This window comes from Aquila chrysaetos, chromosome 21, assembly GCF_900496995.4.
Source record: "Aquila chrysaetos chrysaetos chromosome 21, bAquChr1.4, whole genome shotgun sequence".
In the NCBI taxonomy this organism is placed as follows: Eukaryota; Metazoa; Chordata; class Aves; order Accipitriformes; family Accipitridae; genus Aquila; species Aquila chrysaetos.
In genome coordinates, this window is record NC_044024.1 from 2,142,706 (window position 1) to 2,196,797 (window position 54,092).

The 54,092-nt window shown below is 48.0% G+C and overlaps 1 protein-coding gene across 1 annotated transcript; it reads left to right on the forward strand.

Moving 5' to 3' along the window:
• The first annotated feature begins 28,952 nt into the window (after window positions 1-28,952).
• Window positions 28,953-35,153, forward strand: TBX22 (T-box transcription factor 22). The gene is made up of 8 exons (XM_029997008.2): window positions 28,953-29,103; window positions 29,218-29,347; window positions 29,665-29,766; window positions 30,060-30,234; window positions 30,411-30,575; window positions 30,950-31,014; window positions 31,100-31,185; window positions 34,094-35,153. Exons 1-8 carry the CDS (start codon window positions 28,968-28,970, stop codon window positions 34,702-34,704), a joined length of 1,470 nt encoding a protein of 489 aa, XP_029852868.1. The 5' UTR covers window positions 28,953-28,967; the 3' UTR covers window positions 34,705-35,153.
• Window positions 35,154-54,092: the final 18,939 nt, after the last annotated feature.

Sequence of the window (54,092 nt, forward strand, 5' to 3'; positions counted from 1 at the left end):
GTTTAGTGATACAGCCGGCAGCTCAGCTGGGAGATAAACAGAAAGTCATTAGCTAGCGCAAATGTCTGACGATAAGGGGCAAATGTCAGGATTTAGTGGCTTTCTGCTCTTTTCCGCTCTGTATTATAAATCACTGATGGCAGCAGCTCACCTGAGTGTGACGCTGGCTGGGAGGAATCCACCCACCAAGGGAGAGCTCGCACCTTTCTTCCTGGCCATGAGAAATCAAGGTGACGCCTCTGAGCATCCTGCATCTGGAAGCTCAGGGACCCGTGGTCCCACCTGCACGATGCCTGTTAAGCGTATCATAAAGCTAGTGTTGTTGTCTGAAATTCACCTTTTAAAGGATTTCTTTTGCAACAACCATTGCAGCCCCCTACTCCAAATTGCTCTGCAAAGCTCTGATTCATACCAGTGTCAGGGGCAGCCTTGGGCTCGCTCTGAAGGCACTGTCCTGCCACCAGCCACCCTGCACAGAAAAGGACAGGACTTAAAGGAATTGCACTGAAATGGAAGAAAAATACTGAAGATTTCTTTTCTTCTAACATTCAGTTAGCATCAGGCTAAAAACCTCACTGAAAAAGCTATCACTTTATTTAAGGTGTACTTGGGGAACAGCTATTACAGCGCTGCAGTTTATCATGCCCCATAATATTGTTAATTTTGCTATGAAGTGAGTAAGACAGGCCTGGGCTGTAGAGCCATTTGGATTTAATAATACACTTCCATACCTTCTTAGCCCAGATTTCTCAACCAACTGTGCAAGGATTTATCGTTTGCTAACTGTAAGTGAATTACTACAGGGTAACACAAGCCTGGGTTGAATGCAGAGGAGGAATGATGTCTTTCATATGGCCGGGGAAAGCCCACAACAGGCTAGGGCTACATCTGCAGGTGACTCCTGCTGCAGGGGACACCATTTCCTTCAAGGCAAGAAAAAAAAGCCATGAGAAGACTTTTTCAGGGTGTTTAAATCATATTTTTTCTTACAGGAGATGTGCCAGACCCCAGCGCTGCCAGTCACATTGCGGGGAGCTGGGGCTGCATGGCACTGGGTATGCCGGCTGTGCCTGCCTGCTTGCTGCCCGCAGCAATCCATCGTCTCTCCCCAAACCCTATTTGGGGCAGCAAATGGGGCAGATGGCATCGCCCAGGGGTTAGAGGCTACTGTCAGCCTCAGCAGCTTCCTTCATTGCCAAAGACTGCTGCAAAGGCAAACATCATCATGCGAAATGCAACTGTAACTTGCATTAAAAAAGGAAAGTGATTATTTGGAAATGTCTTTCAGAGAGAAAATGCCTGATGTCCTGAGCAGATGGCTGCAGAACTTTTTTCTTGAATATATTCTCTAACAGCGTGGTAGATGCTGAGTTATTCTGCTCTTTACCCTCTCTCTTGGCTCCTCAGCTGCTCTCTGTGGCTCACTCATCATGTAACAGCAATTCTCCTCCTTTCCAGAAGCCACATCATGTAACGGAGCAAGAAAACCACGCAGTCTCCTCCTGCTTCTTGCATAAGAAGCTGCAAAGCTGGGGCAGCTCTGCTGCAGCTGTGGACCGCAGGAGGATACAAGTAGGACCCAAGCCCCACCAAAGCACCATGTGTTTTGAAAACCCAAGCTCCTATAGCTGCCTCTGCTAAATATTTTGGTCGTGCTTATTCACCACTTTCAGAAATGAGTAGCTGAGCCATATAACAGAATTAGAGGGTGTTTCCCTGGGCTTTGGATGCACGCGTGTGTTTTAAATCCCATCCCCATCTGCCACAGAGGACAGGGCTGCTTGGGGTGGGGATCAGTCCCTGCTGGTGTCAGGGGGGTTCGGTTTGGGGGCGACGACAGCATTTGGGCACGGTGCAGTGATGTTGCTTTCCTGGGCCACCACTGGCAATTTTAAGCGCTCGGCATCCCCGCCTGCTCCCCAGGGCAGAGTGAGAAGGGGTGTCATATTCAAGTTATTAGTAGGTACCTCTTCAGTCTGCCCAGTCCTCTTTCCTAACCTGATGTGTGCATTATTTACGGGCAACTGCCTCCTTGCTATCACTTCATCAGCTGCGCAGCTGCAGCCCCAGCGAAGCATCCCCTTCCCTCCCCTTCCCTCCTCTCCCCGCCATCCCACGGACACCTCTGCCACTCAACAGGATTTGCTGAAATAGGGATGGCTTAAGTCCTCTTTTAAAGCAGGCAGAGCAGCAGAGAAGGTAACTGGGATGTTCTCAGGCTCGGCAGGGTCAGAGCCCGACAGGGAGAGGAAACCTCCCTGCCGATCCGTTAGCTATATTTTAATATACATTGTGGGGACCTCAGTGGGAACGCAGCTGACAAAAGCCGCTCTGCCTTCCTGCACCCAGACCCTGCAAACAGCCTTTAGTTTCAGACCAGAGCCTCGGAGCTGCCCTTCTCCTGCCTTGCTTTGGTTTTGTCTCCCCTCCAGGCAAAGCAAAGCCCAGAGAAGCCTGACCTCGTCTTCTCCCACGTGGGGCTCTGGCATGTAACTACGGAGTGGCCACTCTTCTCTTTTCTCCCACATTTTCTCAAAACAGCCACCGAGATGCGACCTGACACCGGGATCCCAAATGCTTCTGTTACTTCCAAGCATGAGTCAACCAGACCCAATGGCAGTTTATCACTCAGCTAGATAATTCTGTGTTGTCACTGGTCAGCTGCACCATGCCATTGCTTCTGCCTCCTCAGCCTGACCAAAACCTTCAAAAATGGAGTGGATAATCAATAGCATTTTGGGGGTCACATTTCCAGGTGGCTCATGAGATTCCTGGGATTCCTGAGCTGTTTCACAACCGCTGGGACTCTCCAAGTTCTCACAAATAATAATTACACCCAGGAACTGCAAAGCACAGAACAGAGAAGTCTTTTGCTTTGGTGCAAGCCGCTGCAAATCTCTACATTTACTAAACAGCTTTTCTCTCCTTTCCTCCTTTCCCCACTTCCCTCAGTCCCCGGTTGCCTCTCCCCGCTGCCGCAGAGCTCGGTGTGCTCTCCCTCGGGGTCTACATGGCAGATGATCCACTTTTTTGGGTCCTCCCAGAAAGGAAATTTGGCCACCAAGTCAGCAGAGAGGTCTTTCTGAGCTCGGCACCCGGCAGCCCCGCAGCGGTGGGCTGCAGCCCCACGTCTCCGAGCACCCGCTCCGACCTCGAGGTTGTGACCATCGTGGTTGTGGCTGAGGTCGGGGTGCGCACCCTGGTTGCTCTCCCTGTCACCGGCAAAGCTCACCCCATGCTGGTGGCTTTGCCACGAGGTGGCTTTAAGGTAAAGGAGATTTGGCGGATATTCAGCTAAAGCCTAAATCCAGGTCAAAGTTGCTTTCTTCTGCTAATCCGTCTCGGTCTTTATTGGTGGACCACAGAGTCTGAGAGCAGGTAACTCAGATTTTCGTGAGCATCAGGAGGTCAGCTACGCCTCGGATAAAAATTGCATGTTGCAAAGCGGCACATTTTATGGGACAACGTCACGTAAAGATCCTTTGTACAGATCTTCCAACCTAATGTCACTTGTTGCGTGCCATCCATTGTACAGAACGATTCTTATGCTTAAAATTTCTCTGTTAATTGCCATGGAAATTTGATAATTTCATCCTAAAGGAGAGTTCAGGAAAACTCAGGAAGAGCTCCGATTACTGAAAACTGGAAAAAATTAATCTTGATTAAAGCACTTCCCCCATGAAAATAAGGACCTCCTGAACTTTGCAGAGAGCTGATTGCTCGGAAGCTGTTCTTCGGGCAATGTCGAACTGTACTTCTGCCAGTTTTTCCTGCAACATTATAATAAAAGAATCTAGCCATCACAAGACAGAAAAAAAATCTCTTTAGAGGTGTAATTTAGTGGGCTATTGGCTAGACCTTGCTTCAGTTCCCTTCTAAGGGAAAGTGCCAAAATATGCATATTACCCTCCAAACGCATAATGGCTGTAAAAATGCCTGTCAACTGTCAGCACCCATAGAGTTTCTCACATGAAAAATAGGACTTGAGCATCAAAAATTTTTTGCCAACACCAACCAAAGGAGCAAAAGAGAAAATGGATGGTGTTTATTTGGCATTTTTTAAATGAGGAGGCAGAAGTCCTTCTCAGAAGTTCAGCATAGTACAGATTTCTGTGTCTTCTGACAGGTCGATTCCCTCTAATGTAAGAGACAATTGGGATAGGAAGTGCTACAAGTCTGCTTCATAGTGTTTAAGCACACCTGAAGTTTGCATTTAAAACCAAAGTGTTTATTTTATTTTATTTTATTTTATTTATTTATTTAAGTATTTTTCTTATTTCCTTTAAGGCATACATTTGCCTAGCACTTTACAGAGTACGTGTGATGGTGGCTCTCCCCCCATGCATGCAGTGTCCTTGCAGTGTCCAAACTTTTACACCTGGGATGACGATCCGGAGGAACGTGCTTGTATATTGTTACCCTTGCCTACCCCGTCCCCACCCACACTCTCATACTTGGCACTACAGATGCTTACAATTATCTGCAGATGCAGAATGTGAATGCAGATTTTGTGGTTACAATTTGTACCCCCTAAAATTGTCCTTTTGAAGACTTGTCTCCAAATTTCTCCAGGCTTTCAACACTCTATTTATTTAGCAATTGACTTGCAGCGTAAGAGAGCAAACATCACCCTTGCTCCCCAATCCCCCTCAGCAAAGAAGATTTATTACATTATTATGCAGAAATGTGCCAGATTTGCTGGGAGGGAGAGGACGTGCCTGGCTGAAGCAACTTCAAGGTCAGTTTGCCCTCGGATTAGGGACAGACCTGCCCTGGTCCTCCCAACCCACGGAGAGGACCTGAGAACACAGCAGAGCAGTAGCTGCTTTTCTCAGATAGCCTAGGGACCTCTCCGAAGCCAGGATAGTTAAATCAGGAAATTATTCCACCTCTTTGGGAGCTGTTTCTGCAGAGAGCTCCACGCTGCTGCGAGGTCTTTCCATGTGGATTTTGCTGCAAGACCTCGTTGCTTCTCCTCCTTCCAGCTGCTTTGGAGACCAGAACAAAACGATGGAGAAAAGCATGTACAAAACAACAGGAGCCCACTTCCATAGCTGAAATTGCTACTGGAAGTGAGCATCAACGTAAAACCCAGCACCCCATGTGCTCCAGACCCCAGCTGGACCGGTGATGGGGTTAATTTTGGTCTGTTCTGGGTGGGACGTGAATTTTGTTGCTGGGTCATTGTCTGCCATTGTTTCATGGGACATGTGTTTGCATCCTGCTGCTCAGCAGAGCCCAACGTTTCTCAAGAATGTGTTACAGCTTATGGTATGGATCCTCACAACACAACCCTGCTTTTAGCTGCAGGGACTTGAGAAGAGTTTGAAAAAAACCTGTGTGCTGCCTCTGATATGGATGAAGCACCAGCAGAAAAACATGCAAAGCTCCCAGTGAAACCACCCCATCAGCCAGGACTGCTCAGATGGTGTCAAATCACTGCTGCAGAAAATGGAAATAACTGAAAAAGTGAAGGATTAGTCCAAGGACGTGCATGTCCAGAGTGGGAAACACTATAAGAGGTCTTGGCAGCACCAGCTTGCACTCACGGCAGCCCTTCCTCCAGCGACTTAAGGCAACGACCTGGTTCCTATTAGAGAGACGTTTAAAAGACAAGATAAAACCCAACTGCTGCCTACCCTAGGCGGTTCCCATTACCCAACTCATCCTTCGCCTCTACAGCTTGCATCCCTCTGGGTTGGACTGGTTTCCCATGGGACCATTGGTGGTGGAGTGTGGAGGAACAGAGAGAAACCTCGAGCTCCCCGGGGCTCACCTGCCCCACGAGCAGAGCACAGCCTCCTTTAGGACTGCTGCCAGGATTTGGGGTGGATGGGTGAGCGGCACTGTTCAACCTGAGCTACTTCAGTCCAAGTCCAAGCTGCTTTCATTCATGTTTTCCAATTGTGCCGCAAGAAGGTGAACATGGACACCGGGGTGATGGGGAACTGAGGCACAACGGGAAATGGGAGCAGCTTTAGCTTAAACGTGGTGTTCATACTCATCAAAAGTGATCACAAAACATGAAAAGCTAGAAGAACTGCTGACCTTTCCTGCCCCATCAGACCTCAATCTGAAGCTGTTGGAGAGTGAGTGGAAACAAAACCACACTTCAACAGCTACGTTACCCCCAAAGAGTTGCCATTTTCTTGTCAGTCACAAAATATCTGCATTTTAAAAGTTTTTCCCTCTTTCAGCTGGGATCTATCCTCTGCCCTGACTGTCAGCGCAGGTCCAGTCCCCAGTCTGAAACCCTTCCTTGGTCCCAGTCCAGTTGAGGCTTTGTGATACCTTTAGCTCATCGTTAAACAAAGCAACGAAAATAGAAAGAAAGCAGAAATCCATGGGCCACCTGGCCAAGATCCATACCTGAGATGCACAGTCATCCAAGGATCCTCACAGATTTCCTTGCCCCAGGGTAAACTCGATGCCATGAGTCTGTATTTTCCTTTGTGTAACATTTTGCTCAGAGATACCCAAAGTGGGTGCCAGCAGGCTGGATCTCCACCAAACTGGGCTGCATACACGCATGTTTGAGTCCGTGTCTGCATTTGGACAAGGTCCGCATTAGATAAAGGCCCCACACACCAAAATGCAATAGCTGAGAAATAATTCCCTGCAGCATCAGGTCTTCTTGCCTGAGGTTTGATACATCTAAGTGCAGGTTTTCACCCTCCTTTAGCACGCTGTTGAAGAATGTGGGCTGAAACAGCATGGGTGAAAGGGACATGTCTGCATGGGAACACTGGGACCTTCTAGACCCCTTCTGCAGGAGCTCTGTGTCTCCCTTTCAGCTACCTCTTTCAACGTATTTCCCCCCAGATACCACAAATCACAAACGTAGTCAAGTCCATCCCCCCTTCAAGTCCATGACATTGCTCGTGGTCCACACTGTGGTCCTCAGTGGTGGCTCAAGATGTCCCACCCCCTCCTTTCCACCCGTGTCCTCCACCGTGCCAGGGGCTCCACCAGTCCCACTGCACGCCAGAAGGACGTCTCCGAGGGGCCAGTGCTCCAGCCACGGCCACTTCCCCTGGGCTTCATTATTTCATCGACAGCAGTCAATATCTCCCTGCCTAGGAATGTATTTACTTATAGGCACATAAGTAATTCATTTATAAAATTGAATTATCTGACTAGGGAGATTGTGTGTTTTGATTGTGTAGCAGTACTTCTGAAACCGACTTAAAATTGATAAAAGCCAGATGGAAAGCGGAAACAGTCCATTTCATGACTCTTTAAACGTTTAAGTTGGTTAACCCTTGTACTGCACAATTTTTGAAGTTGGGGTGTAGTGTGGAAGCAATTTGTTGGTGAGTTCTCAGGATGCAAAGTGGGCTGTAAGTGCTCTCCGGGTTGTGTGCCGAGGGGGAAAAAGGAGTCTTTGCAAGGACTTTTAGTAGGAAAAAATACTTCCGAGAGAGATGTTTCATCTTGGGAGTTGCTACAGCCAGAAGAATTTCTAAGAGAATGGGGCAAAATCCCAACTAAAGGGTGTTTGGGTCCTGGGAAGGTTCCCGAGGGTGTGGGATGAGCAGTAAATCACTCAGGCAGCCCGGCTGGGGCTCGCATAGGGAATTGGGGATGGCAAACCCCAACCGGACCCTCCCGGCTCTGCTGCAGCTCCCTCCAGTATTACAGACATCTAGGAGGCAGCATGGAAATAAAATTGCCGAGAAGCCGACCAGAAACAGGAGCGAAGTCAGCCCGTCTGCTTCCCTCTGCATGCGAATGGACAGCAGAGGCGGTGAATGGGAGTTTATTTTGTTTTAACTACGGTTCAATCGTCAGAGAAACGAGGAAGAGAGGAGGCACACGAGGAATAACTTTGAGGGCTGCTCGCTTGCTGGGGAGCACGAGTCCAGCCCAGGTGGTTTGTGCTGTGAAGACTCACCAGTGCATAAGAATGGAGCAAACCCACAAACTCACTTTATTTCTCTCTTCTGTCACTTTTATTGTTTGTGTTGGGTTTTTTTATATTCTATCCCCGTTTGCCATCGGAGCGTATTCTCCCGTGCAGGGCTGGATGCCGCTGTGGGCTGGAGCAGAGACCGCATACAGCATAAATTCCCGGCTCGGCCGAGCAGGACAGCCCTAAACCCAAACCTTTCTAAAATATCTACCAGTGCAATTAAAAACCTGCCTCAAATTCCCTAACAATTAAAGAAGAACATGATGCGACCGGCCCATCTTTTGTATCAGCAGCTGAAGGGAGGGAGGCGGATGCCGGGGCACATCTGCATCGAATCCCCGCTCTGTCTCTGTTAGCAATAACCTCCGCAGGTGCTGGGGGTTGTGTTGTCTTCGCCGCTTACTGCATCACCATATACACGCCAGATCTCTTCCCTCCGTGAGAAGTCTCTTAAATTAAATTGCCTTTAATTGGTTTACAGTTCTGCTTCTGCCGCGTTCGCATATTGGAAAATGGAAAGCTCTCCAGACCGAAATACTTTACGATCTTGGTTTCCATTTCGTTAATATTTTCCAAGCTGGTTTCCTGTTTTCCTGTTGCCAAAAACACACATCGGCAAAGAGTAAAATAATTCACATACCAAGGATTTGAAACAATTGTTTCTGCCCAGAAATTACTGAAAACCTGATACTTTTTTTATCAGCAGACCCCGCTGTGATCCTTGCTCTCCCAACAGATGGATTTTTATCACCATTTATTGGTGCGGGGAGGAAGCCTGACACTCACGTGCCTCCCCGGGTTTTGGGCCCATACCTCGAATACCAGGGTCTGCTTCACTTTGCGAAACAATATTTTTCAGACCCCGGCAAAAGTGGGTGTTCTATTCTCATCAGTTAAAAAATATTTCGTCGTAGAGCAAAAATAACAGGGAAGCTGTTAAAGGGCAGGCAAAGGGCTCCGGGATTGGAAAATTTCACTCTGTCTAGAGTTACTCCTTTCAGGGCTCAATTCAGTAGAAAAAAATTTGTGGTATTGTGAAAGGCCATGAAAGGAAAAACCTTTTTACTGGGGCACAAAGCCAAGGCAACTTAGCAGGCTTGCACATCCTGACAATTTTCTATGTACTTAAGCTATTAAGCTGCCTGTGCCCCGACTGTTCCTTCCCCACAGCTCTGGAGATGCAAACGTGGGAGTTAAGAGCTTGAAGTTTTGAAGAGCTGATGATTAAAACCTAGAGGAAATCTTGCAATAGTCCCATTGGGATTTTTTTCCTGCAGCAGGAACCCCGGGGAGACGCTGGCGGAGCATCCCGGGCTGCCGGGACAAGCAGCTCATGGGGTATTGAGTACCTGGTGAATAAATAACAACATGAATTCCTCCATATCAGGCTGGTTCATGTCAGGGATTTGATAAATGGCAACATTTTCTATTAGTTTAAATTTATTTTTAAATATAGGAGAAAAAGGAAATTATTTACATTTCCTCAGGAGTGGTCATTTTATGAAACATGAGCCAGCTTTCAAGGAAAACATGAAAAAAGGAGAGGGCGAATTTTGACAGTACATAGAAATACTGTATTTTGTCAATTTAGCTTGGGGTTGAGTGCTTCGGAGAGGGCAGAAGTAAATTTCCCTCCCTGCCTGCCCTGCCCCTGGGCACGGGGAGTTGGATCGACAAAGAAAACAAAAAAGAGGAAACTATAAGTTTACAAACCCGTGGTCCTCGGATCGCCTTTCTCAGTGCAGCTCCAATCGGTTTTGCAGGGTTTTTGCAGTGGGTGAAGCAAGCCCTCCCAGGGCAGGAGAAGAACCGGCTGCAGCCTACAGAAAATAAAATAAAATAAAATAAAATAAAAGTATTAAATTAAAAAAAGGAAGGAGCAAGTGATGGGGTTTGCTGGTCCGTGGCCACCTCCGACAGAGCCTCAAAATGTAAGATGAGGATAGGTGACTGATTGGGGACAAATAGAACCGAAAACTGATGTGGCTTCACCTCCTCCAGCCTATTGCAATAATCAATACAACTTTAGAGGAAAAGGTAGAGAAAATCCAGGCTGATCCTATGGTGTTTTCATTGTAATTTTTCTTTGAGTGATTAAATTTAATGGAGTTAATTCTAATTTACACTGGCAAACTCAGAATCAGGAAGAAAAAGATAAAATAAGGATGGGGGGAGGGAGAAAAGCAGAATCATTTTAATTAAAAAGAGAAGAATTGGCCAAAAAGCTCCTACAACATGAATGTATTTTTAGGAAAAATCTGGGAAATAATGATAACCATTTTTATCACTTGATCCTCCAAGCACTTATTGTTGATATAATTTGATGAACAAATCATTTTATCCCAATATTGCAGCTTAACATAAAAAAACCAATAAAAGTTGCTGATGTTTAAAAAAAGAACAGGCAATTTAAAACCCCAAACATTTCAGTGAATTTTGATTGAGGGAATGAGGGAGGAGGAGGGTGAGAAATGAGCCGCCTGCTCTCCCAGCCTCATCCAAGCTCTGTCGGCCGGTTCCGGATCAGGCCCTCGATCACTGACCCCGCATTCCCTCCCTTTGTCTTATATGAAACCGAATAGTGTAAATAGTGCCAAATGTGAAATAATGGATTGGAATATTTTAATGTACAGCAGAAGCCGTGTTATAAATCCGTCCCCAAGCGCTGAGAGCAGAGGCACTCTAGCAAGCATCGCTCGTGGTCGCTGTGGTTTAACTCACTCTCCCGTTAGCATCATACAGTCCTTGTAAAAGTACTAAATCACTCACTTTGGAAATTAAATTGCGACTATTTTCTTTTCCCTGTGATTTTCTATTACGTGGCTTAAAATACATGATTTAAGAGGGGTATCTTATTATTGATTGTTTTATAAAAAGTGAATTAAATAATAGCTGGAGTTAAATAACCCTAGGTAGTCACCAGCTCTTACAGGTAAATATTTTACCTTCATACTTCAGGAACAGTAAATAATGTTCTATATTTTCCAGTAAAACTTTTCAGCACAGAAACTGCAAAGAAGCAAGCCCAGCCCAAGGTCTGTCCCTGCTGCCCGTCACTCTGAGAGCTTCTCTTCTTCTGCAGAACTGAATTGACAGTAGCGGTCCCATCCTAACCCTATGCCAGCAATGGCAATGGCACTGCTGAGAATCGTTTTGTTTAAATTTAAAACTTGCAGGTCTACTTATTAAGGCACTGTGTCCCAGGCATATGAAATAATTTCTATATAGAAAAAAAAAAGAGAGAAAATTAATTTCCTTCACCCTGCTCGAGTTTCAGAGGAAATTCCACGTTATCACTCTAGAGAGCACCCAGAAAAGAAAACAGGGAGAAAGAAATCTTTTCTTCCGATCATTAAAAATAACTGCGGCGCTGCTTCCTCTCGGCTGAGCAGGACGAACTGCACATGCTGTCTTTGGGATTCACTAGAAAACGGGAAAACAGAGTATTTTATATTTCCATCCACTGCGTTGTCTCTCCAGTCCCCTGCCCGAGTGCCTGTGCCGGGGAGCACTCATGTTAAAATTCACAAGCAATGAGTGTCGCAAGAAAATGGGGCCACAGACCAAGTTCCAGATCCAGCAAAAGGTATGTGATGCTGCAGGGAAATTGTCTTCTTGCAGGACTGGGAGGCTAAAGAAAAGCACGGTCTTGCCTCAAGATGGCAGACAGGAGACTTGGATCTCAGCTGCGATGTTTTAAATAAACGTGTGATAAAACCACCTCGACTGTCCCAAAATGTGTGTGCTGCTGGCACCACCCAACAGCCTTGTGTCAGCACCCCCAAACCCCAGTGCTAGCACCCCCAAACCCCGGTGTCAGCACCCCAAAACCCCAGTGCTAGCACCCCCAAACCACGGTGTCAGCACCCCAAAACCCTCGTGTCAACACCCCCAAACCCCGGTGTCAGCACCCCAAAACCCTCGTGTCAACACCCCCAAACCCCGGTGTCAGCACCCCAAAACCCTCGTGTCAACACCCCCAAACCCCGGTGTCAGCACCCCAAAACCCTCGTGTCAACACCCCCAAACCCCGGTGTCAGCACCCCAAAACCCTCGTGTCAACACCCCCAAACCACGGTGTCAGCACCCCAAAACCCTCGTGTCAACACCCCCAAACCACGGTGTCAGCACCCCAAAACCCTCGTGTCAACACCCCCAAACCCCGGTGTCAGCACCCCAAAACCCTCGTGTCAACACCCCCAAACCCCGGTGTCAGCACCCCAAAACCCTCGTGTCAACACCCCCAAACCCCGGTGTCAGCACCCCAAAACCCTCGTGTCAACACCCCCAAACCACGGTGTCAGCACCCCAAAACCCTCGTGTCAACACCCCCAAACCACGGTGTCAGCACCCCAAAACCCTCGTGTCAACACCCCCAAACCCCGGTGTCAGCACCCCAAAACCCTCGTGTCAACACCCCCAAACCCCGGTGTCAGCATCCCCAGTCCACACCAGCATCCCGCCAGCCCGGCGCTGGTGCTGATGGAACCGCGGCCATCACCGGTCTGGCGCAGCAGCGGGTGGTCCCGGCACCCATTGCCACCCCCGGCAGCATTAACGAACGTGATGACGAGGGGGGAGCGCCCAGCAAAGACCCACTGGAAGCAGGACTGTCCCGGGGGGATCTCGGGCCCATCCCGCTCCCTGACCTGCGGCTGTATGGACACGTGGAGCAGCTCCCACCGCTGCTTCTCGTTAGAGATGAAAGAAGCAATTACTGCAGCAAGGACGCATTTCCCTGGGACAGCTCGTGAGCGGCTGCAGCCGTGGGGCATTTCAGCGGCTGCACCGTGGCACTGCTTTTTGTTCCCGGCTGTGCACGGGCGACAAATAAATAGCAACAGCAGCCTGTGCCTTTCGAGGGGTTTTAATTCAGCCCCACAGCAAAACCGGAGCATCAACCACCGTGCAGATGATAGACAAGGCAGGCAAAGACCTGGCGTGGGTGAAACAGCCTCTGTCCCTGCAGCGGCACTGTGGCCGCGGGCAAGAGGCCGGATCCATCCTGCACCCAGCCCGGGCACGGGGAGATGGCACCAGCCTTGCTAGGTCCTCTCTCGATGGCAGGGACCAACACCGACCGGCGCGGAGAGCCCTGAGACCGGCTGGTGATGCGCTTTGTTCCAAAGATAAATATTATCTCGATGAAGTGATGAGTTTATTTAGCGGAGTAATATACAGGATTGAATTCCTGGTGCAAAAGATTGCCAAAATACGCTGATTTCGGCCCAAATGAAAGGAAGCCTCTTTTCCCACTTACCTGCCACCCACCCTCCCCTCCCCAAAATGTTGTTTGTGCAGGAAAATACTCAATCAAGAAGAATGACGTTGAGTCATTCAAACTGCTTAGTTTTGGCCACGCACAAATTGCCTGCTTTTGCTTCAGTTTAACCATGTATGCTTTATACTTTTATTATCAAAAAAGCAAGTTTCCACCCCAGTTTGTGTGGCCAAGAGCCAACGGCTCGGGGGATGCTTGGCACGTCGCAGGGCTCCAGCACAGCTTCCCCCCGAGTTTCGGCCCCTGCAATGCCGCTCACAGAAACGTGACTGCCTGTGGACGTGTGCATGGCTCTTGACATCAGCATTTTAGCATTTTTCTGGGTTTCCATTGTTTTGTTTATTGCTGCGGGCTCATTATAGGTATTTATTGTGCTATAAAGTATATTCAGAAAGCCTTATGGGCTGAAGACTAAAGCTGCAGGGTGAGCGTGTTGGAGGGTTCAGTGCAACCTCTACTGTGAGTCAAAAGAGAGGAAAGGTGTTTGCTGAACAGATGTGGCTTATCCCCTTGCACGGACCCCACTGCTGTATCGCACACCTCACCCTTCCCTACCCACGAGTTAGAAAGGGGTGACTTGCAAGATGCAAAGGAGAACTCACCGATGTATTGCTTACTATTTGCAACTGAAGTTCTCTTTTAAAGTGGTTTAAAACACTGAAGAGCAGCTGTAGTTTCACGTGACGACGAGCATTTTCTGCCCTCTTCCAGGAAACCAAGAGCTGGGTGCTGACATGCATCATCAAGCCATGATAGGAAGAGGAATGAATTAATCTTGCATCAGGGGACCCCATTATTAGCCCTTAAAAGCATCTTTCACCCAGGCCCTGGTGTCAAATGAAGGAGGCAGAGCTGCTTTTCGCAGGGCGGCTCGTGCAGGAGGGTATGAGATGCCACTGCTGGGAGCGGAGCCTGGTGCCCAGGCAAAATTCGGTCACATCTGCACAAGTGCTTCCCAAGGAAGCAAATTGCACGTGACAAGTATCCAACTACAGTTTATAGCTAAGAAAAAAATGGCAAAATAAACATCTACTCTGCATGAAGGGCTCTCTTCAAGTCTCAGAAACCGTAAACTGAGCAGGATGATGAGTGTTGGCTTCCGGGTGTCCAAAAACCTAACGCGGAGCTCTTGGGGAGTCGATTTGGTGACAGAGGATGGAGGAATTGCTAATCCGCACTCATCCCACGTCTCCTTGCATTTGAAGATAGAGCCTCGGAGTGTTATATCATTTGTTATTAATAACATCCATCGTACGCACCCAAACTGCATCTCATTTCATGCGTCCAACTGTTTGGGCATCGTGTGCCACGGACCATATGGGCCTCGTTTGAAATCCCTCCGAATCACAGGGGTCCATGTGCAACTGATAAAAGCCAATTTGGGGTGGATGGGAGGGGGGGGGCACCGCTCTCCAGGCAAATCCAAGAAGGACGCCCTATATGTTTTCTAAGTGCTAAACCCAAGGGAAATTACTTCATCAAAACCCGATCCAGACCACAGTAATGAAGACTGTGATGTAGCCAGTGTTCAACCATGTTGACTTTACAGTACTGGAATTAATCCATCTGCATTGCAGCTCGGTGAAATCATTTCCAGCCCGTAGCGGCTCCGGGGCTGACTTCATCCTTGCAGCCCCAGATGCAGAACCCTCGGAGTCGGGGGAATTACGGAGAGGACCGAAAGGCTGTTCTCCGTGCACGGTGATGGCTGTCTGCCTTCATGGGGATGTCAAATTTGTCTTAGGGACGATCGGGACCCCACAGCTCCGTGAGGCTTTTTGGTGGCCGTGCACAGCGTTCCGCTCATCTGCTCCCATCGCTGTGCTTCCCGCAGGGCTGGAGACAGGGGGATTTGCTGCTTCGCTCTCTCTCGATGAGATTATTCAATTTTAACCCCTATAAAAATCCCCGGTAATCTTACCGTGACCGCGGGTTATTCAGGGTGCAAATTCAGCCTGATGCTATCGGCTGTATCTTGTGCTTCCTTGGAAAGGTGCTGTGCAAGCACAGGGGCTTTCCCCGCTGCAATAAGTCCCAGCTGCCGTCATCACGGCAATCTTTTTATCTTTTAAAAATAGACATTCTGGATATTTTTGTGCTATTTGCACCAGAAAAATGCAAGCGATGGGATGCACTGGCTGCCAGTGCCCTCCTGGGAGCTCGTCCCAGCTCACGGAGCATCTCTCCGGAGCGTGAGCTCGGAGAAGCTGAGAAAAGCAGAATTCCCTCCAGGTCTGTACATGCAATTCACTGCCCACCCCCGTTTCTCTTCCTTTTCCTTCATCCTGTACTTTTTTATTAACATTTTCTCGGTAAAAGTGCAATCGCCTTTTTCTTGGTAGTTGCTACCACACACAAGCACCTTTGCTTTCTGTGAAAATCAGGAGCTTCTACGAAGTGAAAAACACCGCAAACTCCCGATTTTGGTGGGGTTTCTTCATCAAATAAAACCGAAACCCCACGGGGACGGGTGCCGACTCACCGGGAGGGTGGTTGAAATCCCCAAGCTCTCCCTTGCGCTGTGGCTGCTGCTGGGGGCCGGCGGGGGGGTGATGCCCCAGGGACCCCCAGGAGCTCCCATCGCTGGGGCTTGTCCGGCAAGAGGGTCCTCAAGTCAGGCAGATCTTTGCCTAAGCCTGATATACCGCTCGTGCCTCTACAACGCAGGGAAATTAAGGGCAGTTCATTGATGCTCAGCTTTCCGAGGAGCTTCCTGAGCTGTTTAAACTCTCTGTGAAAGCAGGATTTTAAAACATATATAAGGGTAAATGCCTTAAGTAAGTGAGAGGGCTCTGGATGGCATAGGGTCCCACGGGTGCTGCGGTGCAGAGGCAGGGGATGCCACCTTCATCAGGCTGTGGGGAAGGCTACAGGGTTTAGGAAAAGTGCAAAATGTGAGTATAACCAAAAGGATTTATCAATCCTTGTATTCTTGCTGGGCTTTTTGCTGTCTTACCTAACCCCTGTCATGTAATTTAATTAAGTTTGTTTAATTTATTTTTTAAAAAAATGCATGTGGGACTAGTAAACTTAATTAAAAAGAAACATTGTTAAGCAGCCTGATACAGCTATAATTTGATTTAAAGTACTGGATGATACCAACATTATAAATGTAAACTGATATGCCTTTTTTTAAAAAAAAAAAGATCTAAACGGAATTTAAAATACTTCTTCATTTGCAGCGGGCTTTTTGAGCTGGGGTTAATTGCAAAGGCTTTCTTCCTCCTGTTCTGTGGCTGTAGGGCTTTTTTCAAGTGGGGTAAGAAATATTTCATCCTCAAACAAATTACTGCTGGATCATTTGTGCTTTGTGTTCTGCATACGAGCCAGGTTTCGATACCTTTGTTCATGTAATGCAAAATCCCGACTGCCCAGAAATCAGTGCCAGAGCTCCCACTGTTTTCAAAGGTACTGGGACAGTAGGGTTAATTTAGATTTTTTTCTGGAGTAATCTTCTGGATTTCAGAGGAAGAGTTTCCACCCGGCACGAGCCAAAGAGGTAGAAATTGTCATCAGAACCTGTTTGTAACGCTATTATAAACGCTACATGTAATGCAAAGTGTTCCAACACACATTATTGCATGGTGAGCCTTGCATTCACATCTTTTTCTGATGCTTTTTGCTATTTAAATCTAAGCAAGCCCATCTCCTCGCACTCAGCAGCCCTCAGGATCAGATGCTGGATTCGGTGGATGCTTCAGTCACTTTGGGTCTCCCACACAGTAAAGCCTGGATATCCTGTATTGCCCCTGTCAAATCCTTCCGAAATCTCCCTGCTAGGGTCGGGCTGTGCGGTGGCCAGGGATTCGCACTCTAAGAGAGAGCAAATACTTAGGAAGCCTGAAAACTGTCTCCAGTGTCACGGCAGGCAGCGCCGGGGTCGGGTACCGGTTTCCTTCGCTGCCTCTAAACCTCCACCGAAGGATGGAGCTGGGTGTAAGGGCTGATGCTGAACGACACCAACTTTCCTCCTCACCCATCAGCCCTTCGCAAAACTATTTGCTAATTCGATACGAGAGCGAAAAGGCTTTTTTCCTGGCAGCGAGGTTATTTTGTACGAGTTGCTGGTTTTAACCTTTTCTCCGAATTATTTGCAGAAACATTCAAGACGGGCCAGGAGGTGGCTGGATGGTGGGAACCACGACTTTACTCCCTTGATGATACATAATCACTGGAACCGGTTCTTGGCTTTACCATCTGCATCTTTCCGGAGCTGGACAAATCTAAGGGTGCAAAGGCTGCACCAGTGCAAGTTATGCACAAACTGCCAACAGAAGAGAACAAATGAAAGGCAAATTAGTGAACAAATGATAAATAGTGGGACTATCACTAAGTATATTTTGTAGTTTGCTTTCATAAGCTGTGGACGTAACTGTTCTGATGACATGAGGCAGTAGACTTACAGGCAGCCTTAATTCAAATCCACTTATTTTAATTGAAAAAGTTAATCCATATAAAAATCTTAATTGAAAAGATTGCAGTCATTATACTTTCCCCTTGATTTTTTTTGCCAGTTTCTTTTGCCTTTAATAGTAAACAACAATCGTATTTTCCCGTCCTTGCTTTTAAAACTCCAGCAGGAGGGGAAGAGGACCTGGCCTACACAGGCAGAGGAAAAGCCGAGATGCAAGAGAAGCGAAACAAACTGCTGAAAGTGAAAAATATAATTTTCCTTCAACCACTCTTGATTGCAGTGATCTGAGATGCAATTGCAGGCACAGAGGCCAAGCCAGAAAGTGTTACAGGTTTTTAATGTAACTTTCTTTCTTTAAACTTAAAACTTCACATAACTTTATGACCAAGAAACTGTCCGAGAGCTTCCTGCAGCAGCGTCAGCTCTGGTGTGTATGAAATCCCAGCATGAGGTTTGCAGGTTTCTTGGTAGTAGAAGTTATTTAATATTATCTGTTGAATGGAGTCCTTGATAAATGAAGGCTTTTCTTTTTGTCTTGCAAATTATTCCCAGTGTGGTCCTGATTTTTCTGAAAGTAAACAAACGGATAATTTTCAACCTAGGGTTTGTTCTCACATACAATAACCACCAGAATTTGCTGGCTGGTTTGTGAGAGCAGCCGCCTTCCCCAGAACAGGCAATAAACCCTGCGGCCCCACAGCCCAGCCCAGTGACTGAGTCACAGACCTGATACCCCTTTTTCTACCATTCAACTCTATTTGCCAGCCGTAGAGACAAGATTTTTTTTGTATTAATTTTTTATTAATCCTCCTACTTGCATTTTATTGTTGCTATAAATTACAGGGAAAAAAACCCCAGTGCTGTATTTTGAATATTTATTCCCTACAATTTGCTGGAGTACAGATACACTCCTTATCTCATGGCTATAGCCTGCATTATAACAGTTAGAGGATAACACACTTTTCAGTCCTCTTACCTCCAAACTCCAGCTGCCCGGACAGGGTAATACAAACCACATTGAGCTGGGCCAGGCAGTGCCACGGTAGGGATGGCTGCGTGTCTGCAAGCGGCCTCAAAGCCGTGGCTGGTCTTTCAGACTGGGAAACGATCTCTCCGAGGCAACTGGGATTCATCATCCACAGCTAATTGAGCCCTGGTGGGAACTACCCCGTGAGCGGGAGGGTTCCCGTCTGCAGGCTTTCTCCATCGGGCAGAGAGCGCTGGCAGCATCTCCTGATCCCATCTCCGGATGGGATGCTCCTGCTCTGAGCATCGCTCGCCCCCGAGATGCTCGGGGATCGGCCGTGGCTCTTCTGCAGCTCCCCGCTGGTCCCCACCCCACGGCTCCGCTCTGCCCAAGCGCTGGGTAGTGCCAGATGAGCGATGCTAACAAAACCCGTCATGAGAATACATTAAATAAAAGGCTCGAGTTCTTCCCTGCCCTCCAACGACAAAGCAGTGCTTTCACGACTCCTCAGCGGTTCGCTGGTTTTGCTGCTTCTGGGGTAGGTCGGGATGGGGGATTGGAGGATGTGCAGAGCAGAAGCACTTGGTATCCTCAGTGCTGAGCTTTATCATGTTTTTCAGTGAACTGGATTAATTCTGTTCAATACGGAAGTGCTTTAAGTTTGTGGAATGCGGGACAATAAAAGCGAGCAGATGCATGAACGTAGGCAGAAATCCAGAAAAAAAACAACCGTCCATCTCCCTACATCTTATAGAAACTCCCCTGCCCCTACACGTGCGATCTGCTACAGGGTCTGCCGGTCCCAGGAGGAAGAGAAAACAGAAGGAAGAGTGAAGTCCAAATACATGGGAGCCCACAGGGTGACCCCCGAGGGGCTGCGGCTTTGGGCCGGCACTGGTCCAGCTCCTGCCACGCTGCACCGGGCACTGGAGCATCTCCTGTGATCATCGGCTCTGGGGATCCTTCATGGGGCTTTGGTGCTCTGACAAAAATAGGAGAGGTTTCAAGGCCACTCGTTGTCAGAGGCACAGGGCATGGTTTATGTTCTGGGAAAAGATGCATTTTTAAAGGGTTTTTTTCCAAGCCAAACTACTTTTTCTGGCAGCGTAGGAGCCGTCTAACCTTCTGCCTTTGGTGGCCCTACCGTAGGAGAAGTGAAACCTGCTCTGTCGCTTGGTTTAATGCCAGGCTCAGTCCTAAGCCTTCAAACATGGGATTGCTAATGAATTACCAATTATATTTCAATGTAAAATGTCCACCAGGTTCCCCACAGTGCACTTCTGCAGATGGAAGGGCTCTTTACTCCGGTAACTAATGGGCACAGACAGAATTGAGCAGCACTGAAAGGTAATATCACCCCCAAATACAACCAGATGTGCAAAAAATACACAACTTTTCGGTGGATAAAACTTGCTGCAGAGCCAAAATCAGGCTCAGCTGCTAGTTCCAGGTCTTGAGGGTTAGGAAGAGGCAAATTTTTTGTGCGTGAGCTATAATCATAACTCAGCCTTCTGGCCAAGACTGGCAGGGCAGAGTATTAATGAAGGCAGATGCTCCAGACCAAGGTCCTGATTCGAGGATTCCCAGGGCCGTGGTGCCCAGAGGCACGGTGGTTATGAGGATTTCACAGCTCCTACTGGTGTCTCTTCTGCCTCCTGACAAGGCTTCTCAGTGACATTATCTCCATACTTCTAATTTTAAATTGCACCTTATCTAAAAAAAATGTGCAAGGCAAGGAGCTAAGATCACTGCATTGCACATAACAAGGAAATCTATCTTGTCCCCTCCAAATCTTTCCATTCTGCAGTACGGGCTCCAACGAAGGATGGAAAAACTCTTTGCAGATCATAGCAACCCTGGCCGGAGTGGAGGATTTTACCTTTCAGACAGGAAGATCTTTCCTCTAGCACCTACAGGCTTGACTTGCTTTGATCCTGGAGACCTTAGCTAGAAAACGGTAGCTGGTAAGCACTGGTCCATGTCCACGATGGCTCCGGTGAACCCCAAGAGTGTGCACGGAGTCTCGGAGCTGGGACAGAGCAAGCTGATGGAGAAACGCCACGGGAATGTTGCTGGGTGAGGCTGGCAGACCCCAGGGAAGGGCTCAGGGAGCCCAGCCATGGGATGGGGCACCGGGAGTCCGGGAGGGGATGCTCCTCGCAAGCCAAGAGCCCCGTTCCCTGCTGAAAGCCAACGGATGCTCGGCCGGAGACACCTCCACCCCGAGCCGCAGCTCTCCCACAAGCCTTCCACATCTCTACCTTGTTTTTACATTACTCAAGGACAGAGCTTGTTTTTCAGAGCAAATCCCCTGCTAATGTTGCTGGGATTTGAATTTATGGCCACGGGAGGTGTTGAGCCACCAAGCCAGATGGTTATTTGCTAATTTTGATGTTTTGGAGTGGTTTTTGGATCTCAACAGAACTGTCTGCATTTGCAAACAAGAGAAAGCCATAGGTTGAACTGTTTCATATATTAAATCATTGCATGGTTTTCTTCTTCCCTTATTGAAAAAGATCGTCTGATTTTCGGCTGTATAATTTACAGTCCACAGCCTGTGACCCGGTGCAGCCAGAAGGAAACTTTGGAAAGGGAGTTAATACCGTGGAGACAGATTTTCCTCTTCTCTGAGCTGAAATTCCTCGCGAAGCTGAAGCTTCTTGACCAGTTCAGCTAATGCTGACTCTCTCCTGCTCCAGCAACACTAGCCATAGACAGACTTCTTTGACAGACTTTATATAGCAACGACCTCTACATTAACATGCGCGGATTGCATTTACCCGTTTTGCACAACTCGGCGCTATTGGGTGGCAAGTCAATCACATTTATTTATTACTCTAAAATTAAAACCAGAAAATAATATCCATCATCCCTAAGGGGGTGCTTGAAAAAGCAGAGTTTCACCCAGCTTTGCATGGAGGGTTCATGCGTTTTTAATTTCAAGCACAAAGAATATATAGCTTGGTTGGGGGGGTGACATCACCCTCCTTAGAAAATTTCATGTGATTCTTTTTCTTGTTTTTAAAGCTATTATTTTACATATCTGCCGACAGATATTTGTATTGGCAGATCTTATGAAATATTAAGATCGTATCTTTGCTGTTTAATTTCCAAAGTCACTTCCTAACCAAAGTGCAAGCTAACAACTCAAGACCATACTGGTGCTTCGAAGATGAGTGAAAGCTTCCTTGCAACCCTTTTGATTTATTGTCCTTCTCCCCAACGCATCACCCCTTCCAAGCTTCTATTCTCATCCCTCTATGTTTGCATTTAAGGCAATAATTAGCCGCAATAACTGAGGATAGAATAGCAAAACAAAGCTGAGTTTCACTGCAGCCGGTCGATCTCTCCCAGGTGTGGGCTCGGTTTAAGCCCAGAGTCTGCGTTTATCTTTCCAGGCAGGGAAGGATGGAAAAGTCTCAAACCTGCCTCGGGGCCGACTCCTCCGGCAAAGTGCTGGTGGTGCAGAGACGGCGGCGGTGGAAAGAAATCGGTCGAACCCAAACAGTTGGAAAAGCACTCTGCCGGTACCCGGGCAGATGGATCTGTGATGCTGCTCGTGCGGCGAAGGTAAGGGAGGGGTAGTTATTGCAGCCTGTTAAAGGAGGTGCAGTCTTGACCCCGATAGCAATGGCCATTCCTTCAGGTGGGCTTTGCGAGCTCAACCTTCTTTGGGACACATGTTGTTGGTACTGTGGACCCTCGTCCTCCCTGGCCCCAAATCTTGGCGATCATGGGAGACTTTGGCCCATTTTTGCTTTCAGAGCAGACAATCAAGGCCATTAAAGGACCTTCCCCCTATGCACCAGCACCGAGGGGATGTCTCAAGGGATCCAGTTACTATTTAAAGTGAAGCAAACCAGGATATAGGCTGTATTTTGTAAAAATAACATCACCCTCCTCTTTAAAGGGGCTTTTTGAGCTCAGATTGCTGCCTGTGAAAGGGCTTGCTGCTGGCAAATCCTGGGCTGGGGTTCCCAAGACCCCGGGATGCTCCATGGCCGGACCCTGCCTGGCCCCAGCGCCAAGGGGGGGAGCGCAGGAAACACGGCCCCAGGTCTGCCCGACTTCACTCCTGCCCGGGAATATAGAATAACTCAATATCAGCTTCCCCATAACTATTTTAATTTCACTTCTCCTGTGTGGTTTCCCTGGCAGCTAAACCGAGAACTCTGGCTTTTCCCTCCCTATACTCCACCGGTGGGAAGAGCGGGGGTGACCTTGGGGACAGGGGGTCCCACAGACCACAGGGCTCACCCTCTCTTCCCCCGGAGCTCTTCCCCACGGTAATGCCAGGCGGGATACATTTTAGTGCCGTTCTAAAGGTTTTCTGCTTCGTCCGTGTGGTTAATTTTGCTCTCTCTAAATCCCCTATTATTACACATTCTTTAAGTATTTTCTTTAAGTATTATGAGAAAAGTTCAACACGGCAGGAATTTTTTCCCTTTGCTTAGAGGGGGGAAGGGGCCATGTCTTGGTCTTATTTCTGGGCTCTGGAGAAGTCATGACGAAGGAAAGGTGGTGGGAAAGCTGCTCGGTGGGATGGCCAGCCTGGCAGGGGCTTCTCGGGTGGAGGTGGTTGGAGAAAGGATGGAGCAGCTTCTCCTTGCTCTCGCACGACCACCAGCCAAAAGCCAGGAGCCGGGCTAGGAACGACGACCCTAAAAATGTTCCTCACAGCACACAGCCAAGAAATCTTGCTTTTCCAGAAAAGATTTTGAGGTTGCAGGGAGATACCTGACAGAAGCCCACGTTACGCAGCCCCAGCCACGCTGGCGGTCCCGGGAAAGCTCTCGACGGGGCATGCAACTGCAGCCAGAGCTGCTGGATGGAAGTCCTTGTGGTGGCACGTCACATCTTGGTACTAGAGATGCACACAGCGGTCTCCTCCTTACCCCACGGGCAAGCGAACATTCCTGACCCTCCCTCGACTTCACGGGCTGTGGTGGGGAACACCACCGACCCTTCTCTCATCACGAAGTGATCCGAGTCCCCTAATTTGATTTAACTCTCCCCAAATGCTGTCTATATTGTTTTTACTTTACTGAATCATTTCCTTAAAGTTTAATCCTATTCCCTGTGCAGCCTTTTTGGGGGCTTATGTATAAAATAACATAACAGAGATTTATTTTAATATAGCTTTAACTAATTCAGCGCACGTGGCAGTGAAGGACCTCCTTAGGAGGTCACCCAACTGAGAGACTTCAAGACCGGCTGTCCACTACCGTGAGCTGGGCGGTTCTTCCACGGACCTGCCATTTTTGGCCTGAAATTAATTCGGGGTGTTCCTGAGAGCAAGGACGGGCTGAACCGTGCCATCACCTCCTGCTTCGGACATCGGGGGCTCGGCCTGGAGGTGCCGCAGCCCAACGGGGGACGGAGAGCGCTCGCTATCGCACTGTGCTTGGGTATAAGAGCAGAGGTTTTTCAAAGTTCATTATGGGCAAAATAAGGTGGAGAGTGAAATTAAAGCTTTGCTGTGGGACTGGACATTTGAGAATGTAAGGGAAAACAATCTCCTAAGCGCTGTTATAAGCTACTCTGGGTGTTTTCTGCCAAGATTTACTTAGTCTTCAGGAGTTTCTATTTAAAAGATTGGTTTTTATGAAAAAGAAATATTTGTTAATCTGTTAATAAGCAATTAGTCAATGACTCATATGAAGTGGTAGTTACATTTATAAAAATTAAAGTTGAATATTGCAAATTCCAGTTCCCATAGAACCCAAACCAGCGGTATTTCAGCCCACAGAAGGGTTATTCAACTGACAGACACATCCACTCCAGTCACAGCCTGAGTATTAGCCAGAGCATTTAGAAACTGTTTTATTATAGCTTTAACATACTCCCATAACAAATCTTCCACCCCTTTCTTGTGTTGATAGCGGCAGCGGTTTGTGGCACACTGTATCATCCAGAAGTTTATTTTTTTTTCTTCCAAGAAAATGATACTATTTGCATGTCAGAATATTAGATATTAGCTTGCATTTCTTCAGTGTGAGGTTTATCCCTATTAGATTTCAGGCAGCACTTACATTTATATTTACAACAAGACAAGCAAATAGGCTGGGATCTGAAAAAAATTATTTACTAGTAACAGTAAAGTTGGGAGGCGGAAAAAATACAAACTGGACTGTGAGTCCTGGAATAAAAATTAGTAGCCTGTGCAAACATGGTTAAATCAATCCTAAAGTACATTTTTACGGGAGAGGAAAGATTTTGAAAGGGACGATGTGAGGGCAGATGTGGTTGGTGCCACCAAGGCCGAGGACGGAGAGCACACGGGGACAAGGGACCGGCCTGGGCTTTGCTGCTTTGCTGGCTCCGGCTGCGTCTCTGCAAGAGGAGAAGAATTACACCACCCGAAAAAATTGCTTAGAGTGCAGCCCACGTTACATACACCCAGCGGGGAAAAGAGATGCACCCACACCCACTTGTAGCCTTGAGTGCACGTCGCCTAATTAAATGCTAGTGAAGCAATCGCTGTGGCTGTGTTATGGGAGTCAGGGCTTGTTTAGTGGTACACGACGATGCAGTGCTGCATCTTTCCATTAGAAACTGCAGGTTTGGAAACCATGTTTTTTTCCCAAATGCTAAAAAAAAATAAAAATATTTTCTCACTAACAGTTTGTGAAGCAGAGAACAAACAATGCTTCGAGTTTATCTGTTAGAACTGACAATGTCCTAGCACCAAATTTATAATTGCAGCCTTATATAAATCTAGACATATCAGGTGGAGGTATAAAAGGGAAAAGTATTAGATGCATAATTGAGTGCGGGTGATATTAAAATATTACCTCTAAGCAACAAGTCAGGTTTGGTTTGGTTTGGGGTTTGTTTTGTTTTGTTTTGTTTTGGTAAATGCGAAGTAAATCTTGGCAAAACTGAGCGCAGCTTGAACACAGTTAAATCTCCTGAAGTCTGCCCCTAAAGTGGTCAGGAAAGTCTGTGTTTGGAATTTACCTGTGCGCTTTAACAGATTAATGGACAGTATTAAAAGATCATTTTCAAGTTAAGCAAACATTTCTGGCATATTGTATAACACATGCTTTAAAATTAAGTTAGTTATTCTGAACTTTATGCCAAATGATTATTTGTTCGATTTTCTGGTGACGGTAATACGTGACATACCATCACATAATTTGGTAAAGACAATAAGATTACAAAGCCCAAGAAGGGTCTGAGTCAGTCTTTGACAGATTAAAGCTCTCCAAGTCCCCTGAAAACCCTTCTCTGACATATTAATTTGACCTAAACCCTCAAAATGTTCCTGATTATATCATCTCAATTGGGCTTTATTTTTGTTTTATTTTTCATTGTAGGAAATTAAAAAGGGTTGGTTGATCCCCGGCCAAGTTCTTGAAATGTGTTGCAATGCTAAGGAAATAAAAGATTACTCGAAATACTTTTTAATAATATGTCATGTCAGCAGAGATAAAGGTTCACACTTAATGCCCTCAGCTGGCTTCCATCAGCGCTGGGGAGCGCAGCGTCGGTCCCGTCCGGGCTCCGGGAAGGACCCGTCATTCACCTTGCTTTTAAATCATGAGCTTATGCTGTTATAATTATGAACATGTTTATGAAATTTGTCTCATTTCTCTTTGTAGGAAGGAATAAAGATCCGCACAGGTGGAGCTGATCCTGCCTGGGGTGAGGGCAGAGCGAGATAACCTCCCGACGTCTCTGCCCCTGCCCCGTTCTCTGTCGGGTTCTCATGCCAGTGGATGGGGATGGCTGGGGGATAACGTCCCCGCAGAGCCCCCCGCGAAGCAGGTCGGACATCCATCCCGCAGGAGCACCTGAACGTGCCTCGTACGAAGGAAAACCACGTCGTCGGGGTTTGGGGCTTTGCGGGGCCACCGCTGGCGGACAGCGGTGGAAGGGTGGACTAACACGGGGACAAAACCACCGTATAGTTCAGATTACCACAGGACGTAGCTGCTCTCCGGATTTGGAGGCACTTTGTGAAGGAAGAGAAGTACCGTTACCCTTGATAAAAGTGAAATCTAAAGTTAATTGCCATCAGCCGCTCCAAAGGCCGCACTAGGAGATGCCTGCACTCCCCCCAGGGCCGGGGCTAGCTCCTCTCCTGCATAACCCCAAGGACACGCAGCTCTACAAAAGCCTGGGGAAGCAAATGCAAGACACATCCTTCCATACACTTATTTTACAGCTCATGTACATCTGTCCCAAGTGCCACTATAAACGGCATTGTTAGTTTTCCACCGTGAGTGCAACAGGAGCTTAGCCGGCTCTTTCAGAGCCCCGTTTACAGACAGGGATGCCAACTTTTCTCTCCAGAATCAGACTTCAGGCACAGTCCGAACTGGAGCTGGCACCGGGACCATGCACATGGAGAAAAGTCAGCAGCCAGAAAAGTGGGCAGCTTTCAACCAGGTGCCCCAGGCTGGGTGTCGAGCTCCAGCGTTTAGCACCCGTATCTGCACCCATTTGCTTTTTCCAAGGCCTTTTCCTGAGACAAACTCCTGTCCCAGTGAGATATGCCAGGAGTTGGGTGTATAAATGTGTGCAAAAAAAGTATAAATGGTTATAAAAGCATATAAATGTGTATAAATGTACAAATGAGTATCAACGTGCAAAGCCCATCATAAGCTGAGCGAGGAGCATGCTTGGAGTAGGGATTTGAGGACAGCAGTATGAGTCTGGGGCATTTAAAATACACATTTGTCAAGACTTCTGCCAGATAGCGGCTGTCTGATGTTTGCTTTTGGTTGTCTCCACAAAGACAAGGCAGTTTTCACTCTGCTGCCAGCCCAGGGCTTGGAAGAAATGCGCGCAGCAGGACACGGACCCTAACAAATATGGCAAGAAATCCTGAAAAGTGAAACATTTGAATAAATCAGTGTTCCCCTGAGACTCCGGGAGCACTTGGAAGTGGGACAGGGAGCTCTGCACCCCGTCCCTGCCCACCCCGAAGCCGCAGTGTCCTGCAGCAACTCCCACCGCCCCCCCCCCCCCCCCCCCCCCCGCGCAACCTGCTTTCTCAGCTGGCCTGTGAATTTTATCCCTTTCCACGTTTTTTTTCCGTTAAGGCTCATCTATCCTATGACCTCCCTGGTGCAGGGAAAGGCAGCAGGGCGAGGGGTGCACAGAGGATGAGCGGGTGGGGGGGGGCGGACACCCACCCTGCTCAGTGTGAATACCACCGCTCCCCCCCCCCAAAAAAAAAAAAGACTGAACCCCGGAATCCCCTTTGGTGCTGGGTCTGGGGAGGACGCCTGGATGGAAAATAAATCAGTGCAGTGCGTTCAAGCCTTTGCAGGGTGGGGAGGTCCCCGGTGGGGGCCCAAAAGCCACAGCGCAAATCCAGCGCAGCTCTTTCCCTGCACACCTGCGGGTCCCGGCTGGAGCCCCCCCCTGCCCCAAACCCGGCCCGGAGCCCCCCCCCCGGCCCCAGCCCCGGCCCTGCCCGGCCGCGCAGGAGCTCCCAGGAACTGCCCGAGTGGAAAACTGGGATTTCTGCCTCTAATTCAGCGCAGCTGCCGCTGCGGGGCCGCGCTTTGAAGCGGAGCCGTGGAAACATCCCGGGGGTGATGCCAGAGCGGGCGGGCGGGGGCGGGTTTGCTGCCTTTAAAAAAAAAAACAAAAAAACCCCCACCAAAAAACCCCAACCAACAAACACACAAAAAACCAACCAAACAAAAAAACCACACACACACACACAAAAAAAAAACCCAAAACCAAACCCGGGGGTCAAGCCGGAATGCCTGTCTGGCGCTGTCCCACAGCCCGGGGGGGACCAGCCGGGGACACTGGCAAAACCCCCCCCGTACCCAGGCCTGGAGCTCGCCGGGGCGGCCCGGGCAGACACGGCTCTCCCTCTCTTTTATCCCCCCCCCCCCCTTTTTTTTTCCCTTTTTCTTCTCCCCCCCCCCCCTTTTCCTTTCTTTTTTTTTCTTTTTGTGCTGGTTCTGGTTAAACGTTATTTGCACTTTTGTTGGAAAAGTGGCCCCTAGTGTGCAATTATGTCAAATTTCTTTGAGTTTTACAATTTAATGGAGAACAGTAACTCTTTTATTGATCCTAGACGGGGCCGGCTCCTCTTCCCCCGCTCTTCCCCTCCACCTCCCGCTCTCCCCTCCCTCCCCCCCCCCCCCCCCCCGCCCCGTTACTCCTATGAAATGTCACTCAATGTTTCTTATGCTCCCACCAGTTTCCAAAACAAACAGTGGAAGCTGCAGCCGGCTATTGATTCAGTTGGATGCAAGAAGATCTCGCCGTGGTCTCTACCCCCCGACGGCAACCGACCGAGGGTCGTTGGGTACCGACCGCGATGGAACCGCCACCTCCACCCGCCTGAACCCCTCTACCGCCCGGGGAAAGGGGGGGGGGGACGACGGGGACACCCCCCGACCCGGGGTAGAGGCGGGGGGAGATGGCTCTCAGCTCCCGGGCTCACGCTTTCTCGGTGGAAGCCTTGGTGGGACGCTCCACCAAGAGGAAGGCAACGGATGGTCGCGACGAAGAGAGCGGGCTCGCTTGCCGGCAGAACCGCAGAGTCCCGGAGCCGGGTTGGTACCGGTGGGGGCCTCCCCCCCCCATACCTACCCCCCCAACCCCAAGCCACCCCCCTCCCGGCCCGGCAGCCTCCCGAGCCGTCCCCCTCCCGTTTCTTTTTCCCGCAGAAAAGCGGCCTAAAACCGGCACCGAGAGCCGGGAGGCGGGGGCCGGGGTGCAGGTGGAGTTGCAGGGCTCCGAGCTCTGGAGGAGGTTCCATGAGATCGGCACCGAGATGATCATCACCAAGGCCGGCAGGTACCGGCTGCACGGCCGCCCCTCTGCCCCCCCCTTCCCAGCGCCGACGGCCCCTTTGCCCCCTCGCTCGTTCGGTTTTTCTTTTTTTTTTTTTTTCATCGTGGCTTTGCTTTTTCTTTGTGGTTTTTTCTTTTTTATTTTTTGGTTGGGATATTTTTCTTTGTTTGCCTTTTTTTTCTTTCCCCCGCTATTTTTGTTGAGTTTGATTTTTTTTTTTCCCTCCCCATGGACGTTTAGCTGTTGTTTTTTTTTTTTTCAACCCCTTTTCGCCGTTTAACCGGCAACTTTTGCTCAGGACCTTCCCCCTCTGCCCGCAGGAGGATGTTCCCGTCGGTCAGGGTGAAGGTGAAGGGGCTGGAGCCGCTGAAGCAATACTACATCGCCATCGACGTCGTGCCGGTGGACTCCAAAAGATACAGGTACGGGCCCGGGGAGGGGGGGGGACACACACCGGCGGGGCAGCCCCCCCCCACCCCACCCACGAACACCCCCCGTACCCACGAACACCCCCCCCACCCACGCGGGATCCCTCCTGCTGCCGTCTGCTCAGTCCCATCAGTGCGCCTATGTGAAATAGGGGTTGCACAGACATGGGGAGAGGGAGGGGGGGGAACTGCCGGGCTGGCATGGACGTATAGAATCTATAGGTGTGCGGGGGGGGGGTGTCGGGGAAGGGGTCTCCGCCGGCTGACCGCGGTCCGGCCCGGGCCAGGTACGTCTATCACAGCTCGCAGTGGATGGTGGCGGGGAACACGGATCACTCCTGCATCACCCCCCGGCTCTACATCCACCCCGACTCCCCCTGCTCGGGGGAGACCTGGATGAGGCAAATCATCAGTTTCGACCGGGTGAAGCTCACCAACAACGAGATGGACGACAAGGGGCACGTAGGTGTGGGGGGGGTCGGGGCAGAGCATCACCCCAGCCAAGGCGGGGGACCGGTCCCTCTTGCCCCGGGGCTGAGGGCTGGCTCCCACCCGAGTCTCCCATCGGGTTTTCCTCCTGCCTTTCTCCCTCTGGGGGGGGGGCTCAGCCTGCCTTTCCCCCCCCCCCCCCCGCACAGATCATCCTGCAGTCCATGCACAAGTACAAGCCCCGCGTCCACGTTATCGCCCAGGACTCCCGCTTCGATCTAGCGCAGATCCAGTCGCTGCCGGCCGAGGGGGTGCACACCTTCTCCTTCCAGGAGACCGAGTTCACCACCGTGACGGCTTACCAAAACCAGCAGGTACCGGGGGGGGGCCGGGATGGACACCCCCGACGGTCCCGGGGACCGGGAGGAATGGAGAACCCCGACGGTCCCGGGATCCGGGAGGGATGGAGAACCTCGACGGTCCCGGGAGGGATGGAGACCCCGACGGTCCCGGGATCCGGGGGAGGATGGAGACCCCCGACAGTCCCGGGGACCGGGAGGGATGGAGACCCCGACGGTCCCGGGATCCGGGGGAGGATGGAGACCCCCGACAGTCCCGGGGACCGGGAGGGATGGAGACACCGACGGTCGCGGGGCTCTGGGGGGGGGGATGGAGAGCCCCGACGGCTGCGGCGGTCGGTGCCGGCCCCCCCGCACCCCAATGGCCCTTTATCCCCCCCCCTCCCCAGATCACGAAGCTGAAAATCGACAGGAATCCCTTCGCCAAAGGTTTTCGGGATCCCGGCAGGAACAGGTAAGGGCCGGGACCACCATCCCCCCTCCTCGTCGGGCCGCCGGCCGCGCCGCGGCGCTTAGCCCGGTCTTCCCCCCCCCCGTAGGGGGGTCCTGGACGGGCTCCTGGACACCTACCCGTGGCGGCCCCCCCTCGCCCTGGATTTCAAGGCTTTCGGCGCAGACAGCCAGGGTAAGTCCCTCTTGCTGCCATTTCTCCTACCCCGCCTCTCCCCGCCGCCTCGGGGCTGCGCCGCGGCCGCACGGCCGGAGCTCTCCGAGGGACCGGGGGGTCTTAAACCATTAAGATGACAGAGGTGGGTCCAGAAAAAACGAACCGGCGGCCAGCGTAACGTTTTGGGAAGCCAATTCTACGTGTTTTCAGGCAAAACTCCTGTTAAAATGGATTTGGGGAGCGGAGGACTCGGCCCGGGAAGAGAAGGGTACCGGCGCGGTCTGCCTTCGTCGCCTGGCAGAAATCGGATTTAGCGGGGCAGAAAAAAAAATCTGAGTATGCAGGAGGCTGGTTTAGAGTCGGGTTGTTACGGCTTTGATCCCGTTACACTAATTGTTTCTAACAATTTTGAGAATATTAGCTAAAACCGCGGTCATAATGACCGCCGGGGTCCTCTGCAGCCGGCGGCTTCGGTGCGAGCAAACGCGTTGTGCGCCAGAAAATAAAATTATCAGCTCTTTAGGATGGAGCAGTCCCACAGTCTGTTAACTCCGCAGGAATGCAGGGAAGAGGGAAAAGTTTTTCAGGGAAAACCATCTCCCGCTGCCTGACAAGCGCCCGTCGGTCTCTTACAGGACTTTTTGCAGAAAAAAAAGGCTTTTGGAAGTATTATTTGAAAACTGATTATTCATAGCGCTGAAGGAAAAAACTAACAGGGCATTTGCAAGCTGGAGCGCTCCAGTTTGGGTTTAAAGTCGCTGGTTTAACTCCCATTTCTGTTAGGAACTCTTCAAAATATTGGGGCACACCAAATCACTCCTGTCTCTGCGGGGAAATACTGCAAAAATCCCAGCAGAAATCCATGTGGTACAGGCGCAGAAATGTGGAGACATTAAAAAAAAACAGACTTGGGAGAAATTAAGAGGTTTATCAGGTTGTAAAGAGAACTAGATTTTTTTTTTCTTTTTTTCTTTTTTTTTTATTTAGAAAACACTTTATGCAAAAAAGCGCCTTTGAACCCGTTTTGCAGGCTGGGATGCAGTACCGAGGAGCGGAGCTGATGGATGATGGGCTGCAGTGGGGAATGAGAGAACAGCAACTGCCTTGATTATTGTACAGATGCTACAATAATAGGGTTCCCTGGGATATTTTTTTTTTTTTTTGCTAGTCTTAATGCAATTGGTATTTTTCTTCAGAGTTAATTTTCTGGACCAATGTATATATAACAAAATCTCCAATTCCACTAATAATAAAACTGTATTTCTGAAGAAGAGCTGAAAAACAGAAATCCTGAAGCCCCAAAACCAGAAGGTAAATTAAAAGAAAGCATGAACAATATGCTAAAGGAAGAACTGGCCATAAATTTGGGATTTTTAAGCCTAATAGAAACAGCAGAAAGAATCTGCTCTTTGAGCTGCTCTGTCCTCCCCACGGTGATCCCCATTCCCAAACTTGTACTGACAATCCTGTGCTATTTTTGCTTAGGATACCTTGAAGCAAATACTAACACTCCTTTGCTCTGCTACAGCTAGCTGCACAGGGATTCATTTGCTGCCTCGCACTCACACATATCGCCTCAATCACATCATTTTACATGACCCAGAGTCCCTGAGTCCTGGGAGGACGTCAGGACGTGTACATCGGGAGATGACCGGATCCCTGCCCTGCATCCACTCCTGCTGATGTCAGTAGTGAAACAGCCGCTGACATCAGCGGGGAAGGGTGAGACGTTGGAGCCGTAAAATATTCCTGGATTATTGCAACTAGGTGCTGCCTGCGTGTTACCCAACCTGTAAGATACTCCGTTTGCTGGGACTTTGCAAACTTAATTTGCACCACGTCCAAAATCTTTCTGGTTTTTTAAGGTTTGATGTACTAGCAGATATGGCTTGGTTACACAGTTGATTCTGTGTTGCTGATTGCATGTAAAGTCTGACCAGACCACATCCAGACAGTGCATCACTTGGAATTAAATGTAAATAGAGAAAAACACAGAGGAAAAATGGATCTGCATTCCCTTCCTTCCTTTCCCAGTGACTTTGGTAAGAAATGAAAATAAAGGGGGGAAAAAAAACCCAACCAACCCTCTGGAAGAATGTGGTAATGAATGTGCAGCAGAGACATACGGCTCTTAAATGCAGTTAGATGAAACCAGCATCTGTTTAGCACCAGGGCCGGCCGCTCCAGAGCACCATTCCCACGCCAGAGCAGCCGCTGCTTCTTCGTTTTTGCTCTTGATGTTGCTCCGGAGGAGCAGCGAGCCAGTGCTGAACAGTGATGTTATACACCAGTGGCCTCGGCAGCGCTCACACGTGTGTCGCTTTTCTACAAAATTATGAAAGTGTTCATTGATTCATTTCAGAAAGGAGAATGTTAAAATGACATGTGCATTTGAAGTTTCTGGAGACACCTCTAGTATTCAAGGGTATGTTTCAAATTGCATGGGAAGCCAAGTCAAATTAGTCGATTCCTGTGAGCAGGAAAGTACAAAAAAATTCTCCATCAGGCTGAATATGTTTTTTTGTTCTTGCGTACGAGGGGAAAAAGCTGCCTGTAATTTGCACGAAAAATAGGGAACCTAAAATAGCAATGGTGTATGTATAACAGGAGAAGGTTATCGGTCATACAGCGAGGCACAGACGCGGCAGGTACCTGTATGTGTAGAGCTGAACTTCATAGTTGTCCCGCTCTAGTGAATGGGATTAGATATGTGTGGATATTGTTCTTAAACAAGTGTCAAGTAACAACGACATATAATTTACAGACAGATCTTCCCATTTTCCAGGAGCTGATTCTTGGGGCGGGTTTGTGCTTGGATGGACACCGGCAGCAGGGCGCTGAGGAGCGGGCGCAGGAGTCCTCCAGGGGCTCCTTGGCTGCGAACATCAGCTAGCCCAGCCTGGCCGATTTCTCTTTTTGCTTTCAGGTGGGAGCTCCAGTTCTTCGCCGGTGACCTCCAGCGGCGGGACGCCCTCTCCTCTCAACCCCCTGCTCTCTCCATCGTGCTCACCTCCTGCGTTTCACTTGTCGGCGAGCAACATTGGCGTGTCGTGCCCCGAGACCTACCTACACAACCTCAACGTGCCCCTCTACTACAAGATTTGTCCTACGGGCTTCTTAAGACAACAGTCTCTCATCTTTCCAAGCCACGAAAAACTGGGAGGCACCAACGCGCATCTTTTACCCCACGTCATGGTGGATATGCCAAAACTATCTTCCCTCGGCATAACCAATCTGAAAAATGCTAAAGCTGAAGACTTAAACGGGCAATGTCTACAAGTACCCAATTCTGCTAGTCAAATGCTGTATGGATTACATGCATCTGGAAACATTTTCCCATCAAGTCCCATTGCTCGGGAAGCACTTAATTGTTCTTTACATCCTCCATATGGCTTGTATGGTTATAACTTCTCTGTGCCATCTAGACTGATGAATGCAGCAAGCCATTTCAAAGTGAGTGACAGCATTCCGGCTTCTTTGAGAGATGGCAGATGTAATCACTCTAACTGGCACCCGACAATTAACCATTGCCTTTAGTGGAATTATGTAATATTTCTAAGCATTGATATGTAAAGCAAGCCTTTCCTTCCTTCATACCCAAGGGCTTGCTAGTTATCGACTATGAAATACTGCATGGTACAGGAGCGGTATGTCTAGGCATTTAACTTTTTTTGGGGGCAAACGCGTCGTGTTGTTGGGAGGGTGGAGAATCTGGGAGCGTGGAGGGTCTGAGATAATCCACAGCAAGGTGATACCTTTTGGTAGTATTTATGTCATGGTTGTAGGTTAAAAGCAAACTGTACAGTCACCTTTTTAATATTTGCACTCTGAAGTGGGAAAGTAGCCGTATACATTTCTACAAATATGTTTTCCTGAAACTCTTTATCTAGCTTGCCTTTAGTTAGCTCAAAGCCCTAGTGAGCTTCTGCTCACCCACTTGAGATTTTCCACTTATTTCAAAGGGACTATTTGAGACCTTGAGTCAGCAAAGGAGCCATATTTGGCCAAGTGCTCGAGCATGTTCTCAAGTTCCCTTGGCTTTAATGGGTCCTAATTAATGACAAGGAAGTGCCTTGTTCTCCGGGACCCAGATGACTCGGTTATCAGAGTGGGGATGTAAATCCAAGTATCCGCTGCCAAGGTAAAGAAAGACAGGGTAAAAGATGGATGTGTTCCTACCTTGTGGGGATGAGAAAGTGGAGTCTGATGCAGGGGTGCCCCAAGAGCCCTCCTCTCCGTGCTCCTGCTTCTGGCGATCTCCAGGAGGTGGTAGTGCAGAGCAGCACCAGCATTGACGGCGTGGTGGGAAGGAACAGGGGATGGGGAGTCACACATCTCCCCCATGGTGAGACGGATCCATGCTGGGGGACCGTGGGGGATACACCTCGGAGAGCCGTGTGGGATGAAACACCTCCAGGAGCCCCGCAGGACACCCCTCCTGCCCAGCGCTTTCAGCCCCAGGGGACACGGAAGATCCACCTGGGATCGCATCCGCCAGCCTGTGCCCGAGGGAAGGGGCAGGGATGCTCCTTGGCAGAGCTTTTCTGGAGAGTTACAACACTATGGGCCCCAAAACATGAGATTTTTCTATTCCTTCCAAAAGTCCTCTTTGTTTTATTATAACCTGTGGATATTCTTGTTATTCCTGTAAATAATCTCTAGCTCCCAAGGGCACAATATAACTCGCAATAAATTGGGGCACAGCTTTTATTCTTTATTTGATTGATGCTCAGTCCCTACCTGAAGCCAAATTTATTATTTGATATATGACAGAGATTTGAAAATAATGCTTGACTGGGACTGGCCGCATTTCGGGATTAAGATAAGAGAATCCTGTATTTACAAATGTAATGCAGCACTATATAGGGATTAAGTGCAGGTTTAAAACTCAAAATTGGTATCAGAATTTTGGTTTTACTTTCACCCGTAACAGACAACAAATTAAGAACAGAACAAGTCGTGTCAAAAGCTGTTAAAATAACAAAAACTCACACTTTTACTTTCATCAGACTTTGCTAAAAATCAGACAACATTGGTTTCCCTAATTTACCTGCTTTGAGCGTTCAGAGCCCCCAACGATACCAGTATGAAGCGGTGGGCCAAGCTTGCCTTGCTAAACGGTCTGTACAACTGTAAAAATGAACAAACCTGCTTTCTTGTGCTGTTTCTTAGCAGTTTATCTCACTATTTTTATTAAAAAGAAAAGAAACTTTTTTTTTTCATTCGGGAGTCCTTCTTTCCAAGCCATCCCTCATCATCGGTGGTGGCCGAGTTCCCGCGGGCGAGCTCGCTGCAGGCGCTGGGAACGGGCTCTGCAAAGCGCTGCGGATCTCTGAGCACTCCCCTCGGGCTGAGGGACCGAGTACCGGCCCCCACATGTGGTTATACTTTGGGGGAACTGGAAGACTCTTCCAGATCAGTCACGGATTTGTGGGTGGATGCAATGGGTAACTTCCAATTTTCCAAATATTTGCGGTTGTATAAGATATTCCAGAGTTGCTGGCCATGAGCTGGTGATCCAATAAATCAGTGTTGGTCTAGTTAAAAACATGACCGATAATGACTAGAATAGATATTTCCAGTACGGACAATTTTACAGCCATAGATATTTAAATTGAGATCAGATAAATTCCATCTACTACAGCTGAGCAAATGCTTTCTTTGACGGGACCCATCTCATTCCTACTCGGAGCATGTCTGCAAACGGGCACGGGATTTCCCAGAGCTGCCTGTTTATTCTGTGCCTTTTGGCATGAAACTACAAACCCAGCATCTGGGGGGTATGCTCCAACAGCGATGCTCAGCGAATTCCAGTGGAATTGGGTTGGGTTTTGATGCGCCTGGTCCCGTAAGAGCCCAATTTTCGCCACCCTCGCCGATCACAGCCACATGGAAAACACACCCAGAGCCTGGTGCCTGCAAGGGATGCGTGACACCGGCACCCGTGTCCCTCGGGTGCTGGCACCAAGCTCCAGGGAGGACGCAGTGCTCATCAGCGTGGGTGAGGCAGACGTATAAATACCAGTTTGCTCCATACGAGAGGTCAGCACGGCATGAAGCTGTCAGGTCTGGGTTCTCTGAGGTTCATTTCTATTTCCTTTGCCTTTACCGCCTGATTTTATCCTTTCAAAAATCATTGTAACGAATGAAAAAGATGTGGGGATATTTTCAGGCAGTCATAGCTCTCTGTCCTGGTGCCCCCGTGGTCACTTCAGACCCAGCCAAGGCTTCTTGACCGTCCCGGCAGGGGAGTATTTTCCATACCAGCAATGGTAATTTATCTGAGTCGCTCACATTATAACAGATAGTTCTGCTTATATGAGAAAAACTGTGCTCAAAACAGTGGATAACCTGCACACTGCTTTCTAGGGGTGCTTGCGAAAACGGCTGCTGGTGGGAGGTGAGTGGCAGAACCCGAGAGAGTAAGTCAGTATAATAAATAATAATTTATTAAATATGAAACTGGGGGAATTGAGGTCAATATTTCAAGCCGGACCACGTGCCTGTAAATACAAATACATTACATGCTGCTTTGGACTTCCTCCCATTAACATTATTTGGAAACCTGTGGCAATGGCAAAAGTTCACAGTTCTTTAGACGTAGTGGATGAATACAAACATAAACCCAGTATTACGGTGCTATTTTTAAAGGGGAACAGGGAGAAAATAATCAAAGATTTTTTTTTTAAAGATTAAACCTGCTGAACAATCTTAGCTGGTAGTCATTTGACTTTTCCCAAGAGGAGTTTGAAGTTACTTGGGAATATCTGATCCCATTTACAGCACTTGGCAAATAAAACTGGCCGTACCAAGGGCACCGCGTCCGTACTTGACACTGGGACATGGGACAGGCTCGGTGCTCCGACACTGGGAAGCTGATTTAAAAATCAAGGAGACAAAAAATCCCCCAGCGATAATGTTTTTAATCAAGGTGCAGTTTACTATCCAGTTTCACACCCAAATTTAATACATCTATTGTAGAAGCCAAACGTGTAAGGGGAGCATGGGACGTAGCTTTTTCTGATCGAAGTGCCTCGGTTCACATTTGATCTTCTGAGGTTTGGTCTGTAATTAGATGATAATTTGTATCACAATTATGCAAAACAAACGAGGATTGGATAGCAAGATAGACCAGAACAAATAAGCACCCAGAACATTTGAAATGCATCCAGTGTTAAAACGATGTACATGTGTGGCTGGGGCCAGGGGGGACATGCTGTTCCAATAAAGCTGCAGAAAGGGAAAAGGCCAGTATCGGTTCCTACAAAAGTTTCAAATGCTCATGTTTACAAATTTGTATTGCACATTAATATGTAAACACACGCTATTGGAAACAGATGACTCCGCAATATTTACGTGTCCTTTCTTCTTAGTTTTGGGTGTCTGTTTGTCTCCCAGAATACACAAAATGTGCAGTGACTCTTTTAAAACATGCCTCAGAAAGCTAAATAAGAGGTACAGCATCTGAAGGCACAATTTTAAAATCTCTGGCGCCGCGGCCGCTCTCCCGGCCCCTCGATGTATTTTGGGTACTGGGTACAGGGGGATGCGTCCCCCGACTCCTCCCGGGGCTGTGCTACGAGCACTCGATGGCTGGGGCCGCACTTCGCAGTCCCTGGCGTTTAAACTAAAGTAATTTTGCAAAGGACAAGAAAAAACACCTTCCTTGCAATCTGTATAAAAGCTTGGGACTTGTCAATCACCTTTTCTTTCGCCCGTTGATCTGCATTTTAGGATGCAAGCTCGGGGCACCCCTTTCTGCGCTCGGCCGTGTCTGGGCAAATGGCAGCCCCCCGGCCCCCGTGGAGTTAAAGCCGGTGTCAGAGAGCCTGTGCGCAGCAATCGCGGCTGTTGGGAATTAAACTGGCTGCAAGGACTTTTGCAGATGTTGGGTATTGCACTACAAGCTGCTCGTGCTCAACAGAGCTCTGCTCTCACCGAGCTCGTGTAGTTTCTGAATTTTACAGTTATTTATAAACCCAATTCTCCTCTGCATCCCCTCGGTGACATTCCCAAGAAGGACCTACCGTCTACTTCCATACATCAAACAATTTCCTCCCAGATTGCTTATTCTAAAGCACCAAGTTTTAATTTTATTGTAGCAATTAAGTACAAGAAGTAGTCCAGGTTTTGTGAAGGACCCCGTGAGCTTATAAATCAAATGACACAAACCAGCAAGTAAAACTCAAGACCTTTCTGGAGAGGAAAACACCAGCGATAAGGGAGAACCCCCAGGAAAAATAATATTTGCTGTCTAAGGAGGCAGATCCTGAACAAAACCAGAGATGGGGGCAGGGGCTTAGGATGCCTTCTAGCTCTCTGAAGTCTGAAGATATATTAGATGCACTAAAGAGGTTTTCAGACATTTTCTCTTATTTTAAAAGCCTCGCTCGTTCAGGTTTTTAGAGAATGGCTTTTTGGAGAAATTCACTTTTTCCTTCTTGGCGCTGGCTCCAGATCTCCTCTCCGAGCTGGGTCCCAGCTCCAACAATTTCCTCCGGGCCCTGCCCAGCAGCTGGGAGCACTTAGCAGCTCATCCGCCCCATCGGGCTCACCTGCGTGAGCGAGCCCTGACAGGTCCATCTGCTTCCAGTCAGGCCTGCAAATAAAACGGGGCCTCGACTCCAAAGGAAGAAAAGAGTAATGGACTCGCACGGTTACTTAGAGTTACTCTTGCTATTACTCAGATGATGCTCTGGGGATGGATGCTGCCTTCTGCTCCGGCAATGAGCTGCTGCATCCCTTCACCATGGACCTGTAGCCTGAAACCAGCAGAAATACCCTTTTTTATTCAGGTTTGGGAGAAGATGCTCGTCGCCGTTGCACTCGCCGGGAAGGTTGCAAATACACGATATTAAACACCAGTCAGCATCGCCGTGGGAAGGACGGCGATACCTGTTTGTACAGTCGGATGCTGCCCTGGCTGTGCCCACCTCACCCCAAGCACTCGGTGGCTTTAACCATCATCTTCCATCTTAGGTTACTTTAAACATCTTGGAGATTCTGCTTTTGATGGGATGCTAAACACACTGCAGAAAAAGCCCTGTATATTTAAGGCAGTTGGGTAAATTTTGGGGGTGGGATTGTGTTTCATGGGGGTCTTCAATACCAGGACAAAGTGGACAGATCTAGGAGGCTGGACTGGTTTATCCTCAACCGGCACCATGATGCCCTCCATGCAGACTGCCATTTTAAATTAAAAAAAAAACAAAAAACAAAGAAGAGCATAAATCCAGATACAGAGGAACATTTCAAGTGCTAAACTGTTCATAATACAGCAATACAGTGTTTAAACTAAGAATTAATATCAGACGATGGAGGGAAGGCTGGCAGCTTGGAAAGCTCCCACACGCCCCAAAGCTGCAGGGATGCTCGAAGGCAAAACCTCCCTATCTCAAAGGTGCCTTCAAGTGAGTCAAGTAAGAGCTGATCTTCTTGCAGGACTTGAGGTTTAGGGGCTGGAATTAGGGTTTTTTCTCCCTGCAATGAGAGCTTTTCACATGTCTTTCCCTATGAATATTTGCCCGGGGCTTTAAAAGGAGGAGTGTGAGCTACAGGCACCACTGCCTGTGTGCAACAAACAGATTTAATTTAGGTTCATCACAAATATCTTCATTTCTACAGTCTCGCAGTAATCATTACGTAGGAAAGTGTTAATAAACTTAAAGCGGAGAACAAATGGTCTTTAAAAAAAAATTGATCGCCAACTATTTTTCTTCCATGGAGTAAAAACCATGCTGACTATCCAGCTGCCCCGCTCAGGACGTGCAGGTACCGCATGTCTCCCTTTACCAGCAACGCTGTTAGCTTCAGCCCTTTGCCGAATTCTTCTTTTATCTTCATTAAAAGTCTTACTGTAAAATTAATCAAAGTTGATAAGTTATTTCCTGTATCGTATTTCTTCTAACGTTATCAATATTGCTAATAAAAATATAGATTGAAACAATATGTTGTAATGTCCAGGATATAAGCCAGATTCTGCTGCAGCTCAAATAAATATGAATTTGGCCTTTGGCTTTCATAAAAGCAGAATAATGTCTCTATCTGGGCTATTCTAATGGATAACATCAGCCCTTTTGCTTCTCAATACTACCAGAATTTAAGAATTTAGACTGGTAGAAGACATACAACTCTGTTTCCTGAAGATTTTCAAGATTAAACCAAATCAAAGCAAAGCAAAGCCCCAAACTTCGTTTCCAAGTGAAACGAAACCCAACGTTTCAAAAGCCTTCGTGCTTTGAAAGCGCTGACGCTTGCCACGTTGGACGTTGCAATTGCATGAGAAGCTCTTGAGGCAAGGGATGTCGAGGAGAGGACAGGGAAGAGCTCATCTGGACCCGGCCAGGTCCGGGTGCTTCATCCCCGCTGCCGTTCCTCCTTCCCAAGCCGACGTCCCCCCTTTCTGAGATGGTTTTTGGTCAAATGGGTTTGGACGGTGTTTGAGAGCCGCGTGTGCCAGTGCGGACCTCTCCCCTTTGCCGGGCTCCTCTCGCCGCTTCGAAGACCCTATGGACAGTTGGGATTTCTTCAATCCAGCGTGTATGAAAGGTCCATCTGAGAAACGCATCCTATTAACTGCTGATCTGAGGAGCGTGGTTGCCGGGTCTGGCTGGTGAGACAGCCGCAGCACCCTGCTCCAAACTTGAGCTTCCCAAATGACCAAAAGATCACTTATTTTTAAATTGTTTTCGAGTATCATTCATGCAGCTGGAATCATGGGCCATAAAAAGTAGGAATTTCACTGGGTAGGTCTCCTGGACACAGAACAGAGCAGAGGATGGAAATGAGATCCAGCTCTGCTCAAGCTGAAATTTTCGGAGGAGATGGCGAGCACCTCTGCTAGCCATCACGCATCAGGCTCGCAGGGCAGGGATGCTCCTGCATCTGCTGACGGTTCCCATCACCCCGCGTCGGATCCAGACCCTGCTCTTGCTCCCGGTGGGAAAACTGTCTCCAAAATTTGGAAGCTTCTGGGAATCCCCGGGGATGCATCCCTCACCAGCCAGGGCCACGGTTTGGAGGTAGCAGGGACCAGGTCGGTGTCCCCGGAGCTCTCCCCGTGGATTTGCTTCACAGCAGGTGAAAGCACAGATGAGTGATTTTCAGATAATTTGTCAGTTTAAAAAAAATTAATCAAAACATCCCTGGGGTAAGGGAAAGCTTTTTGAGCGGTTTATTTGCAGTAATTGGGCTTGGTCAGTTTTGATCTCGGCATTTCTGCCCTGACAGCCACACTCGCCCCAGCGCCAGCCCCCGCGCTTTAATTCCTCTTTTTTTTTTTTCTTAAAATAGGACACACCTGTGAGGAAGGCAAGTTTCTTCAAGACATTCCTGATCTGGAGCGTATTAAACCGATATTTTTGTTTTGTATTTTTGATGATTTGCTCCAGTGATAACATAATAGCATGATATTTTGCCTGGGACTGATTAAAACATTTCTTTTGATCAGCGCAGCAGATTGAAACAGTTGTTTATTACTGGACAAAGCTTCGAGAAAAAGCAGAAAAAAAAAAAAGGCAGAAAAAAGAAACGTCTCTGGGTGGTTGTTTGGTCTGCTTTACGCCAGGGGTATTTCCTTCACTTTGGGAAAATTCTCTGTTCCAGCCGGGGTTGGGGTTTGGGAAGTGAGAGGAGGGAAGGACGATCCATCACGCTGATGGACAACGGCTGAAAACCTGGGCATTGGTTGTTAAAACTACATGTGTGCTGAATAAAACTCATTTCTCCCTCGCAGGACACACCAGTTGCCCAGATCATAACTAATGAATTTCTATAACCAAATGTAACGTTTCCTAGAAAGGTTGTCCTTTTAAGCTGTTTCAACCACTGCACGTTTCAAAGCTGCCTAAATTTTAAAATGTAACACTTAAGTTAAAAAAAACCTTCTTTTTTTGCTTTATTAACTGAAGGCAGCATCATATTGTTATGAACCCACAACATCTGAATGCAAATGTGTTATTTTGGTTTAACTCCAGTTCCTATAAAGGCTTTCAAGACTATAGATTTTAATTACATGAATATTTTTAATAAAATCCCCGATTTAACTGCTGGCAAGACTGTAAGGGAAAAAACAATAATATCTGGCTCTGTCTCTTTGACAGAATAATTCTTCAAGTTACATTTGCCACATTCACGCAGCTGCGACCAATAACCCTGCTGTCTTTATTATTCTCCTACGATATGAAATTAAAATGAACTGGAAATGTTTATGCCGCAAATGGCGTGCAACACATTAAACAGATAACGCCAGCGAAGGTTTTGCTTAAAACAGGGGGTTTCTCCTCCAGCAGAGCCGGTCTGTAACTTAATCCCCTCTTTTCCCAGGCAGCGGAGATTGCTGCTCTGCCGAAAGCCTCAGACACATAACAATATCTTCATTAAAGAGGAATTACTTCCATCTCGCCATCCCCAGGTGCCACTGAAAGCGGAGCTTTGTTTCATGTGGCCAGTTTCAATTCCTGTGTTTATATCAGCAGATTCCTTGGCTTCACGGGACGTTTGGAGATAAATCTATTTTGGGTTTTGTTTGCTTCCCCTTGACTTTTCCCCGCAGCATGTTTAGAAGCTGCATGTTAATTCCTCGGTCATGGCTTTGGTATTTTTCACCGGTTTCACAAAAAAAAAAAAAAAAAAGACCCCATCGCATTTAATCATCTCAACCCGACATACTTTTTGCTTGTTTGCACCGATCGATAAATTGAGCTCCATCAAATTCTTTCAGGTTGTTAATTCTGAAGGGCTCTATTCCCAACACGCGCACCTGCCCCGTGTTTTCCTTGCAAGGGGATACCTCTCCCCCAGCAGACGCGCGCCGCTCAGGCAGCTTCGCCGGGAAATGCCGGGGCTGCGCCGCGGCCACTCGCTGGCATGCGTCTGCAAATCCATCTTCAGGACGCGGAGAGCCCCGGGGGGAAACGAGGGAGGCAGAGCTGCGATTTGGTAATTTGTTTCATTTGCCCCGCCACGTCCCCGTGGCGCAGGCTGAGCACCGTGCTAGTACGCCGAAAGTGTTAAGAATTAGCACGTACTTCATTTGTGGGTGTTTCCAACGCTCCCAACACAACCGCCGCGATTTCCACCCCGTGCTGCTCCCTGGATGCCACCACCACGTCCCGGCGGTGGATCCCCATCCTTGCCGTCCCACTCCTCCTCTCCCATCCGGCGAGCACTGCTCTCCCCCGGTGCCGCAGGGCTGGAGGTCACGGCTCTCCGGTGGTCCCTCCGGGTTGCAGCGAGCCCCTTCGAAACCCCCAAGCCCTTATCGATGAAGAAACCCTCTTCCCATGGACGGCACGTGGCTTCTGCACCCTGTGCACCCAGCGTCCCTCCTGGGGCTTCAGCAGCATCCCCTCGTGGCATGCTCTGTGCTGGGATGCAGGTCCTGTGCCCTGATATTTAAAAGTTATTACATAAAAAGCCCTTTAGTGGCCTTGGTAGCATTTTGTTTCACGCGTGATGCACTGAGCGCTGGTTCCCTCTGAGATGATGCAAAAAAATAATTCAACACCTTCTCTAGGGCCAGGTCAGTTCTGCCTGTCCGTTTGCTTTTCACAACAGCAACATCACTTCGTTAACAGCCTTCACTGACATGACTAAATCTATCAACCGTTTCATTAATTGGTTAATATTTATTATCCGTCAATTTAGTGCCCTTCTCTTTCCAGCTCTGTGCCCTCTTCCCTCCCTCCCAGCATCCCGATCCCACCCTACTAACACACCTCTTCCCTGAAGTAGTGGAAACAATTTATTAAGATATCGTTTTGCACTGATGGTATTGAGAGATAATTATCCACATTTCTAGAAAATAAAAGATAAAATCGATTTGTTTGTTCAGAGGGTTAAAGCAAGAGGAAGTTTTCTTTGGTTTTGAAATACAGGCTTGAAGTTAAAGTTCATTGATTTATTGATTTTAGCTTACAGCATTGATTTTCCATAGAGGATTTTTACCTTCTGTGACACAGGAATGCAGAGATGACTATTTCTCTGATTTATGCGCTTTACCACCACAGATTTCGAGGCATTAGACTTGAACGGCCATCAAGGTGAGAGCAAGGACTGCTGAAAGCAGCCTGGGCCAGCTCACACCTTACCTCCCTTTGGCTTCCAGCACTCACATGAGCAATTTTAGTTTAAAAAAGCAATCAGAAAAATAGCATCAAAAGGACAAAACAGAGAAAGCCGGGATGGGGGAGCGGAGCAGCTTCCTCACCTCCCCGCTCCGTGCGGGTACACCGGGAGCGTCCATCGTGCTGCCAGGGCACCTTTGTGGGGAGCTCCCAGATCTGGAATTGGGATTTCGGGAGGAATCTTGCTCCCTCCCGGGCAGTGCCGGGGCTGCCGCTGCCCGCAGCCCTTAGCAAACAGCCCTGCCCCGGCGAGGGGCTGCCATCTGGCCCTTTTGTTTTTCCAGTAACCTGTAGACACCGATAACATTTAACAATGAGATCTGGGTTATCACAGACCATTTGCTTCTTTTTTTTTTCTTTTTTTTCTTTTTTTTTTCCTGTTCGTTTTGTTTTGTTAATCTCACTTTGTATTTTGCTTTGCTCCCGGTGCAAACCAAGGAGCTCCTCCGGGAAATCCCACGCCACCTCGTTTCCCCTCAGCCACAGCCCTTTTTGTCTCCTTTTGGCTTGCCTTTAAACCATTTTGATGCTGAAGGATTGTAGCAGAAGGCAGAAGCAGGACCTGCTTCCTCCCTATCTTTCCATGATTTTTTTTCCATCGCACTTACAAGCGTGGACAGATGACAGCCACCGCGAGCTGAGGTGACATCCCACTTTGGAAGTGTCACCCCACAGCCGCTCCTGGGCTGCAGATGGTCAGCACTGCCCAAAATCAAGCCCAGTGCGAGCAGAATTGAGCTAAAACACGGTGACGCCGGTGTTTCCTTTGGCGTGGAAGTAGAAATCACCTGGAGGGGGTTTGGAAGAAACCCTGCCTTGGTCTCTGCGAGGGCAGGGTGCAGGCAGACCTGCCCAGGGCACGACTGATGCTTTGCATTTGCAGCCTGGCCAGGATACGGCCGAAAGCCAATAACTTTAACAGAAGCGTACAGGACTGAAGCAGTGAAGGGTTTTTTCAGTGATCTCGGCTTTTCCTTTCTTCCCGGAGTCAGAGGTGGGAGCAGGAGGTCAGCGTTCTCCGTTCGGAGGCGGCTGGTCACGGAGAGGGGTGATGATGGATCAGTGCCGTCAGTGCATCGAGCCTTTTTTTGGCTGCCTGTCGTGCTCTGCCCCTTTTCACCGTAAAGTTGACATTTCACAACATATCGTACTATTTCAGCTTTTAATGTGCCAGACTAGTAGAAGGCTAAAAAGTTTGGCTGCTGTGAGTTATTCATTTAATACTAACTTATCGTTTGATTCTGGCAGGACAGTCCCAAAGACAGCGGCTCCCGTTAACCATTAATCCATGGATTAATCTGTTTTGGGAAGCAATTCTGTCCATTCCACCGCCGCATATAGGCACCATACTGTCTGTGACACACCCGTGGAGTGTATTCCCAGGGGATTTCTGCTGCTCTGGAAGAGCCCGGAGGCCATGCACAGTGTCCGTGTCCTTTTGGCGCTCTAAATTGCACTTGGGTGGGAAACCAAGAGCTCCTCGTAGTATGGCTCTGCCTCGGCCAGCCCGGGAGCTGCCGGAGAGCCAGCCCACATCAGGCATGTCCCGATATCACCTCTCCCAGTCAATAAGCAGCTTTCTGAGCTGATTGCTAATTATCTGCTGAGAAACGCTGTTTGCTGCTATACGGTGCTGGCTTGAGGAATGCAAACTCACATCAACTTTGCTTTAATATTTTGAAGCGTTAGGAAGCATTGCTAATTGTTCCTCCAGCAAAACCCAACGACCTCTAGATAGCACCTGCAGAAGGAAAAATTAGATTTAAAGGAGCACATAGTAATTTGGGAGAGTTTTGTTTTGTTTTTTTTTTACCAGGCTCTTCTAAGCAAAGCGAACTTTAATTAGCACCCTCCGAATTGCAGCATAAATCTTGCTGGCGAGGGAAGGAAGCGAACTGCGGCGCGAGCTGTCAGCAGCTCCCTATGATCTGACAGGGTCCAGCAAATGCTCCCCCCATCCTGACCCTGCCTGTCAATCAGCTTTCGGGGCAGAAGCCCCTTCTCACCTGCCTCTTGTCTCTTTGGCGAGGAGCAACAGCCAGCTACAATTTTGACTAGCTGTCATTTATCATTATTTGGGAGAGGAAGGAGCCAGGGAGGCACTCTTCACCCCGAAGGTGCAGGCAGAGCAGAATTTGAGATGATGGGTGGGGATTTCCACTGGCACAAATGGGAATAAGACTCGGAGCTTTCCAGGCTGTACCAAAAATAGCGGACCAATTTCAATCTCAATTATAGCTTGGTAACCCCAGAGTATAATTCAGAAGTCAGCTTCTAATATTTCAATTCAGGATAAAGAATAATATTCCACTTCCCCCTCCGCACCCCAAGCGATTTTCATTTCATAGGGGCTAATCTCGACTTGAACATGTGTTTCGGTGTGATACTGAAGGATATGAGTGTGCTAAAGAAAATATGCAAAAGAGTTATGTTGAAATGCCTGTGTTAAGATCTGCAGAGGAGTCAGCTTAATAATAGGGCTCCTTGCAACAAAATATTCCATTTATCACAGTAAAATGTGACAAATTACTTATTTCATGTCTGCTGCACTCAGGACAGCAGGAACCTCTTTCTCTCATTGGAGCGAACATGCTTTCAGGTTTCCAATTCCTGCAAACACCAACACGGGCAACGTGTCCAGTTAAAGTCTCCCGTCACCTATTAGGGACTCGGTCCTCGCAACGGGCTGTGCCAGCAGTGCCTGTGCTGACATCTCATCTGATTGGAGCTAGCATTTTTAAAACACCCCAGCAAAACTAATAGTAGACAGTGGTTTTATCTTCCTCACATGTACATTAGGGTCCCAGGACAGGAAATAATTGGTATTTTGGACGTAAGCGTAAGCGGGGTTCTAAGTGCTTTGCTGGAGCCAAGCTTTTGGGGAGATGTCCAGGCTGTTCCCAGCGGCCAGAGCTCTTTGGCTTCACTGAAACCACCTACGCCGAGCTTTGCTGAACGTGCCCGTTTAACCTGCACGGTTGTACATAGAAGATGAGCGGTGCTGCTGGCGTTTACAAGAAGATACACGTAAGCCTCCTGCCCTCACCGCTGAGATTCAAGCTCTTCCCTGGAAACCTTGCGAAGGCATCAGGGAGAGAAGCGAAGGACGATGGCTTCTTAGTTAAAAGTCTCGTTTGCATGGTGCTTCTCTGGAAATACCCACCCCAGCGGGCCGTCACCCCTGGAAGAGCGAGCCTGGCACCGGGATACAGCCCGAAACACGGCCCCTCCGCCGCACCGTGCTCCTCGCTCCCCGACGAGCAGGTCGTCTTATAGGTGATGATAAAAGTTCGCTTGTGACTAACAAGGGCCTTGTTGTTCTCATCGTTACGATCCCATGCTTTGCAAATGAACACCTTTCATTCATTTATGTCTGTCAGCCTGACAGCTGCTTGGATGTCTCTATTACCATGAAGGTCCTGCCAGCAGGACTTGTGGAGAAGAAAAAAAATGAAAAAAAACCCCCCCCCCATATTTATTCTTTATTTTGGAAAACACTCCCTTTCTTAGGCTTCCAGTCAATATTACTGTTCTAATAATAAATTGCTTTAAGAATGAATATTTTAAAAAGACTACCTGAAGAATATTTTCCATTTTAGAAGATGAGTCTTAATCTTCTCTCATTCTGATGACAACGGAAATTGGCTTTATTATTTAAATTAACAACGCTATTTAGAAATACATCACATTTATCATATACATGGTTCACCTGTGAGCACTTCTATGCAATGCTTTGCATTTAAAAGCACAAATTTGAATGAAGAGATTGATCCCTTGGGTGGGAAGAGGGGCATGCTGGAGGTACAATCCAGGTATGTGCTCTTCCAACAGCAAAATACTGATTTTGCAGCCCTTTTTTAGTCTGTCACTGGAGATTCCCGGGGTAGAAAGGCTCCTTTGGGGTTTCTGCCCACCCATAGACCTTCCTGCAGCTTTGGCTCATCCCTCCAGGAGAAAGGGACGGCACATGAAGAAATGCCCCTTCCCTGCACGGCGGGCTTTTCCCCTTTGCTGTAGGAATTATTTCTTTGTTACTTAATCATCTGTAATTATCTCCTGGAGTAAATTCTGTTGGTGCATCAATTTTCAAACACAACAGTCATTTTTATCAGTCATGTTTATTTAATTTTAGCTGATTAGCACAGAACCTAACAAGTGGCTTAGACTAACAGTGTGTCACTGCCCAAGTATTTTGTAGGTAACGAGAAGACATGGAATAGCGCACATGTTGCTTTGTCTGCATTAATCTATTTACATTGTAATTCTTCAACTGTTTTTAATGGCTGGTTCAGCTGGAAGCGATTAGTTGTCTAAATTAAAGCCACATTTCTCACTTTATGCACTGGGAAGGTTTTTAGCTGTTGTCTTTTCCTTGCTTTTTGTTTTCCAACTCAAGACGGATACCATTTGAAAATGCATGAAATCTTATTGAGGGGATTGATCCGGGTGTTTGGAGCCGTGTTCCCATGTATTTGTCTTGAAGCCAAACACTTGGATGGGCCACAAAATTGTGTGTTGGAAGTTGAACTCTGCAGCACGGCTGTCAGCACGGCGTTGTCTCGGGCTGCGCAGGAGCTGACCCAGCAGCCGGGCTTCAGAGGGAAACCTCTGAAAGGCGGAGAGGAGGAAAGCAAGGAGAAGAGAAAGCCCTGCAGACACGGCGCAGGACTTTCTGGGCTGTTCTGCATGGGCAGTAGCCCTTTGTTTAAAAATTAATGAAATTAGCAAGCATGTGTTACGTACAATGTAATTTATATAGAACTTCAGAGCATCAGCGCGTGCTGGGTCTCACCCTCTTTTTTTCAGTGCTTTATGGTAAAAAAAAAGTCACATTTGCAAAGCAGTCATGAAACACTTGGAGTCAGCTCCAGGACCTTGCTCCGAGACTTGCACCTGAGCAGCTCGATGTTGCTCGCCCCATCTCCTCTCATCTGCCTGGCTGAGGATTTTCCAGGTCTGGCCTGAACACCACGCTCTTCTCCCAACACTACAGCCAGATACAAGATGTGCCAAGTCTCACAAGAGTTTTTCAGCTCAGCTGTGGAGACTCAGAAGACACTCATAGCTGTGGGACAGTGCAGTCAAATGTCTCCTATGAGATCTGGACCCTCCGTGCAAGGTGAAGATAGATCGCTTCCCACCCCAGTGCCTCTTCTGGGAATTATTTCTCCGTACGAGATCGGCGTGGTGGCCGTGCCCACATTCATTCACAGTGACAACGGCACTGCACCTTCTTGCTGCACAACTCCGGGGGTTTAGATGAGTTTTTGCCTGTTGGGAGCTGACGGGAGCCTTCCAGCTGGCATTAAGAGCAGGCTGAGGTTGCCAGGAACTGCAGCCTCGGGTGAGATGTATTCCTGACGTGCAGACCTGGGACTGCCCAAGACGACCTTCAGCCAAAACCGCCTTCTCCTGACGGCACAGCCACGGTCTCTCTTGGTAAGTATCAAGTGAGACCTGTTAGCTTTGTCCTTTCCCAGAGCAACGTGTGGGTGCTGCAAGGTGATGCCTACCTTGAGGGAAGGGGTGACTTTAACTCTGCAAAAAGCTAAGAATGCTAGACAGGCTCCCACATCCATGGGAAATGTGGGGCGAGTAGATGAAGATTTGGCTGAGGACACAGCGCCAGCTTCTCCACACTATCCTCTTATGAAGGCAAGGAAAGCAAAGCCCTGCTACGCCCTATATTGACTCTAGAACATCCCGTAAGGTGGCATCCAGGGCACCAGCCTGGGAAGGTGGATACAGGGGAGGAACCCCCCAGAGAAAACAAGGGTTTTTATCACAGTCTCCCATGGCAGTGCCTGCAAGGGCTGTTGGACTGGTTTCTGTACGGGCGTCGTTGAACTCAACACATTTTCTTTTCATTTCAGCAATTAAAAAAAAAATAAAAATTCACATGTGGTATAGTCCAAACTGAGTCTTCACTTAAGTCAATATTCAAACCAAATAAATCAAGTGTTTGCACAAATTTACTCCTGAGGAAGCGCTTATCTGGTCGTCCAGCAAAACAGAGTGAAAGGAAGGAAGGCTAACGCGCTGCGTGCTCCTCTTCCTCCCCTCTTCCCACCCACCCCCAAACCCAAAGACAGCAGCCCCAATCAAGAGTTTGCTGCCTTCATCAGTTGGTCACAACCTGAAAGTCCCTCAAATATTTGTGTGTATTTAATTATCCTATCTGTCGCATCTGTACCTCATTACATGCTCTAGCTGAACGGTGCACGGAGTCGGGTTGCGACGAGGCAAAGGTCAGAGGAACCTCCAGCCTGCATTTTGCCATAGGTTGATTATTCAGATAACAAACAACCATCCAAAAGACTGAGGGCTTCTCTGTGGCTAGACAGGGCCCTATCACTGTAGCAAAAGAAAAGAAGATAGCTAATTCCTCTTGGCTACTCACTACCTTGAACATCTGAAAAATAATAAAGCAAATAGATGGTACTTCTTACAGCTTGGTGCATAGATGCAGAGCTGGTACTTGGCAGGAGCCTCCTTGCTCCGCTGCATCTTGCTTTTAATATATTGCCCAGCATTAATCACGCAGTTTAGAAGCATCCTATATCAGTTCTGCAAAACAGAGCTTAAATGATTTACTGTCAGATTCTTTCAGCTCCTGTTAGACTCCTGTTTTTCTTTCATGTGGGTAGCAGAGGTCAGCAGCGGCAGGAGATGCATGCTTTCGCTTTGTCTCACATTTGCTGCTGTCATTCTGATCCCGCTCCGGTCCCTGCAGAGCACCAGGATGTGTTCATGCTCACAGCCCTAGATGCTAATTGATTTTAAGGAGCCCATTCATCAGTTAAATTTAGTAGATCACCCACCAGGTTTGCTGTTCACTGTCAAAGGTAATTCAATTAAAACTCCAGAAGTGTGACTAACTATTCGACGGTAAATATGTTTAGCAGCTGTGTTGCTGTATCTTCTCCATCCTATTGTGTCTGTGAACCAGCGCCGGCGTAGCATGTACCAAGCCATACACCTTGGCTGATTAACATATACAACAGTTTTGTAGCAGTGCCAAAAATTAAGTCCAAATGTATTCTTTGGTATGCAATGACATGCAAATGTCTAAATGTAATAGCTTCAGCAAAGAGAAAAGCCTCAAAGTGTTGAAAGACAGCAGTGGCTACAATGGTTGAATTAACTCTGTGCATCTATAGGGTTTCAGGTTTGTTTTGGGTTTTTTGTGGGGTTTTTTTTTGTTTGTTTGGTTTTTTTTGTTTGGTTTTTTTTACTAACTTTCAAAAGAATCCAATTTGGATTTTCAAATCCATTGATAGTTTGGGATCTCCTCATTCCTGCTTCTAAATACATAGTTTCCCCTTAGCCATCAGAGCTCATATGAAAGCCATCCAATATGACTTTATCCCATCCCTGAAGCTGTCTGTAAATCAGGCAGACTTTGCAGTGCTCTTGTGGAAAGATGTTTCTATTAAACACTGGAGGTGGGGGAAGCCTTGCTGAATTCCTCCTGGCTGACAAACGGGGCTTTGACTCTTCTTGTCTGCTCGCATCAGTCACTCATATGTGGTTTGGTAGTAATTAAGCGCATCGTTAGTGATCCCATTGTACGCCATGGGACAAAATGGTGTGTCTGCTTAATAGATTAAAGGAAAACATTATCTGAAAAGCACAGGTAAACAAGACACACATCCCTCAACCTTTCACCCTTGAAGACCAAGGTTCACATCCCACTAGGGCACAAACAAATAGGAGACGGGACTCTCTTGAGTCACTGCTGGCGAGTTTATATTCACGGTGAGACTATCGCAGAGCCCAACAGACTGGTCGGCCACGGGGATGGGAGAAGACGGGTGGGATGCAGGCTTGGAAGGGGCTGGGAGCAGAGTTGCACAAAGAAACTCCCCAAATCACTGCCCGTACAGAAAGTGGCATGTATTTACTTCCAGTGACTGCCTAGAATTATTCTTATAAAATTAACTAGGCATTGAAATGCGGAGTTTCTAACAGCTACCATTGAACAGGTCCCAATTCATTAACTTACTCTGCAAGAGTCAAAGCCCACACAAACACCAAGATTTCCCGATTTCTGTCTGGTTGGATAAAATAAATGAGATCCAGTGACTCTGCAAACCACTGGTCTTCCTGCACGTCTTTTATAGAGCAGGAGGAGGAATATTTGTGCGGTTCAGTAAATAGTATCCTGAGAAAACATCCAGATTTCCCAAACCTCACTATAAACCTTTACGAAGAGCTTGGGAGTACCTGGTCTATTTAATACTCTAACCACAGGCTAACTGAAATTGTAAAACTTCAACAAAAGCCTTACGTTTGAAAGAGAACCAGGATATTCTACATTTGCTGCTTTAAACACACTATACACGAGACAACCCGGGGTTTGGTAAGTATTAACCTTTGCTGTACAGTGTGTTTTTTAAATACTTGGATGAAAAAGTAGTGCCATTGTTAAATGTAATAGCAGAAGTATTGACGTATATTAATGGCAATCTCTATAAATAGAATTATCTCTGCAGAAGAGGTTGTTAGAAGTATACATTTTGTACAGAGATACCAACTTTTTATGCGGTGGTCAAATACTTACAGCAACGTAACTGGATAAGGAACGGCTTTGATATACGGTTGCTGCCAGGAATCCTTTTTTTGTTGTTGCTGTTGAATCTCTCCCTTCTTCTGGCATTAATAAATTAAGGCACCTGCTATACAAATCAGCAGAAATCTGGAAAATCATTATCACTTCAATGCGGAAACAATGCCCATCACAAAAGAACAAATGGGGAATGTAGCCTATGCGGGACTTTAAAAAAAAGGTTCTATTTG

What these genes read in the sequence shown, in the direction of transcription:
- TBX22 (XM_029997008.2), top strand. Translation starts at nt 28,968, where the DNA reads ATGGCTCTCAGCTCCCGGGCTCACGCTTTCTCGGTGGAAGCCTTGGTG. An exon ending in CCGCAGAGTCCCGGAGCCGG is followed by an intron (nt 29,104 to 29,217) that starts GTTGGTACCGGT and finishes TTTTTCCCGCAG; the next exon opens with AAAAGCGGCCTAAAACCGGC. An exon ending in GTGGACTCCAAAAGATACAG is followed by an intron (nt 29,767 to 30,059) that starts GTACGGGCCCGG and finishes GGCCCGGGCCAG; the next exon opens with GTACGTCTATCACAGCTCGC.